This window comes from Podarcis pityusensis (genome assembly GCF_964106645.2).
Source record: "Podarcis pityusensis genome assembly, chromosome: 5".
Taxonomy (NCBI): Eukaryota; Metazoa; Chordata; class Lepidosauria; order Squamata; family Lacertidae; genus Podarcis; species Podarcis pityusensis.
The window spans coordinates 65,033,879-65,105,967 of record NC_138032.1 but is presented as its reverse complement, the minus strand read 5'-3'; the positions used below and the strand labels follow the sequence as shown (position 1 = coordinate 65,105,967).

The 72,089-nt window shown below is 40.5% G+C and overlaps 1 protein-coding gene across 2 annotated transcripts; it reads right to left on the bottom strand.

Annotated features, from left to right (window-relative positions):
- Positions 1-32,372: 32,372 nt before the first annotated feature.
- Positions 32,373-65,773, bottom strand: LOC308476762 (putative lysosomal acid lipase/cholesteryl ester hydrolase). 2 transcript variants are annotated; one of them, XM_081004620.1, is made up of 9 exons: positions 65,434-65,771; positions 64,794-64,911; positions 60,957-61,155; positions 60,060-60,169; positions 46,710-46,847; positions 41,913-42,061; positions 40,367-40,438; positions 38,342-38,413; positions 32,373-33,620 (listed from the first exon to the last, which is right to left on the bottom strand). In XM_081004620.1, exons 1-9 carry the CDS (start codon positions 65,473-65,475, stop codon positions 33,387-33,389), a joined length of 1,134 nt encoding a protein of 377 aa, XP_080860746.1. In that variant the 5' UTR covers positions 65,476-65,771; the 3' UTR covers positions 32,373-33,386. The 2 variants fall into 2 exon arrangements, with proteins under 2 accessions (XP_080860746.1, XP_080860747.1); XM_081004621.1 differs by lacking the exon at positions 41,913-42,061 and having other exon boundaries at positions 46,708-46,847; positions 65,434-65,773.
- Between the last annotated feature and the right edge of the window lie 6,316 nt (positions 65,774-72,089).

Sequence of the window (72,089 nt, the reverse complement as noted above, 5' to 3'; positions counted from 1 at the left end):
TCATCCAGCCCAGCCTTTTGTATGATGAATTCTGCATATAAGTTAAATAAGCAGGGAGACAATATACAGCCTTGCCGTACTCCTTTCCCAATTTTGAACCAATCAGTTGTTCCATATCCAGTTCTAACTGTAGCTTCTTGTCCCACATAGAGATTTCTCAGGAGACAGATGAGGTGATCAGGCACTCCCATTTCTTTAAGAACTTGCCATGGTTTGCTGTGGTCGACACAGTCAAAGGCTTTTGCATAGTCAATGAAGCAGAAGTAGATGTCTTTCTGGAACTCTCTAGCTTTCTCCATAATCTAGCGCATGTTTGCAATTTGGTCTCTGGTTCCTCTGCCTCTTCTAAATCCAGCTTGCACTTCTGGGAGTTCTTGGTCCACATACTGCTTGAGCCTTCCTTGTAGAATTTTAAGCATAACCTTGCTAGCGTGTGAAATGAATGCAATTGTGCGGTAGTTGGAGCATTCTTTGGCACTGCCCTTCTTTGGGATTGAGATGTAGACTGATTTTCTCCAATCCTCTGGTCACTGCTGAGTTTTCCAAACTTGCTGGCATCTTGAGTGTAGCACCTTAACAGCATCATCTTTTAAAATTTTAAATAGTTCAGCTGGAATACCATCACTTCCAATGGCCTTGTTATTTGCAGTGCTTTCTAAGGCCCATTTGACTTCACTCTCCAGGATGTCTGGCTCAAGGTCAGCAACCACACTACCTGGAGTGTAAGAGACATCCATATATTTCTGGTATAATTCCTCTGTGTATTCTTGCCACCTCTTCTTGATGTCTTCTGCTTCTGTTAGGTCCTTACCACTTGCGTCCTTTATTATGGTAATTTTTGTACAAAATGTTCCTTTCATAGCTCCACTTTTCTTGAACAGATCTCTGGTTCTTCCCATTCTGTTGTTTTCCTCTATTTCTTTGCATTGCTCGTTTAAGAAGGCCTTCTTGTCTCTCCTTGCTGTTTTTTGAAAATCTGCATTCAGTTTCCTCTATCTTTTTTTTTTTATAAGATATTTATTAAGATTTTTTAAAATATTACAATAAAAATGAAAAAAAAAATAACAAAAATACAAAATAAAAATAGTTAAAAACACACAGATTTTCCATTACTTATTTTCCTCTGACTTATTTCCCGGACCTCCTCATACCTCCCTTTTTTGTATTCCACTTCAATCTGTTGGTTCAGCCAATCCTTTAAAAGTAATAATATTAGATTTTTACCTATTTATAACCCTTTTTTCATATTCCCTTAAAGCATTACAGCTGGAAACCACTTAATTACTATCCAACATCATTCTAACATTCATTAATGTTACAATATTTCTGTAGATAATCTTTGAATTTCTTCCAATCTTCTTCCACCGACTCTTCTCCCTGGTCTCGGATTCTGCCAGTCATTTCTCCCAGTTCCATATAGTCCATCAGCTTCATCTGCCATTCTTCCACAGTGGGTAAATCTTGTGTCTTCCAATACTTTGCAATGAGTATTCTTGCTGCTGTTGTGGCATACATAAAAAAAGTTCTGTCCTTCTTTGGCACCAATTGGCCGACTATGCCTAGGAGAAAGGCCTCTGGTTTCTTCAAGAAGGTATGTTTAAATACCTTTTTCAGTTCATTATATATCATTTCCCAGAAGGCCTTAATCCGGAGGTGGCGCCAGCGGTTAATGGCGGATTTCCTCGATCGGAGGAAATCTCGCCATGAAAAATAGGGTCAGATCCCGCTTCGGCGCAGCGGGGGACCCCTGAAAATCACAGGCGGGGGAAGCCTGTGAACCTGGGACCCAGCGGGCACATTTGGCGCCCCCCCCAACCCGGTGAAAAGCCCAGCAACGGGCTCGGAATCGGAGCGGGGGAAGGAGCGCTGTGCTGTGGGCTGTCTGCTTCTTTCGTGGAGTGAAGCCGCAAGCTGTTAACCAGAGAGCGCTGCCTTTTTTCCTTGGAATTTGGACTTGAAAATCAACGATCCGTGAGTAGGATATAACGCAATTGGAACTGTATAAATTCTGAATCTGGCCGAAAACGGAAAGAGGCATAAAAAGGAAGTCTGCCTCTTCCCATTTGTAGATATAATAAAGCATTGAACTTGAAAGCGGAAGCGCAGGAAAAGACGTATTAGCGGACTTTAATCCAATCATCTAACCTGGATTCCCCCCCCCTTAAATCGAGGGAAAAGGGGGGAGAATTGTGGATGTGATTTCTTCATAAAGAAGTGGAAATAAAAGGGATTAAACCATCGCTCAATTCCCTGGGAACAGATTTCCAGAGGCAATTTAAAAACGGATGAGAGGTACTGTCTTGAAATATACTTTGACAGCTAGTCCTGCACAGGAAATATAAATTTGGATATATTATGTGGACATATATCTCCTGGTCTTAAGTAATTATTTTAGATAGACTGTTATCTTCCTGAATAAACTGGGGGGACTTAAAAAAGAAAGTAAAGTATCCAAGAACTTTTATGACTGTTACAGTGTCCCCCTAGTGGAATTTGGAATTGTTACAATTTGTTATAATTGTAGCTGCCTTGAGGAATTCTCACACAGCTCTGCTGGAAATTTCCACTGTTTGAATTTAACTGCGTGTCTGACCTTGAGCTTTATCTAAAGGAATGGCAGATGGTAAAGAGAAAACAGAAGCTTCACAGGCTACAAGGTCGGGCAAGGTTCTTCGAACAGAAGAAGGATTACAAAGGAGATTTTCGGCTTCAGGCGCCTCTGGAATCCCAACAACAGCCTCATCGGCACAATCAAAAGTAAAAGGTATGACAAGTGATGATGCCTTTGCTCAAGTTTTGGCTAAGGTCAATGAATCGTTAAATAGAATAAGTCAACAAGTAGCAGAGGCATGCGACAAGATTGACCAAAATACAATAAGTATTAATCAAAATACAACAAGTATTAATCAGAATACAGCAAGTTTAAACAATTTGGGCCAGAAAGTAAACACTAATACAGAGACTATTCAGAAATTACTAGAGGAATCGGCCTCAATACGCCAGATTGCCGAGGAGGCCAAAGAAATTGCTACAACTTCTGCTACAGAGGTTATAGAGGTTCAAGAGACAATACCATCATTGCATAAACAATTGGAAGACCATGAATTGACCCTGTCTATGATAGAATTGAAGGAAAAACAAGTGAATCTACGGGTCAGATCGGTACCTGAAGTGGAAAAGGACAATCTAGCTGAATTTCTCATGCAGGAATTTTTGGACTTTTGGGATCCAGAATTGGTAAAAGACAGTTTTAAAATAGTAAACGCTTTTAGACTTGGGAAAAGAGGAGAGAAGAAGGTGAGAGACTGTTTGATCACTTTTCGAACAAAAGAAGAGAGGGATAAGATTTTGGGTTTGCATTTTCAGAAGACACTGGAAATCCAACGGACAAGGGTTGAAATATTTAAAGACATTCCGAAATACCTTCTGGATCTCAGATCAAACTATAAGGACTTGGTTACCCTGCTGAGAAGGAACAGTATTAACTTTAGGTGGGAACTCCCTCAAGGCCTATCTTTTAGCTACAAAGGAAAGAAGAGGAAAATAAGATCGGAAGACGACAAAGACAAATTTTGGAGAGACCACGGAGAAGACCTACAAAAAGGACTATCTCCGGAACCAAAAGACCGCTCGAAAAAAGGGATATCACCGACAGAAGAGGAACAGGCACTAGGTGCAGTAGGAGGAGTATTAAAATAATAACATCATGGCTCTGCAACTACTAACTTGGAACTGTCACGGTCTAAATTCCCCTCAGAAAAGGAAATCAGTATTTCATATATTAAAAAAGGAACAATTAGACTTAATTTGCTTACAAGAAACACATATAACAAGATTACACAGGAAATTGTTGATAAATAAAAGACTTGGTCAAGAGTTTATTTCATCGGATAAAGTTAAAAAAAGAGGGGTTGTGATTTATGCAAAGGACAGATTATCACCGAAATTCGTATTTAAAGATGACCAAGGAAGATTTGTGGCAATTGAAATTCAAACACAAGGAGAAAAAATTTTGATAGTAGGAATCTATGCACCAAATGACGGGAAATCTGAATTCTTTAAGAAGTTGCACGAGATCCTGATGGACCACATGGATTATAACATGATTTTGATGGGAGATATGAATGGAGTGGTATCCACATATATGGACAAGGCACAAAGACAGGTAGTCACCAAGGATGGTAGACTACCGAAAACTTTTTTTGATATGACAGACAACTTGGACTTAGTTGATATTTGGAGAATAAGAAATCCCATGGTTAAAGAGGGAACCTTCTTCTCTGAAGCCAAAATGACATGGACAAGAATTGACCAAATTTGGATTACTAGAGGAATGGCACCAAAGACAAGAAAGGTGGAAATCTGCCCAAAAACTTGCTCCGACCATAACGCTGTTAAGATGGAAATGAGACTAACACCAACTGGCTCCTTCAGATGGAAGATGAATGACACTTTATTTAGAGATGATGAACTACTTAAGAAGGCCCAAAAAACTTTGAGAGATTACTTTGAGATAAATCTTAGTACCAACGTGGAGAAAAGAGTAATCTGGGACGCTAGTAAAGCGGTTATGAGAGGGTTCTTAATACAACAGAATGCAATAAAGAAAAGAACTCAAAATGAGAAGAAGGATAAGATAATGGACAAAATAAAGGAATGTGAAAAAAGACTGAGAGTAAACCCCAAATCTCAAGAGATTCTGCGAGAGTTAAAGCTATACCAAGTACAATATATGAAAATGATGAATCAGGAAATAGAATGGAAAATTAAACAAATGAGACAAAAGACTTTCGAGTCGGCCAATAAATGTGGTAAATTGTTGGCATGGCAAATGAAAAAGAGACAAAAATTAAATACAATTACGAACTTAGAAGTGGAAGGAAGAAACATACAGAACCCTGCCGAGATCAGAAGTTGTTTCCAGAGGTACTTTAAACGATTATATACTCAAGGGCCATTGAAAGAAACAGACTTAGACCAATTTTTGAAAACAAATGGATTACAAAAAATATCTCAAGAAAACAAATTAATTTTGAATCATAGAATAACTGAACAGGAAATAGAAGGTGCCATTCAAAATATGCAACTGGGTAAATCTCCAGGACCAGACGGCTTGACCTCTAGATACTACAGATCTTTAAAAGAATGGTTAATTCAACCTTTGAAAGAGGTCTGCAATGAAATAATGGAGGGGAAAAGAGCACCAGAGTCGTGGAAAGAAGCATATATTACACTTGTACCAAAAACAGAGACTGAAAAGACACAGCTTAAGAACTACCGCCCTATATCGTTACTGAATGTGGATTACAAAATTTTTGCAGATATTTTGGCTAAGAGATTCAAGAAAGTGCTGATGGAAGAGATTCATAAAGACCAAGCGGGCTTTCTCCCAGGAAGACATTTGTCCGACAATTTGAGGAATATAATTGATATTTTGGAAAAATTAGAAGTGAATATAAACACCAAAGCAGTTTTGATATTTGTAGATGTGGAGAAAGCCTTTGACAATATTTCTTGGAATTTTATGAAGAAGAATCTCCAGGGTATGGGGGTAGGCCAAGGTTTTGAGAATGGTATAGGTGCAATTTATTCAGAACAAAAAGCTAAACTAATTGTAAATAATGTTGTGACAGAAGAACTAAAAATTGAAAAAGGGACACGACAAGGTTGCCCTATTTCCCCACTTCTTTTTATTTCGGTCCTGGAGGTTTTGCTGAATATGATTAGAAGGGACCAGTCGGTTAAAGGTATACAGGTCGGAACTAAACAGTACAAATTGAGAGCATTTGCAGATGACTTAGTATTGACGTTACAGGAGCCAGAATCTAGTATTAAAAGAGTTTTAGAACTGATTCAGGAATTTGGTCAAGTGGCAGGATTTAAATTGAACAAGTCAAAAACCAAGGTTTTAGAGAAAAATTTAACACCGTTTGAAAGAGAGAGGTTTCAGAATGAGACAGGTTTAACAGTGGTTAAGAAAGTTAAATACCTGGGGATTAACATGACAGCAAAAAATGGGAACTTATTTAAAGATAACTATGAAAAATGTTGGTCTGAAATGAAAAAAGACTTAGAAATTTGGTCAAATTTGAAGCTTTCACTGCTAGGCCGTATTGCTGCGATAAAAATGAATGTATTGCCTAGAATGTTGTTTTTGTTTCAAACTTTGCAGATCATGGACAAAATGGATTGTTTCAAGAGGTGGCAGAAAGATATTTCTAAATTTGTCTGGCAGGGCAAGAAACCCAGAATAAAATTTAAAATACTAACGGATGCAAAGGAAAGAGGTGGATTTGCCCTGCCAGACCTCAAACTTTACTATGAATCAGCAGCTTTTTGCTGGTTGAAAGAATGGCTACTTCTTGAAAACACTGACATTTTGGACTTGGAAGGTTTTAACAATGTATTTGGATGGCATGCATATCTATGGTATGATAAGGTCAAAGCACATAAAGCATTTAAAAACCACATAGTCAGGAAAGCGCTGTTTAATGTTTGGATAAGATATAAGGATTTGTTAGAAAACAAAACTCCAAGGTGGCTGTCACCAATGGAAGCGAAAGCCTTGAGAAAGGTCAATATGGAGGTCAAATGGCCGAAATATTGGGAAATTTTGGAACAAGACGGAGACAGACCGACCTTACGATCAGCAAGTCCTAGGCACTGAGGTTTTACCCACAGCACCACCCGCGTCCCGGAGCATAGGCTTACTGTACTGTAAATAAAGCAATACTGTAATAAATACATTCCCATGTAACTGCTCAGCATTATTGCTTTAAAGGCAACTAAGTTACCCACAGGTATGATCTGCCACCATAATGACAAGATTCTCATGGCAATTTTATTAGGAACCGTAGAGACTTGCGCCAAATTCTTTAATATGGGCACCAGATGCAAACAGTATCCACAAGTATAGAATACCAACACCTTTCTTTTTCTGCTCACAGCAGAAACTGGAACCCATGACACATACAGCAAGGGAGAAGAACCAGCCCTCATTTTTTTACCCAAAAAAGTCCTGGCACATTACAACCAAAGCAACACTGTGCTATCAAGTTGCAGCGTTGGCTAGCTTGACCTCTTTAGATGTCTAAGAGAATTGTGAATGGCCTCAGGTAAAATGAAACAGACATCCCCAAATACTGTACTTAGCATTCCGTTGTTTGAACAAATATTTTTTCTGAAATACATACTTTGAGCTTAGGTTCAGGAACCATTGCAAGTTTGGTCAAAGCCATGTTGGTCAAATACTTTACAGTGGCTACTGGTGCCAATGCAAAGAAAATCTTGATCTTCTTGGCTAGGTGTGGCATGGTTGAAAATGCAATGAATGCTGGGGGGGGGGGGGGAGAAAAATGAATAGAGTTATCAATGCAGTCTTGAAAAAACCCAGTAACAAAATCGGGTGTATTATGAAAATTTACAGACTTTCAGCAGAGCTGAAAATGCACCTTATACTGACTTCTCCAGTACCACTCTTATTCAACCTCTTCATAGCAAGAATCTTTAGTACTTCGTAGAGCAGCTGTAGCTGGGAACAACCCCTTCAGTTATGGTTTCTGTCTTGATTTCCAACCAGTAGCTTTTTATTCGAATGACATGCTCTCAGAGACCATGATTAATGTGCCATTTTTCATGACATCCCTGGGGTTCACCTCTCTGACACCACCAACAGCCACCCCTATAACAACTCCACTAGGTCTCATGCTTGGGTCCTGAAATCTGAGGATCTGGGATCATTTTGACCTAGGACCCTACTAGAAATGGTGCATTATAATCTACACATCACAACAGAAAAGGCCCTGCCTTGTTTCTGACCTACTTAAAATTTTTTAGTGCTGCATATATTTCCTCAGTGGTGTAATAATTGTAAATTCACTTATGTAATACATTCTGTGGCTAATAACAACATTAATAATAATTTTATTTTTTTATACCCAGCCCATCTGTCTGGGTTTCTCCAGCCACTCTAGGCTGTACTAAGAACCAATAAAACATGAAGTGACAGTCAGAGGTGAGGTGAAGTTCAAACTGTTTCCGTTATAGAACTATGATTTATCAGACCAAGAAGGAGTGTTCAGCCAACAAGTTCTCTTCTCCTCTTGTCTCAAGGGCCTTAACACATTACATCCTGTGGTTGTTAAACTATAGCTTCCTGTTACATCCAGACTGGGAAACTGTTACCTAAACTCTGACTGCAAACTAGGCTTCATCCTATTTTGATATCCAGGATTTTAACAGTTTCTCAGTCCAGACAAACCACTTTTTATAAGCCCCTTAACCAATTTGAATCATCACCTGTATGTGAAATATCACTAAGAAAGAAAATGCAGGAAACCCAAATACAGGGATTGTTATTCAAGATGCTTCTCCATAGGTGTCCATAGGTTCCATGGAACATCACTGTACTATGAGCAAGATGTCTCTTGAATTTAATATACAACAGCAACTGCGCATGTAAGTATGTAGCTAATAGAATTGCCAGCATGTGTTTAAGAATCTTGCTAACATACCCATTGTGGTGCCCTCGGAATGACCAACATAAAATATTTTTTCCTGACCAGTTTTGTTCAGGACAAAGTTTATTGAAGCTGGAAGGTCGTATTTAGCCATTTCATCAAAACTGCAAAGAAAAAGGAACAGCCTATGTTTAACAGACATGTATATGCAGTGGGATCTCCATTGTGAAAGCCTAAAATGCCCTGTTCTCCTCCCAGTTCAATACAAGAACAGGCTTGGATCTGGCAGATCAGAGATCATCTCCTCCATGGATCCATCAACTCACCAAGTCTATGAACATTTGTGAAACAGTTATCTGAATTAAGCCATGACTCATCTTCCTTATATATTTCCATTTTCACTGTTCACTAGCAAGCAAGGCCACACTATGAGCTGTTCACTGCAAACTGAAAATGCCCACCACATAGTTAAGAGCAACCATGTGCCTGCAATGGGGAAACCAAAAACATTTTGAAAAAGTCAGTTTCAGGAGGAACAGTATTTATGCTGTGGGCAGGAGAGGACTCTGCTTTCCCTCCAACCCATGTCTGTCTGAGAAGCTTCAAATTCCAGCAGAGATTCAGAAGGACCAATATTGAGTCTCTCCAGATCAAGTCTAATTGCACCTGAAGTTAAGCTGATCTGCTATCATCTATTCTATGGAGTTCACCAAGGCCACATTTCACTAAGGCCATATTTTCCCCAGGAACAAACAAATTGTTTGTTTGTTTAAAGGGACAACTACCAATTTTACTTACTTGGAAATGTATTTCTATATCTCCATATCATATATTATAAGAGGAGGTGGGAAAACATGGCTCCACTAGGAAGAGCATGACTAATTAAAGTTTTCCCCAAAGGGTGAACTAGGAACCAGAAACAAGAAATTAGGTTTAGAAAGCTCACTCTACCTGAATAGCCAGAATTCTTGATGCTTCTCAGTATAGTTGTTGTGTTTGTTGGACCAAGTGTTACCTCTGGTGTTTCCAAGCCAAACATCATAACCAGCATCAGCCAATATAAAGCCCAGGCTGTTGTAGTCCATATTTAACACCCAGTTACTGCTAGAACCAAACAAGCCATGCTGCAAGAACACTGCGGGCCTGGGACCTGAAGAGGAAGAAGAAGAAGAACAATTTATACCCAGCCCATCTGGCTGGTTTTCCCCAGCCTCATTGGGAGGCTCCCAACACAATTAAAACAACAATAAAACATCAGACATTAAAAACTTCCTTAAACAGGGCTGCCTTCAGATGTCTTCTAAAAGTCATTTATTTCCTTTCTTCTATGTGATTAATCAATAACCCCTCCTCAAAAAGAACCGTGCATAACCAACCTAAGCAGGATGATTAAAAACTGTGTGGAAATGATTTACTACCAAAAGTTTGGCTTGTGAGATCGAGAAAAAGAACAAGGGCTTTTGATGGCGCAGCAACAAAAAGGGAGTCGCCATTTTGACAGGTCTTGTCGAAAGATTCATGATCGGGAGGAGGAAGCTTTGTTTTCATATTGGATTCCTGGTAGAACCTCCTCGAGGACTGAGAAAGAAGGACAGACCTGTGAAAAGTTAAGGAGTAGACAGCAAGAATGTTTTTCTTTATGGAAGCGATGAAATACGGCTGCTGTCTGAAATATGACTCTTGGATGAACGGAAAAATCCACACAGGAATACAAATTTGTTGCAACCCGCTTATGGAGACTATCAGAGGCCACAAAGACAAAGAGAAAGGAAAAATATATGAAAACAACTAGAAGAGATGTGGAAAACAGCAATAAAGGATTGGACAGAATTGTGATCATTATTTGGACAGATTTGTGGACTTTTAAAGCAGCAGCAACAAGAGGATTGGATCCCTTTCGGAACTTGAAATATGGGTACCCCCAACAAAAATTTAAAATAAGGCTCTGTAATTCGGTATTTATGTGATTTGATTTGATTTGATTTGATTTGATTTGATTGGTCTGTTAATAAAAATTATTGAAAAATAAATAAAAGTCATTTATTTCCTTGGCATCTGATGGGAGGGCGTTCCACAGGGTGGGTGCCACTACCAAGAAGGCCCTCTGCCTAGTTCCTTGTTTTAAACATAGTTACAATATGTAATTTCAGTGTCTCCATCCAATAAGATGCAGCCTCACCTGGCCAAGCTCTCCTCACCTTGCACCTCTGCTCTCCTTCCCAATAATCACCAGTGACGGCTGTGTTAAGAAGCCAGGAGAGCAACGATGCCCCACATGTGCGGCCTCACTGGCCACTAGTGCGTATCACCAACTATAAACTTGGGACGCAGAGCAGGCCAGCAATTTCACGGGTCTGGAATTTGAGTCTGGAATGAATATCTTCTAAATGCAATATGGAAAGCAAGGCAGAGGTATTTTGGGGCACAGCTCACCAGGCCCTGCAGATCTGAATTCATTTAAAGTAGCTAGGTGTTTCCTTACCACCTCTTTTCCTATCATGGGCTGCAGCTCCCTCTTTACATCATTTAATATGTCATCACCAGGTCGGGGATCACTTTCCTTGTGAGTTAGAGACAGAGGCAAAGGGACTTCCGGTTCGGCATGAATGGTGGATGGATTATGGGTTTGACAGCTTCGTCAAACTTGGCTCTACGGAGGACCAGGGGGGAAGAGCCGAGACGAGCTCCCACCCCCCCAAAAAAAAGTCTTAAAAGAAAGTTTGAGGTGTTGAGGAGTCCTGCAGATCAAGAACGGTGGCTCTGGCTCTGATCTCTGCCTCTGCACCAAAAAGTGCAGGGGGCGGGGAGCCGAAAGAAAAGCCAGCAATCTAGGCTCCAGTGCAGCTCTGTAGAGCAAAGCCTCTGAACCAGACAGCAGTGCCTACCTTTCCAACTAACTTCAAGCCATTTTGAAAGATGAACTTGGAGATATTTAATATTGAATTGGAAGACAGATGAGACTAAGAGACTTCCTCATTAATTGAGGAAAGTATTAATATTCTCTTGAAGAAGTTGGAGACATTGGAGATAATATCCAAGAGGGAATATTGTGTCAATTTTTAGCAACAAAGATTGGATTACCTTTTAAATTAAATTGAAGGTTGACGCACAAGGAGTTTATGCAACCCAGGAAATGATTTGGGATGCTATGGCTGTGGCAGAGATGAAGGAACAGAAAGAACTGGTGGTCCATCTGAGAAATGTGCCAGAAGAAGGAGAGCAGGATCTAAAAGAATACTTAATTGAGGCCTTAGCAGAATGGCTGGAACTGGATGAAGAATTCCTGGTCAGCTCTGCGGACAGGTTCTATAGAATTAAATGGCAAAGATTAAGAAGATGCCAGGAGATTGCCTGGTATTTCTGAATTCAGGAGCTATTAAAGATAGAATGTTCCAGACAAATTATAATAAGAGTTCCAAATTGAAGGCCAAAACATTATTTTGCTTAAAGAAATTGCTGCTCGCCTTCTTAAAAACCACTTGAACTATAAAGTGTTAACTGATGCTTTAAGAAGGAATGATATAAGGTATAGATGGGAATTCCCAGAAGGATTCACATTTGCATACAAGGGGGAAAAAACATAGAATTAAAGAGCCAATTGAAGCAGATGGATTTTGGAGAGAATACAGTAAGTGTCACATCTAGAGGTGTCTCTCTCCTCGCTAGTAATGGTAGCAATCACGGCTTAATGATTTTATGGTCTTTATTGTTCACTGTTTACAAAGTCAACACAAGCTCCGGTAATTCACTCCGATTCATCATATTCAGTTGGAGTGAATGACTTACGACACCTCCCCCAGCATTTCAAGTGTGACAGCTTTACGGCTTTCCTTTTGACCTCCCACCTCTTTGGCACACGCCTCAAAAGAGCCGACTGTACTTCCTCCCCCCCCCCCCAAGTCTGAACTCAGCCTCAGCGGAATTGTTTGCTCTAGCTGTTTCTTTGTTTCAGCTTCTTGCACTTCTATGTTCAGGAGATCCCCCATGCTGGTGCCTGCTTCTTCTTCGTCTCTGACCAGGGTCTTCTATCATGAGCATTAATTCATCCACAATGCCTTTAATTTATATGACTTATTTCCTACAGTTATTCCTCTAATATCATCATCTGCTCTTATATCTCTCACCAGTACCTCTAAGACTAAAATAAACAATAAAGGTGATAGGGGACACCCCTGTCTTGTCCCTTTTGTAATTTCACACTCATCTGCAGTTACATTATTAATTATTAATCTCGCTTGCTGTTCTGAATATATGGCTTCTATTCCTCTTTTAAAAGTTTCTCCAAAGTTCATTTCTTCCAGGACCTTTAACATAAAGGTCCAGGAAACATTATCAAATGCTTTTTCCATATCTACAAACATAATTGCTGCTTGTTACTACCAGATATTCAAAAATATCTATTATAGTCCTTATATATTCTTTCATATGTCTTCCTGGCAGAAATCCTGTTTGGTCTTTATGTATTATTTGTAATAATATGTTTTTCATTCTATTAGAAGATTGGCAATTTAAATTAATGGAATATGCTGAAATAGCTAAATGAACTGGAAGGAAGTCTAAGAAATCAAGAAGACCACAAAGATAAAAAAGAATGGGAAATGTTTACTGCATATTTACAAAGACATTGTAAAAGAAGTTAATACAATAGCAGGCTTTTAAAAACATTTGTAATATTAAGAATGTTTAAAATTGGAAATTTTAATAAATTTAATAAATTATAGACATGCATAATATAAGATATTATAAAAGAACTAGGAGAGGAAATGGAGGGAAGTCAAGGGATCTGAGTAATCCCAAAATATGGATTTAATATGGAGTGAAGATGTTTTATTTTCTATTTTTATTTTTATTGAAGTTGTTTCTTATGGTTTATATGATGATAATGTTTAAATGTGAAAATTAATTTTAAAAAATTAAAAAAGAAGACAAAGGCAAAGCAGTTCTGCCTTTTCTCTGTCACTCAATAGCATACCTCCATATTCTCCATGCAGAGGACCTAATAGCTCAGGAAAGGACTAAAATGTGTTTAACCTAATCTATGGCCTTTTTGGGAATTTTATAGAAAAAATAGGACCAAAACATATAATTAATAAAATCATATTAATAATCACCCCTAACCAAACACATTATTGAGGTTTTCTTGCAATAAGTAAACGAATTCCAAAGCAAAAACCTATCATTTTTTAAATAATTTTAAAAGTCCTCACAGTATTCCATGTATACATAATAAATACCTCAAAAAACTCACCTGATTCCCAGTTATTTCTTTTCCCATGAGGAATTCTGTTAATACTCAGGATATACCCATCATCTGTCACCACTTCATATGTCTCACTGGGATATCCTCTGAAGGAAATCATTTCACCCTTGGCGGAAAGGGAGAAAAGAAAAGGCAAGGTTTGGCTGGGACTGTAAAACTCCTGGACACTTCTTTCCCACAGAAGACTACATCTTTAATAGCAATGGTTCCCAAACTCCACCCAATCCTCTTGGACCACTTGAAAAATGCTGAAGGTCTTTGTGGACCACTTAATGATTTTTCTTCATGCTGCTGAGCAATAATAATGCATAGGCAAGATGCTAAACTTGCTACTGCTGATACCTAAATGAAGCCCAAAGAGTGCTGGGGTTACATGAAGCAGATGTGGGGAGCTACTTTGGGAATGCTTAAAAAACAAAAAAACAAAAAAAGATGCTGCACGCTGCCCTGAGCAATCATGCACTGAGAGGGCAGGGTACATACTTCAAAATCATCATCACCATCATCATCATTTCCTTGCCCCTGGCAATCCCAGCATTCCATAAAAAACAAATTTCAGGTATGTGGAATATAGCACAATTAAGCAGCACTAATAACCATAAATGCCTTGAGTTAAGCAAACAAAAGAATAACAGATAGGTGGCTTACAACATCCATAGTAGCTTCTGGGTGTACAGTTCTTCTTTTCATAAATATTCCTGAAGTAACAAGGGCTTGGACCAAGCCTGCCCCCATTATAAAGAGCCACATCCTTGATGTGCATGGAAGCAAATCCATCTTTCAGGGTAAAGAACAAGACTGGATCCACAAAGCTGGATTAAAAATATGTGCTTTAACCTATATCCTATACTAGAGAATGAATTGGCAGATAGTGTGGCTTAAATAGGTTGCCACACTTCACCAAGTACAAAACGTTCCTGGAAGGAACAGAAGCACCCTCTCTAATTGATATCATTGGTTCAATCTTGCCCAACTCCCAATATCATCTTACGCAAACTTCTCAGAAGGTATTTCCACTGACTTCCGTGTGGCACCTTTCAAGGCAAGTGGGCATAGGACTGCAGTCTCAGTTCAGCAAAAGATTAGTCAACGTGTAACAGATCATTTAGTACAGCAGATAAGAGTGCAATGCTCAATCTGCAGGTAGCTGATTCAAAGCTCATCTGGGTGGTATGAGGCACATTATTTTTCAGACCATAATCCTATGGAGTTAATAGGTAAAGGTAAAGGACCCCTGGACAGTTAAGTCCAGTCAAAGACGACTGTGGGGTGCAGCACTCATCTCACTTTTCAGGCCGAGGGAGCCTTCTTTTGTCTACAGAAAGCTTTCTGGGTCATGTAGCCTGCATAACTAAACTGCTACTGGTGCAGAGAGGACAAGTGCCAGAGCACAAGGAAACAGTGTTTACCTTCTCGTCTCAGTGGTACCTATTTATCTACTTGCGCTGGTATGCTTTCAAACTGCTAGGTTGGCAGGGGCTGGGACAGAGCAACAGGAGCTCACCCCATTGCGTGGATTCAAACTGCTGATCTTCCAATCACCATGCCCAAGAGGATCAGTGGTTTGGACCACAGTGCCACCCGCGTCCCAGGCATATGGAGTTAATGTTGGATTGATGAAAAAGAATACTTTGCAAATGTGGTTGACATGCACAACAGACCTTCTGAGAAAGCTGATTACACAACAACAGCAACCACACAGAGAGGCCACCTCCCAATCACTCCATGGGGTGAATCTGCTTCTAGAATTTTCCAGAGAGTTATGGCGGTCACTGGTTCTCCAAAGGACTGTAATCAATACAGCAACTACTGGTAACCTCATGTATATTGTATAATGTATAACTCAAAACTACCCAAGAGAGGTGTTTTGAAACAGTTACTTACCATTAATAAATCAGGATATGCGCAAGCCGAACTTACCCTTGGCCTTTCCTGTTTAGCATGTAAAATATGCCAGGATCCAGCTCTTAATGATGCCTTTCAATTACATTCACACCCAGAAACTACATGCAATGGCTTCATTTAATGCAAGAATTAGAAGCCATGCCCCTCTATTGCCCAATAGCATGGAACGACATGTATTTGGGGAATAAGAATAGATATAATTTAGCTATATTGTTAAACAGATATGATAATTATCTATGTAATATTTTTCTTTTTGATGTAGTTTGTTATTATTTGTTTCTTTGTCCTCCTTTTCTTCCTTTTTATATTGTGAGTATTTATTATCAAAGTATGGTTTAGATGTCTACGGCCATACTACCCTGAACACGCCTGATCTTGTCTGATCTTGGAAGCTAAGCAGGGTCAGGCCTGGTTAGTACTTGGATGGGAGACCGCCTGGGAATACCGTGTGCTGTAGGCTTTTGCCTTGGCTGCGGGTGGCGCTGTGGGTTAAACCACAGAGCCTAGGACTTGCTGATCAGAAGGTCGGCGGTTCGAATCCCCGCAACGGGGTGAGTTCCCGTTGCTCGGTCCCTGCTCCTGCCAACCTAGCAGTTCAAAAGCACGTCAAAACGCAAGTAGATAACTAGGTACCGCTCCGGGGGGAAGGTAAACGGTGTTTCCGTTCGCTGCTCTGGTTCACCAGAAGAGGCTTAGTCATGCTGGCCACACGACCTGGAAACTATATGCCGGCTCCCTCAGCCAATAAAGCGAGATCAGCACCGCAACCCCAGAGTCGGCCACTACTGGACCTAATGGTCAGGGGTCCCTTTACCTTTACCTATGGTTTAGATGGCTAAAATAATAAAGATACTTGAAAGCAGAAATAAAAATGAATTTTTTTCTCATAATGAAATGAGAACCTGATTGTATTTGTATGGCACAGATGTCATAAGTCAAATTGCCCTCTGGGGAGGGAGTTGCTTTCTTTCTCTCAGAGTCCCAGCACACCTGTCTCTGCTTTTGAGTAAATGATGCCAACTTGGACCCTGTGGAGGATCCATTGAAAATGGGGCAGAGTTTGAACTTCCGGTTTAAATTCCTATGGCTGATTGAGGTGATCCCATTCCTGTTTCATTTTTCTTTGGAATTTTACAGATTTGCTTCCATTGCTTATGTTCTGCTGTTCTAAGGGAGAGAAAGCGTTTTTCAAAATGTTGTTTTTTAAATAAGAGATTGGTTCAGAGAGCCAGTTTGAATATCTGAACATTTATTTATGAGGTTATGGGAAGAGTCAGAAATTATATACTGATGGTTGTGTCAATGTTTCCTATTTTAATGTATGGGGACTGGGTGGTTAGTAGGGAATTAATGGAAAACAGACTATTAAGTGGGTTTCCTTCCATCTTCCAGTTCAACCTCTATCTTGACATAGACTCTTGTTATGATTTTTACTGTAGTTCTCTATATTATTTTTTTTAAACATGCACATTAGAATTGCACACCCCTCATGGCAAGTCATAGAAAATGTTTTCCTGCAACTGTAATTATGCTCCAAGAACACCATTTGAGAGAAAGGCATGAAAGGTTATTGAACCACAAATGGTTTAGGCAACACTTTTTAGCTCAGGGCCCTTTGAAAACTTGGGATGTGGCTATCATTATAGCAGGAACAACCACCTTTCAACAGCCAGTTATGTAACTGACAGGGTGCTACTTATTCACAAATTAGAAGGAAATAGCAACACCCCAAAGAAACATTAGGAAGACTGAAATATACTCGGAGTCAAGTGTGGATTTCATGCTCTTTATTCAGCTCATAGTAGTGAGGAATGGAAGTTCCTCCAAAATGTCTGCTTTATATACATTATTTACACAATGGGCCCACATGATTGGCGAATTCTGGGATTCTCCTGTAGGCCAATCAGGTTGTGAATTCACTTCCACCTGGAGCTGGATTGCGTGGCTCCTGTGGACCAATCAGACTGCTGCATTCTGGATCCTATTGTTCTAGGACCAATCAGACTGCTGCATTCTGAATCCTATTTTTCTAGGACCAATCAGACTGCTGCATTTTGGATCCTATTCAATTCAGTACATAACAAAGACTTTAGTTTGCATCCAACATTGCTGTTCCACTCATACAACAGGCCTCTACTTCCAAAATGGAATTCCATGTACTCTTCTTCCCCCTGCAGCTTCTTGTGCACCCTCAAAAGCTGCTCCAGAGTGTTGCAGGACCATCTGGAACTGATTTGGTGGGAATAAGTAAGTCAAGGCAAGACCTTTTGCATGAGTGGAACTCCATTTGTGCAGTGTTGGCTACAACTCTTCATGTTTCTACTTTAATACACAGTTTAATGATGATAATAATACCTTTGAAGGTGACCCGGAAACTACAACTAATCCAGAATGCGGCAGCTAGAATGGTGACTGGGAGCGGCCGCCGAGACCATATAACACCGGTCGTGAAAGATCTACATTGGCTCCCAGTACGTTTCCGAGCACAATTCAAAGTGTTGATGCTGACCTTTAAAAGCCCTAAACGGCCTCAGTCCAGTATACCTGAAGGAGCGTCTCCACCCCCATCCTTCTACCCGGACACTGAGGTCCAGCGCTGAGGGCCTTCTGGCGGTTCCCTCACTGCAAGAAGCCAAGTTACAGGGAACCAGGTAGAGGGCCTTCTCAGTAGTGGCACCCGCCCTTTGGAATGCCCTCCCACCAGATGTCAAAGAGAAGAACAACTACCAGACTTTTAGAAGACATCTGAAGGCAGCCCTGTTTAGGGAAGCTTTTAATGTTTAACAGACCACTGTATTTTAATACTTTGTTGGTAGCTGCCCAGAGTAGCTGGGGAAACCCAGCCAGATGGGTGGGGTATAAATAATAAATTATTATTATTATTATTATTATTATTATTATTATTATTATTATTATACTTTATTCACTCCATCTGACAGACTGAAGAAGGATAGGGAACCTCAAGATATCTGTGCCTATCTTGAACAGTTTTAATTGTGTTTTATGCTTCCCAGAACTCAGAACAAACAGAAATATCAACATATCTGGAATCACACGCCATGCTATTTGGCCACAGATGATCAGACAACATATTCAAATCAATTAGCTACTAGTGATATAATTTAAATGATGATGTAAAACCTAAAATTGTAGTTAAAGGCAGATTCTCCCCAAGCATTTGTTCTCTCTCTCTTTCTTTCTCTCTCTCTCTCTCTCTCTCTCTCTCTCTCTCCTAGAAGGCCCTCCAGCCATCCAGAGCAGATTATGTGGTTGGTAGTGGGTGGGTGGGTGGATCCATTAGTGCAACAGTTCGCATCCTGTATCTCTAAGACTTCTGGGTAGACCAGGAGAGCAAGGAAGCTTACAGAGATGATTTTGAAAATGACGTTCAACAACTTCACAGAGTTAGTAGTCATGTTAATGAAATTGGAATATTCAAACTTAGAATCCATCTCCCTTGAAAGCCTATATCTTGCAGACAAGCGGGGGTGAGAGAAGGGGGGGGGTGGAAGGAGAGGGAGAGAACTGATTCCTTCATTTCCCAATTGTAAAGTCGCCAGAAGCATCTGGTTTACCCACAGTGGAATAATACTAGACTAGATGAACTATCACTTTAAACCAGAAAGACTCTTAATAAACGTAAAAAGGTAAAGGGACCCCTGACCATTAGGTCCAGTCGTGGCCAACTCTGGGGTTGCAGCGCTCATCTCGCTTTATTGGCCGAGGGAGCCGGTGTACAGCTTCCGGGTCATGTGGCCAGCATGACTAAGCCGCTTCTGGGGAACCAGAGCAGCGCACGGAAACGCCGTTTACCTTCCCGCCAGAGCAGTACCTAATTATCTACTTGCACTTTGACGTGCTTTTGAACTGCTAAGTTGGCAGGAGCAGGGACCAAGCAACAGAAACTCACCCCATCGCGGGGATTCAAACCGCCGACCTTCTGATCGGCAAGTCCTAGGCTTTGTGGTTTATCCACAATGACACCCGCGTCCCCTTAATAAAAGTAGGAAAATGAAAAACATGGGTGGGAGCACATTACAAATGATGCTTGTCAACTTGTGCTCACAAGGTGCACAAAGGTGTATGATGCAACAACCAGGTCAGAATCTGGATGAGAGAACTACATACGCATCTCAAATTCCAACATAGAAAAATAAATGAGATATAATATGTATCATTAATGCATGTATGAAGAGAGCTGGCCTTAGGAATGCCATGTCAAGTGATGCTCTGTGCTGAGCTCAGTGACTGTCTGTGTGTGTGTGTGTGTGTGTGTGTGTGTGTGTGTGTGTTTGTGTGTTTTATGTACTCTCTGCAGTGGAAAAAGCAAGTGTCTGTAGTCTTTCTTTTTCTTCTTCAAGGTTCTACAATTTGTTGGGATACTAACTGCAATAATGATATTCCTTCCATTGGCTTTAAAATATGTTTCATTTTCATTTTCCACTTTCTTGTTATTTGTAGTAGATAAAAATCAGTGTAACAAAGCTTTGCTTTAAGATTGCTACCAAGCACTTAACCCGTAAGAAGTCAGGTAGGTAAAAATGGATATTCTGACATGAAGAATGCGTGCTAAAAGATAACAACTGCTATGAAACAAAAAATATTAAAAGCAAAATACGGCTTGGTCATGCAGTTACTACAGCTCTATTTTTTGTTTTTTGTTTTTAATGTTTTTAATTAATTTTCATTTATAACACTCCAATTAATAACATATCAAATCTTGCCATATCATAATCCAAATAACAAAGCCAGTCATACATTCCCAATTATATAATTTACAGAGACTTCCCATGTTCTGGCTGGTCAGGAGAAAATCTTTTGTTTCTTGTTCCTGCTTTTTCTCTCCTGGTTGTTCACATCATAATTCCAATCTTAATCCTTTATCTTATCATAACAGTCACTGGTTTCAACTTTCAATCGTATTTCACAAATCCATATGTATGTTAACATGCGAGAGGAAATTTGTTTTTCTTGTTATTTGTTCACCAAATGTTTTTCGGTGCAGTCCCCCTCGGAGGTCCCTTTCTCATTCCACAGTCTTGTCTTCCAGGACTCTGGGTTGTCTTCCAGCTTTCCTTTGTTTGATGAAATTTAAAACACAGCAATCCTTTGAGTCTTTTAACGAACTGGTGTTTTGCAAATCCAGATAAGGGTCTTCAGTAGAAGGTATATTTCACAGTTAATAGTTGTTTGGTTCCTCTAAAATCCAGGCTTTGCTCCTGCCGGGCCCTAGGGGAAGCTTGCAAAGATCAAAGATTCACCTTCACTTTAACATTTATTTATTTTTTTAAAAAATCATTTTAATTGATTTTCCAATAAAAACAGCCAATCAAGATATCCGAATCATAATCTAATTAAAAACAATTAAATTAAATTAAAAAACGACCAAATTGTATTCCAAATTGTAATTATTAATTTTTCTGGGCTCCCTATAGTCTGGACCTCTGAAACATAGCTCCAAATCTTCGTTCCTGCCTCTTCTCATTGTTTTCATGTTTTCCGCCTTCTGATTTTAACACTTTAAAGTTCTCCGTCCCTGCCATGCAATTCTCAGTCATGCCAAAAATCATATATCCTTTCATCCATCAAATACAGCTTTATTTGTAAATATATATTTTTTCAACTGTCTATTTACCAACACAGCTTTTCCTGACTTCATTCCAATCTTCCAATCCGGGCTGTTGTCCAAGTTTATCATTTGACATTTAACGACGCAGCAACTCCCAAGTTGTTAAATCACTCCAACCCGGGTTGTTGTCTTTTGAGATTTAATGGTGCAGTACCTTCCACATTGTTGAGTTGTTACTACAGTGGTACCTCCAGTTACATACGCTTCAGGTTACAGACTCCACTAACCCAGAAATAGTACCTCGGGTTAAGAACTTTGCTTCAGGATGAGAACAGAAATTGCGCGGCGGCGGCACAGCAGCAGCAGCGGGAGGCCCCATTAGCTAAAGTGGTGCTTCAGGTTAAGAACAGTTTCAGGTTAAGAACAGACCTCCGGAACGAATTAAGTATGTAACCAGAGGTACCACTGTATAGATTGTTGGGCAGACTGTTTGCAATATTGCAATGTAAATAAACTGTAATTTACAGATATAAGTCATTTGGTGATTGATCAGCCTTCTTGGAGACCACACAATCCCCCCTTTCAGGCCCTAGAAGGGGGGCTGCTAGACATCCATTCAGCCTCCTCTCTCGCTCATAATGAAAAACTTCTGCAAACAGCTGCACTATCTGTTTTCCCAAATTGTTATCTCAAGTCATTACAAAGTCAGCCATCAAATATTTCCTGCTTCCCTTGAAAAAGGGAGGAATTCTCATTTTTCCGTGCTGTGCCATATTAACAAGCGCCATCTTGTTTCTTCTTTTATCTTTATCAAGTCTTTCAAGACTGAGTAAAGCTGCACTGTTGAATACAATATAATTTATTGATGAGGCTTGGCATAGAAAACCAATTGTAGATATTAAGAATAGAAAAGAATGTGCCCAACACCTCCGTAATCCAAATGCCATGATGAGAATCACTTTGAAGTCTGAGCTTAATCACCAGGGACTGTACAGTTCTGCAGGTTTTTTCTTAGTCTTCTTCAGTCCAGACTATGTCTGTTTATTGTCCAAATCCAATTATTTTATCAAACAGATATTTCTGGCTATGAGAGTGACTTCAGAGAGTGCCAGCCATGTTGTGCTCTGGGACCCAGTGTCCTGCCGCTTGTACCTTGATGCAAACTGACAATCTCGGACATTCTGCGGGTCTACTAGACAGTCCTCCTCCACCCTGGGGAGTCTGCCAGAGCTAATTACCAGCACAGCTGGGATCCGATCGTATGGAAGTCAGCCATTTCCCACTGCCAGAAACAGGAAGCCCACCTTCACTTTAACTTTAATCCATATACGACAAAAGTTCATGCCAGCAAATGTGATTTCTTGTGTGAAATATTCCCCGGTTGTAATCCATCGGTTGTCTTCATCCCCACTGAAAAGGCCCTTTCTTTTTCTAATGCACCATAAATTACACCATTTTATCATCCTGAGCCGAGAATATATCTAATCATGTTTTTGTGCAAAGTCCCTTCATATCTTGCCAGTTCCGATTAGAGACCTCCACAGAGGTCCGCACCACAAATCCTCAGATTCACAAGTTTTTATAAAATTCCTCTTGCATTCCATTTAGTTAATTAAATCTTTCTTTGTGAAGCTTGCCAAGTCATGAAGTAGCATGTATAGAAAAGAAACAGATGTTCACCTCACGTATACCGTAGCAAAACGACCAAAGTCCTTTCTGGATCAAAACCTTAGTATCCAGTGACTGGTTTGTTTAGCTGGTCCTTTTTGTCTCCTTTCCAGAACATGCCAGTTTCTGAGTCCAAATTCAAATATTTTTTAAGGAACAGGAATGCTCCCACTCATGGCACTGGCAATGGAGAGTTTCCAATTTGTGCAATGTAAACACCCAGCATCCCTGCCACCGCATTCCATTGTAGCGAGCAGCAGATATCGACCCGCAGGTGAGAAGTCCCCCCCTGCCATGGGGGGTCACCAGGGATAATTACCCCATGTTATCCCTGATAAATTGCATGACTGGGGGGAAAGGTGCCAAAGGCCATGGCGATTGCACTGGAAATCCTACAACTCTATATTTTGGGACAATGTTAATTTCAATTTTTTTAAAAAAAAAAAACAGGAGAAGAGGAGAAGACTGAAGAAGCAGCTACAGCTCGTTAGACTGGAGTTTGTGGTAATACTGAGAGCCAGTGTGGTGTAGTGGTTAAGAGCGGTAGTCTCATAATCTGGGGAACCGGGTTCGTGTCTCCGCTCCTCCACATGCAGCTGCTGGGTGACCTTGGGCCAGTCACACTTCTCTGAAGTCTCTCAGCCCCACTCACCTCACAGAGTGTTTGTTGTGGGGGAGGAAGGGAAAGGAGAATGTTAGCCGCTTTGAGACTCCTTAAAGGGAGTGAAAGGCGGGAGATCAAACCCAAACTCTTCTTCTACTGACCCTTTAACTCTAGTTATAGAATTCCAAAATTGGCTTCTTTTTTTTTACTGACTGCAGAATGCTTATGGGAAGCAAGTAACAAGTCGCCATTTACTCATCACCAAAAGAAGATCCAAAGAGAATTCAAGTTTGCAAGTACTTGCCTCTGTGTATACATGAAAATCTTGAAATAATTACTATATTTAGTGCTATTGGTGTACCTACATAATTCTATGACTTATTGAGTGCTGGCCCCTTCATGGCGAAGGGGCTTGAATAACTCAGAGAAGCTATGAACTATGCCGTGCAGGGCCACCCAAGATGGACAGGTCATAGTGGAGAGTTTTAACCAAACGTGATCCACCTGGAGGAGGAACCGGCAAGCCACTCCAGTATTTTCCCAAGAAAACTCCATGGACAAAGACAAAAGGCATATAAAAGTTATGACGCTGGAAGATGAGCCCCTCAGGTTGGAAGGCGTCCAACATGCTACTGAGGAAGAGCGGAGGACAAGTACAAATAGATTCAGAGCCGACGAAGCGGCTGGGCCAAAGCCGAAAGGACGCTCAGTTGCGGATATGCCTGGAAGCAAAAGGAAAGTCCAATGCTGTAAAGAAAAATATTGCATAGGAACCTGGAATGTAAGAACCATGAACCTGGGTAAGTTGGATGTGGTCAAAAATGAGATGGCAAGAATAAATATTGACATCCTGGGCATCAGTGAACTAAAATGGACGGGTATGGGCGAATTCAGTTTGGATGACTATCATATCTACTACTGTGGGCAAGAATCCCGTAAAAGAAATGGAGTGGCCCTCATAGTCAACAAAAGAGTGGCAAAAGCTGTATTGGGATGCAATCTCAAAAATGATAGAATGATCTCGATACGAATCCAAGGCAGACCTTTTAACATCACAGTAATCCAAGTTTATGCACCAACTACTGGTGCTGAAGAAACTGAAATTTACAACACCTTATAGAATTGACACCAAAGAAGGATGTTCTTCTCATTATAGGGGATTGGAATGCTAAAGTAGGGAATCAAGAGATAAAAGGAACAACTGGCAAGTTTGGCCTTGGAGTTCAAAAGGAAGCAGGGCAAAGGCTAATAGAGTTCTGCCAAGAGAACAAGCTGGTCATCACAAAAACTCTTTTCCAACAACACAAAAGACGACTCTACACATGGACATCACCAGATGGGCAGCATCGAAATCAGCTTGATTATATTCTCTGCAGCCAAAGATGGAGAAGCTCTATACAGTCAGCAAAAACAAGACCTGGAGTGGACTGTGGCTCAGATCATCAGCTTCTTATAGCAAAATTCAAGCTTAAACTGAAGAAAGTAGGAAAAACCACTGGGCCGGTAAGATACAATCTAAGTCAAATCCCTTATGAATACACAGTGGAAGTGAGGAACAGGTTTAAGGATTTAGATTTGGTGGACAGAGTGCCTGAAGAACTATGGATGGAGGCTCGCAAGATTATACAGGAGGCAGCAACGAAAACCATCCCAATGAAAAGGAAATGCAAGAAAGCAAAGTGGCTGTCCAACAAGGCCTTACAAATAGCGGAGGAGAGAAGGCAAGCAAAATGCGAGGGAGATAGTGAAAGATACAGGAAATTGAATGCAGATTTCCAAAAAATAGCAAGGGGAGACAAGAAGGCCTTCTTAAACGAGCAATGCAAAGAAATAGAGGAAAACAACAGAATAGGAAGAACCAGAGATCTGTTCAAGAAAATTGGAGATATGAAAGGAACATTTCGTACAAAGATTACCATAATAAAAGACAAAAGTGGAAAGGACCTAACAGAAACAGAAGACATCAAGAAGACCTGGCAAGAATACACAGAGGAATTATACCAAAAAAGATATGGATGTCTCTTACACTCCAGGTAGTGTGGTTGCTGACCTTGAGCCAGACATCCTGGAGAGTGAAGTCAAATGGGCCTTAGAAAGCACTGCAAATAACAAGGCCAGTGGAAGTGATGATATTCCAGCTGAACTATTTAAAATTTTAAAAGATGATGCTGTTAAGGTACTACACTCAATATGCCAGCAAGTTTGGAAAACTCAGCAGAGGCCAGAAGATTGGAGAAGATCAGTCTACATCCCAGTCCCAAAGAAGGGCAGTGCCAAAGAATGCTCCAACTACCGCACAATTGCACTCATTTCACACGCTAGCAAGGTTATGCTTAAAATTCTATAAGGAAGGCTCAAGCAGTATGTGGACCGAGAACTCCCAGAAGTGCAAGCTGGATTTAGAAGAGGCAGAGGAACCAGAGACCAAATTGCAAACAGGTGCTGGATTATGGAGAAAGCTAGAGAGTTCCAGAAAGACATCTACTTCTGCTTCATTGACTATGCAAAAGCCTTTGACTGTGTCGACCACAGCAAACCATGGCAAGTTCTTAAAGAAATGGGAGTGCCTGATCACCTCATCTGTCTCCTGAGAAATCTCTATGTGGGACAAGAAGCTACAGTTAGAACTGGATATGGAACAACTGATTGGTTCAAAATTGGGAAAGGAGTACGGCAAGGCTGTATATTGTCCCCCTGCTTATTTAACTTACATGCAGATTTCATCATGCGAAAGGCTGGGCTGGATGAATCCCAAAACGGAATTAAGATTGCCGGAAGAAATATCAACAACCTCAGATATGCAGATGACACAACCTTGATGGCAGAAAGTGAGGAGGAATTAAAGAAACTTTTAGTGAGGGTGAAAGAGAAGAGCACAAAATATGGTCTGAAGCTCAACAACAAAAAAACGAAGATCATGGCCACTGGGCCCATCACCTCCTGGCAAATAGAAGGGGAAGAAATGGAGGCAGTGAGAGATTTTACTTTCTTGGGCTCCATGAGCACTGCAGATGGTGACAGCAGTCACGAAATTAAAAGACGCCTGCTCCTTGGGAGAAAAGCAATGACAAACATAGACAGCATCTTAAAAAGCAGAGACATCACCTGGCCAACAAAGGTCCGTATAGTTAAAGCCATGGTTTTCCCAGTAGTGATGTATGGAAGTGAGAGCTGGACCATAAAGAAGCCTGATCACCGAAGAATGGATGCTTTTGAATTATGGTGCTAGAGGAGATCTTGAGAGTCCCATGGACTGCAAGAAGATCAAACACATCCATTCTTAAGGAAATTAGCCCTGAGTGCTCACTGGAAGGACAGATCGTGAAGCTGATACTCCAATACTTTGGCCACCTCATGAGAAGAGAAGACTCCCTGGAAAAGACCCTGATGTTGGGAAAGATGAAGGGCACAAGGAGAAGGGGACGATAGAGGACAAGATGGTTGGACAGTGTTCTCGAAGCTACAAACATGAGTCTGACCAAACTGCGGGAGGCAGTGGAAGACAGAAATGCCTGGCGTACTCTGGTCCATGGGGTCACGAAGAGTCGGACACGACTAAACGACTAAACAACAATTGAGTGCTGGCGATTGCTGTTGTGCTGACATCCTTCTTTGAGGTTTCCTATAGGCATTTGGTTGCCCACTGTTGCTTGACTTAGAAGAGCACCTGGCCTGATCCACCAGGCTCTATACTTCTGTTATTAATCTAAATAGAAATCTATGTCACCATAGTGGGAAAGACAGCTCATTCTCCTGCCCACACGCTATGCATTGATGGGGCATGATGCCAAGACTCCTGCTGTTTTTTTCTTAATCTTTAAACTTGGCCCAGGCAGCTTTTCAAACAGAGGAGTGTCCTCTGGAAAGTAAGGTATATGGGCACTCTAGTGCCTAGCTATGTCAAATTGGAAGCAAATGGTGCAAATGTGGTCCTGTTGAGGGATGGGTGAAGAGACTGCCATGCCAAGCATAACATGTGAATGAGCTGCCACATATGAAAGTTCTGCCTGGGGAGGTGGGCAACCATGCTAACTCAGTGTTTCTCTTTTTTTCTGTTCTTTTTTATTTTAATAAAGTTTTTTATTTATACAACAAGAAAAACAACAACAAAAAACCCAAATACCAAATTACACACAAATTACAAAAATAACCATAGACACATAATTTTCTTAGCAAACAATAAAACATCTATTGGTCTTAACACTAAAGACCCAACCTCCTGTCTATTCCATATTTCAAATTCATATTAAGTCCAGTCAAGGAGGAGTCGGTAAGTTTTGGAAAGAGTTTTTCTTTTAGAATTTACAAGATCAGATTCGAATCAGGAAATTTCTGTTGAGAACCCCTTTTGTTTGTCAGATTTAAATTTTTCAAATAACTGATGGTATTGGAACCAGTCTGAAATGTGTTCTCTTATTTCCTCAAAGTTTTTTAATTTTATTTGGTTATCTTCATTTTTTAAAAGTGTTTTATATGTTGGCCAGCTTTCCTGAGTATTTTTCCGTTTTACTGCTATGGCTTCTAGTGGAGAAGTCACCATGGGACTTTAGGCTCCATCAGATCTTTATATTTTTCCCATACAGCAAAGAGTGACTTTCTGGTTGGTAAAATGTTTAGGAATTTTCGCTTTTCCATATATTAGGTAGGCATGCCATCCCCAACGGTTGTCAAAACCTTCCAGGTCCAGGAGGTCCGGATCCTGCAACGTGCACCAATCTTTTAGCCAGGTGAAACAGGCTGCCTCGTAATAGAGTTTTAGGTCAGGTAGGGAAAAGCCTCCTCTCTCTTTTATGTCTATTAAGATCAGGTGTTTAATCCTAGGTTTCTTCCCTTCCCACAGGAATTTGGAAATCTCTCTTTGCCATATCTTGAGACAACCTGCTTTGCCCAGTATTGGAATCATTTGAAATAAAAAGATTAATTTTGGAAGCACATTCATCTTTATAATGGAAATCCTACCCAGAAATGTTAATTTTAGTTTACTCCAGGTTACAAATTTTTTTCTAATCTCTAACCAAGTTTTGGTGTAATTATCCTGAAATAAGTTTATGTTCTTGGGGGTGATCCAAATACCCAAGTATTTCGCTTTTGAGGAGATTTTCAGGCCCAATATTTTTTCTAAGTCGTCCTTTTCTTCTGTGGTTACATTTTTAACAAGCATTTTTGTTTTTGTTATATTCAGCTTAAAGCCTGCCACTTCTCCAAATTCTTTAATCAATTCCAGCACTCTTTTCAGACTTTCTTTAGGGTTTTCAGTCATAACAAGTAAATCGTCCGCAAAAGCTTTAATTTTATATGTTTTGTTTCCCAGAGTGATGCCTTTAACAAGCTGATCCTTTCTTATCTGATTGTTCAAGACTTCCATCACCAAGATAAATATCAGTGGTGACACTGGGCAGCCCTGTCTAGTTCCCTTGTTTATTTTGCACTCCTCAGTAATTCTTCCATTGATGATCAGTTTTGCATATTGTTCCGAATAGATGGCATTTATTCCTTTACAAATATTTTCTCCCAGTCCGATTTCTTCCATTAATTTTTTCATAAACTTCCAGGACACATTGTCAAAAGCTTTCTCAGCGTCCACCAACATAATAGCTGCTGGTTTATCAATTTTAATATCCAAATATTCTAATACATTAAGCACACATCTAATATTGGATTGCATAAATCGTCCGGGAAGAAATCTGGTTTGATCTTTATGAATTACCTCTTTCAGCACCATTTTTAATCTATTTGCAAGAATGTCTGTGAATATCTTGTAATCGTTATTTAGCAGTGCAATGGGTCTGTAATTGGCCATGTTTGAGGCATCTGTTCCCTGTTTGTGGATAAGAGTAATAAAGCTGTCCTTCCAGGTTTTCGGTAGCTTTCCATTTGCCAGGATATTATTCATTAGGTCTTTCATGGGAAGAAATAATGCTTGTTCTAACTTTTTATAGTAATTAGCTGGGAGACCATCTGGGCCCGGTGTCTTTCCTAATTTTGATCTCTGTATAGCTTGTTGCACCTCCATAGCTGTTATTGGTGAGTTCAAGATTTCAGTTTTTTCCTTAGGTATTATTGGTAGTTTATTTTTGCCCAAATAATCAATTATTTTTTCTAGAGTCTCTGGACCTTCTTTATATAGTTTTCCGAAAAAAACTAGCAAAGTTTTTACTAATTTCCTTCGGTTCTTGAATCCATTTGTCTTCAATTTTAATTTTATTGATAATTCTATCTTCCTTTTTCTTCTTTAATTGCCAGGCCAGAAGTTTGCCAGGTTTATTTGCAAACTCAAAATTTCTATGTCTCAACCATTTTATCTTCCATTCTATCTCTTCATTTATTATCATGTAGAATGGCGTCTGTAAAATTTTTATACTTTGCTTAATTAGTTCATCATCTGGTTTTTGGAAAAGGATCCTTTCCTTTTTTCTAATTTCCTCCCAGATCTCCATTTTCTTCTTCTCTTTTATTTTCCTTTGGAATGCGTTTTGTTGGATAAAGAAGCCTCTTATGACGGCTTTACCCGCGACCCAAACTATCTCTAGATCCACTCGTTGATTTAAATTAAACTTAAAATATTTTTCTAAGATTTGCTTGGCCTTCTGTACAGTTTTTTCATCGTTTAGCATACTCTCATTAAGTTGCCACCTTTTAACCTTTTCTTCTTTTCCTTTAAAGTTAACCCAGACCGCGCTGTGATCTGAAATTGTCCTTGGATGGATTTCTGCTTTTGTAATATTATTTAATAAATCCTTTGTTGTCCAAATCGCGTCGATTCGTCCTGCCGATTTATGTGGCTCTGAATAATGTGTAAATTCTTTCTCTCTTGGATTCTTAAACCTCCAAGCGTCAAACAAATTCAGGAGTTCTATTAATTGGAAAAATGTAGTTGGGAGTTTGTTCTGCCTCTTTTCTTTCTTCTTTATTGTTCTGTCCATGTTTGGATTGACTACTCCATTAAAATCTCCTAATAATATAATTTCCCCCCCTAAATATTCTATGACTTTTTCTTCCAGGAATTGATAGAATTCAGATTCTCTTTCATTTGGTGCGTAAATTCCAATAACTATAACTTTTTCATTATTGATCTTAACCTCTATAATCACTGTTTGACCTTTTTCATCATTGTAAAGCAGTTTTGGCTCCAGCTGAGGTTTTACATAGATTACCACCCCTCTCTTTTTTTCTTTACTTGATGTAATAAACTCAAGTCCCAATCTTTTATTTATTAATACTCTTTTATGTTTTTCCGCTACATGGGTTTCTTGCAGACAGATTAGATCATATTTTTGCTTAACCAGAATATGTTCTACCTTGTTCCTTTTTTTATTTTTCATTTAAACCATTTATGTTCCAAGTAATAAATTTATAATCCATACTTTATTTCTTATGATACGTCAACGGGTTAAAAATAAAAAATAAAAATAAAAATTACACATTCAAGGTCTCAGTATATGTTTAATAAATTCCCTTCTTAGATCTGTCTCTTAACTCTCAACTGTTTGTTCAATTTCCTAACTCAGTGTTTCTCAAATGAATCTTCCTAGGCTTCATATGCTCAGCTGTCACCTATCACGTGTGCCCTAAATGATTATACTATGCCACCAGGCCTGAATGAGTCCAAAGGCTTAAAACTTGCTTTTTAAAAGACTTCGTATGAAAAATTCTTGCAGTACTGGAGGCAGCTACTATGTCTGGTACAGTGGTACCTTGGTTCTCAAACTTAATCCATTCCAGAAGTCCGTTCCAAAGCCAAAGTGTTCCAAAACCGAGGCACACTTTCCCATAGAAAGTAATGCAAAATGGATTGATTCCAGACTTTTAGAAACAACCCCCAAAACAGCAATTTAACAGGAATTTTACAACACCATTGATCCATAAAATGAAAACAATAAACAATGTAGTGCAGTCACACAATCAATCAATCAATCAATCAGTAGCTGAACTGAGTTCCACTCAGTCACAAAAACAAAACAAAAAGAGCTGCCAAAAATAATGCAGAATAAATAGCAAACACAGACAGACCTTAGCCTAACACTCAGTGTGGCACTCACAACGGAAGTGTGACACTCAAATCAGAAGTGTAACACTCAAAACGGAGCATGTTCAGCTTCTGAAAAAGTTATCACACTTACTTCCATGTCTGCAGTTTTGGGGTTCCAAGTTGTTTGAGTACCATGGAATTTGAGAACCAAGGTACCACTGTAAATGTATGTTTCTGCAACTTCACACAGGAACCCACAAAGTCTTTGTGCCTCCTAGGTGGGTCATAAGGAAAGGGTTAAAATGAGTGTGATCTGATTGGCCAGTGGAAACTGATAGGAGGAGTTAGAGTTAGAGTGGGTGTTTTTTGGAAGTCACTTGAGAGTGAGGAGTTGGAGAAGGAAGAGGGAGGATATGTCTGTGGGTTGGTCGAGTTGTGTTGTGAGGGAGTGAGAGGAACTGTTAGGTGGAGTCAGATAGATAGTTGGGATAATCAGTTTGAACTTGTTAGGAATGTATAAGACAGTATAGAAACTAAGATTAAGAAACTGCCAAGAAAAATTCACTGAAACCATAAACGTGTTCATGCTTATAAAAATAAACTTGATTATTTGTTAATGTTAACAAATGTTGTCAGTTACAACATTATTCACTATCGACATCGCTTGTTGTTCTGAATATATTGCGTCTATTCCATTCATAAAGGTCTGTTCAAAGTCCATCATTTCAATTATTATTTTTTCATATACGTCCAGGAGACTCTGTCAAATGTCATTCCTCACCTCCAAATATTCCACTACATCCAATATATTTCTTATATTGTCTTTCATCTGTCGGCCTGGTAAAAACCCAGCCTGATCTGAATGTATCAAATCTGTTGACTTGCTAAATGCAAGATGGTAATTTTAAAATTAGATTCAGAAGCAATACAAATGCAAATGAGTGAGAAGATTACAGGTTTTATTCCAAACAACAAGCAAAATATATATTATCAAGCAGCACTTCAATCTGCCACCAAGAAGCCCTGAAGAAGTGGCGAAGTGACCTCCAGGTAGCCTTCGATGCACAGTACTGCGGCAAAGGAGGCCAAAGATTTAATTCCCCAAGGGATTACTAAACTGCACATAGACATCCTAGCAATGGTTGTTTTTTATGAAAGTGTTTTCATGGATAACAAAGGAACATATAGCATTTCTGTTTTCCATCTTTTCTACAGGTTAGTTACATTTGGTGTGAGACACTGCTGTCGTAGACATTGTGAGTTGAAGGGGAGAGAGAGGGGTGGGGGAGAGAAGGGGAAGGTAGGGAATGCTTTCCAGGGTGAATTTTCTTACGAAATATGGGAGTGACATATCCCAACAGAGACTCCTCTGTAATTAGTGCTTCTCTCCCCTTTCGCTATCCAAAGTGAATAATTAGAGATAAGAAAAACTAACTAGAAAATTCCAGCAGTACAACTGCTAACTAAGGGAGGATTCCAATCTAGAGAGAAACTAATCAAATTAAAGTTCACAACTCAGGGGCAGAGAGGAAGAGGGAGAGAGAGATTAGACCAGAAACTGCTGAGGGAGCTAAGAAAAGGCAGCACTCTATCCCAGAGCAGATAGATCCCAAGGCTGGGAAACAACTGGAATTGGACCAGTTCCTCATCGGAAAGGAGTTGGATATCACCACAAGTACTTTTTCTACCCTCAATAGGCATGCTGTGCTAGAACAAGACTCTGCTACATAGCATGATGAAGCAAGAGCAACAAAGAATCTTAGCCGCTCCTAAAACAACGGAGGAACACCCATGGTCACTGACAGAATTAGAAAAGGCAAGGTTACTAAGCAAATCTTTCTTATAACTGAGACTGTGATGAACCTGTATGTGAAATGGAATCTTAAGAAATCTTGTAGTGCTTTTCATCAACACAGATTGACAGTGATGGGTTCTGGAGGAATATTTCACATTCACATATAAGTCTGCATTAAATCCATTATCTCTATGTACATGTGCTGTGGGGCATCATAGCCTATGAGAAAATCCAGATGTTGCCATTCAGAAATATCCTTGTGGTAAACTAAGTTTGGGATCTGAGGCAGCAAGAGGGCCATGTCCTTTGAGTCTGCAATCCAGTCATTACCACCACTCCAGACAGCTGTTGGAAGAGTTATCCGTTGTACGTTGTGGAAAGGTGGTGTTGACTAAAAGAGAGAAGATAAAAAAAAAGTTTAAAAACAGTCTTCAAAGACTTCCTGATCAAAACACACACACACACACAGGTACAAACATGCAAAACACAAACATATTTCTTATTTGAGGAGAATGCAGGTTGAACTGTTAATGTGCGTAACAACTGGGCATTGTGCGCATTCATCAGAAGTTGTGCAAGAAAGTGCACATAATCCATCCATGAAGAAGAAACTGTGCAGATTGTCTGGTCAATCTACATCTCAGGGTTTTGGCTTCAAGCCTCATGCTGGGCAAAGGTGTCCTGCATTGTATGGGGTTTGACTCTATAATGTGATGATTCTATGATTTTTTTGAGAACCTAAACTTTGTTCTTGTCCTTACTGTTACTAAGCAACTGATCCTAGATAGTAACATCTGCCAATTTGTTTGTTTGTTTGTTTTTAATATCAAGTGGCCAAGACCCTGGGCTGCAGGCCGCTCTGCCTGGCTGTAAATCCAGCACTGATTGTCTGGATTTACTGATTGTTCCAAAATAATGGGATGGTTTACATGTAGCTTTAAGCCCAACTATGACTGAGCATGAATGTGCGCTCTGCCTCAAAGGAGTGCACAGACACTTTGACCCTTCTCTGGTCTCACTACTGCTGCTTTAGCATTAAGGACAAAGCCAGGCTCATGGTTTGTCTCACTCCAAACAAACCACAAGATGGAACCAAAGTTTGTTCTCGTATTTACAACTCATGCAGTGTCTGGAGAAAGACAAGCCACATGCCTGGGTTGAGCAACTTGCTAAACCAAACTACGGATTAGTGTGCAGTATCGCAACAGCAGGAGAGTCAAGGGAAGGGTGAAGTGGCCAGATCTCCTCTCAGGAAGCTCTTCCACACCAGCATTCATGGCAAGCTTTGATTTGGCTTACCGTCACCTACAAACCAGCTCAGTGTCTTTGACTCATTATTCCCAACTATCATCACTGTGATTCTTCCTACTGCACCAGTTTTGTTAGCACTGAAGAAACATGATTGCAGTTTCAAGACAGACTGTTCTGGCAAATTTCAAGTATGGCTGTTAGAACCAGACATATCTTAGTTAGCTAATCTATACAGGGATAAATTTGAAAGAAAGAATGGAAACAATCCTCATTGGTGTGATGTATTGCTTCATAAAAAAAATGATCTTCATTATAAGACAGGGGAGTGAAGATAGACACCTGGCATATGGCAGATTTGTCAACGAATTTACATTTGAGATACATTTTTTGGCTATAGAAATTAGATATTATCAAGGGAATCTGGAGACCATTTGCTATAGTAAATGTGCATCTAATTTAAGAGATATTTTGGCATATCCTAAAGTAAAGGGATGCGGGTGGTGCTGTGGGTTAAACCACAGAGCCTAGGACTTGCTGATCATAAGGTCGGCGGTTCGAATCCCTGCAACAGGGTGAGCTCCCGTTGCTCGGTCCCTGCTCCTGCCAACCTAGCAGTTCAAAAGCATGTCAAAGTGCAAGTAGATAAATAGGGACCACTCTGGCGGGAAGGTAAACGGTGTTTCCGTGTGCTGCTCTGGTTCGCCAGGAGCAGCTTAGTCATGCTGGCCACATGACCCGGAAGCTGTACGCCAGCTCCCTTGGCCAATAAAGCGAGATGAACACTGCAACCCCAGAGTCGGTCACGACTGGACCTAATGGTCAGGGGTCCCTTTACCTTAAAGTAAATCCAAAACCTCTTTAACCTCCTAGATATTATCAAGCTGGGCCAAATAATTCCCATGTGGGAGTTGTAATGGTGGTAAAATGAATTCCTTGTGCAATCCTGATTTAAATCAAATTTACCACCTTAATGAAGCATATAACCACAATACTCAAGGGATTGATTAATGATAATGCCTTTATACATTGGCATTGCCACAAGAAAGATTAAGATCTGGACATGGGAATGCAAAAGTTGCATAAGGACAAAAAAAACCCTCAATGTGTTATTGCTTAAACACTGTATAGAGGAGCAACGTGATACTTAATCTAAAATATTGGTGCTTTGAGAACATACATGGTTCTGAGAAACAATTGTAGACACAATTTAAAAGGAACGAAATCAGAGAGATCTATAGATTAAGGACAGTAGCATCCGGTGGACTTAAGGAGAACCTAAAATGGGTGTCTGCTATGCAAGAAATTAAAGATGTATTTTTAATGGAAATTGTCCCACATTTATTGCCATATCATTTATTATTGTTGTCACTATATTTACATAATGCATGGAATTTCTATGAAATGGAGCTAGAAACCTGATTATCAATGCAGGTGCTATAGTTGGTAAAGTTATAGCAGATCCTCTTACATAAGTTGAACCTGTATCAACTGAAGTTAACTGGCTTTTGACTTCACATAAGCAAAGGTGATATTTGGATCTGATTTGGTGAGCATACTGTGACAAAAGTCAGGTGCCCGTCCCTCCAACGGCCGAGTGGTGGCAAGAGTGGTGTTAAATGTTCAGAAAAAGTCAGAAGCCCAAGGCAATATAAGTTCGTCAACTAAGTTTATTCAACATTTGTCAGTGATGTTACGGTAAAATCTGGGTGCGGGGTTACTCTGCCACCCAGCTCGTCGGACTAAGTCCGCGGGTCCCTGCGGAAGAAAATGAGCTCAGCCGGAGACAGGAGCAAGCTGCTGAAGATCCAAGTTTATTGTGCAACAGGTTCAAGGCGAGATTGAACCCCGAGAAAGCGGTGACAGGAGTTTTTGAAACTTCCCTCCATGTCCCAGAATACAGTGCAAAATACATCATAATTGCATCATGAATACATTAGAGAGAGGTTGGGTTACACAGGTTACATCATGAATACATTAGAGAGAGGTTGGGTTACACAGATTAACATATGGAGCAGGGAGGGGGAATATGCAGAGTTGGAGATATGCGCGGATAAGCGCTTCCTGAGTACCGGTGATGAGAAGACAATAGTCCAAGTATGCAAAGTCTGTCACCTGGCATTGCCCGGAGGAAAGGTTGGGCAGAGTGATTTGACCGGATTAGGGTCTTCCTGAGTACGTGACTCCTCCCTCGAGGGATTATGGAGGGCGAGGAGGTGTCATGGAGTCCTGAAGAAACTGAGTCGATCGACACCAAAACCAAGGAAATCGGAGCTGTGGTTGATTTTATATGAATTTTAGAAGTTTTAGTCCGTTCTAGTCCATTCTTATATTAATAATTGAAGTCGGAAACAAAATGGATACATTGTTGCAAGATTTGACACTTTTATGAGTTCACGAGTTTCGATTCCATTGTTCTCTCAGCGGGGAGCCGTCAGTAGCTTGTCAAGGGGTTAAATGAGGCGTGCAGAGGCTCGCTGAGCTGATTCTGCAGAGCGGATGCATGGTTCTGATTGGTTAGAACGCGGGCCATTGAAACAAATGGGGAACGCAGTTTGATACGGTCGACCCATGATAAAGATGGAGCGAGAGGGAGAGAAAGAGGCTTGAGAGTTTGGGCTTATTTCGCCCGTGTAGAAAAGGGAAAGGCACTTTAAACTTGGGGTTTGGGTAGAGTGTGGTGCTTGTGCAACGATGAAGGGGCTGAGGGGGTGAATGTACAGTGGGCGCCCTTGAGTTCATCGCCTCGGACGCACCAAAGAAGGGGGTGAAGGAAGGCACCCCCCCTTCCCGTATCAGTGACAACAACTCACTCATAGGAACACAAGAACCAAACTGACTGGACAACACAATAATAAACCCGAGCATGAAAACTGACAGTTGACAGCTGAAAGTACATGTGCTTACTTGTCATTAGAAGGTTCGTCTACCAATGCTTATACGATTGGTTAGAACATGCCTTGTAACATAAAATGTGATAAACCCAATACATAACACTCATCCCCCCAACTTCCTAACAAAAGGAACAAACATAGTGATCAAGGTGTGCCGGCCTTTTCCGCTCCCACTTGGGCCATCGCAGTTCCTGTGCCCGAGTGGGTGACCTAGGAGGTTCTTCCGGTACCCGCGGTCTGAGTGGGGAGCTCAGCAAGGCTGGCTCTGAAGTGGTCCCTGCTGATGGAGCCACTGAGGATTCCAGCCTGAAGTTGCCCTGCTTGGGTAACTCAGTCACCGGTAACCCGTCTGGTTCCCACCCTGGCCTGGGCACAGAATCTCACTAAGTACCCATTTCTCTGTCCTCTGGTTCAACTTGAAGTTCCATGTTCAGAGGTGCACTGGCTCTGATCTGATTGAGGTGTCTCTTCCAAACCAGTCCCCCCTGTTCTGTCCCCCAGTTCCAAACCAGTTCCCCCTGTTCTGTCCCCCTGGTCTCTGTTCTTCTACCTGCTTCTTCCTCGCAGTGATCCTTGCTCAAAAACACCCTGTTCCTGTCCCCTCAAATACACACTCTATCACCTTGGCAACATCTCATTCTCCAGGCTAAAAGATTTCTCTCCCCAATGGGCCATCAACACTTTTTGTCATGTTAACAGGTTTGGTCTTCACTAAGTCTGCCAGTCAGGAATTTTCTGTCTGGCACAGCTCTGCAGCTTGTACTTTGATACTTTTTAAATGAAAGGTTCTCTGTATAAAGGATGCTATATAACAAAATAGTTGACTGATAAAGCTCGGAAAACTTAAAAACACCTTGTAGATGGATTCTTTTAATACATGCTCAGTCTATGGATTTACTTAAGCTACCCACTATCTACCCTCATATAAACGCCTACAGAGAGAAATACTGAATTTGTGATAAATTCCTACCTGGTTGTGGTGAGCCATGTTTGCTTCCTTGCTTCCCCAGTCAAAGCCTTTGAACTTCCCAGCCTTCACAATCTGAAAAAGAGGTGTGCCATACTTTGAAAAACCACATGGGAAAAGCAGATGATATAGAATTGTGTGATATGAATAGACCGTGGTACCAGCATAAACAAGGATGTTGAACGTGTCAAAAACCATGCTATGATTAAGGCTATGCAATAATGTCTAACTTCATCTTTAGTGAGAAGAACAAAAGTTAATGTAAACATACAAAAAAAGCTACACAAAGCTATTTGAAAGCAGTAGACCTGTTTTTTAGTACTGCTTAACCTTCTACGTCTCCTCAGTGTATCTGATATCTTGAGAATGTTTGACATGTGTCCTACTAGATATGAGTTGTCTGTTTTACACCTACCTAGAAGCAACTCTCATCTAACTTAGGGGACTTTAGTATACACACATAGGTTTGGGCTGAAAATTTCTCTTCTGATCTAATATGAATTATCCTCTCTGCCTCTGGGCATCTGGATTAAGTTGGGTGGTTGGATAAGTAGCCCAGGTATCCCATTGCTCAGAAATCAGAATATTGTGCAGGGATCAGGAATTTCCACTCCACAGTCCAACTTAGTCTGCCAGGGGATTCAGTCTCACCCAAACACTTTCCCACAAAGACACCCAATTGCCCATTAGCTGATCTCACTCATTTAAATTCTGCTCTGCTTGGCAGTATTCCATGCAAACCTCTTCCTGATGAAGGAAGGAGTTTGCATTGGAAGTGTTACTAAAGTGAATCAGGAAGAGGTTTGCATTGGAATCCAGAAGGAGCACCTTGCAAAGAGCTTTGACATCCTTGATCGTTCTAATAGGTTCCTGGAAGAAAGAATGGCAAAAGAGGCTTGAGCCCAGGGGTCAGCCTCTTTTCTTTTGGCCTTAGGCCCACCCCCGGCCGTCTGTCCATTGTCCTCCCTGGCCGAGGGTGGGTCAAAGGCCAGCTCAAGCAGGTAGGTGGCACCCGCCCAGGTGAGCCTCGCTTGGTGCCGCAAACCCCACCCACCTGTGGGGAAGGGAGGGCGGATACCGTCTAATCATGTCTATTAAGAACCATTCAATTAGACTTATTCCCAGGGAAGTGTTTCTAGAAATGCAGGCTAAGTCACAGAATCAGAGTTAGAAAACAGCAACTCCATCCTAAAGATTATTTCACACAATTGATCCAAAATAGAGAGCAGCTTCAAGGGAAGCAGTGGCTAGGAAGAAACAACTCGATTGTGTGATATATGAGCCTCAAATAACCAGCATGTTTAGCTCTATGGGTTAGCATGTTGGGTTTAAGACAGTCCAGCGAGGCTTAACTAGGTCATTCCCCCTCACTTTGTAACGAAATATTACCAAAGCCATTATTCATTTTCTTTTCCACCATGTATATCCGATCAGAAAGGACATCTTAGCTAGATGCTCCAAGCTTCTACTGTGTGGCTTTAGCAAGCCATCTTTGTGTTTCTATACAAATAATTCAGATGACACTAAGTTAAAGTGCCGGTCTAGCCTGGAGCCATCCTGATGCTTTGGACTCCAACTCCCATCAGCACAAGGCAGCGTGGCCTGGCTGATGGGAGTTGTAGTCCAATCAGGCGGGCAAAGCTTCCAGTAGCACTGGGTTCTTCACTGAGACACAATTCAGTAAAATACCACAGAAACGTAGTATTTTGTCCATCTACATGCAGAGGGACTATTTTGCCAATAAAAACAAATCCATTGGGGATATTATTGTATCTGTAGCTTTTGAAATACTCCTGTTTGGAAACATTTAAACACAATAAAACTCTCTCAGCTTTACACCCTTTCTCATAAAAACAAAACATATTTCTGGAGTCTGTAAAAAGAGAGGCGGAGTTATTAAGAATTTTTCTTTCAATCATATTTATTATTTTCATTCTTAAAAGTCTTTGTAAAAGCCTGTCCTGATTGCCCATTCTTCAATCGATACGGAAACCTTTTTTTAAAGAGAAAAGAGGATTTCGGTGCTACCTGAACCCAGTGAAGCATGTTCTGGATAGATGTCCCAGCTGGGAAGTGTGATAAATAAACATCGATTCGACTCTGTAAGAAAGCGCAAAGTGATTAGCTGAATTTATCACAAATTGCAACAGCCACTTCCCTTCCATTTGGTTTGTTTGGACAAAAGCAGTGCACCAGAGCTCAACATCGGGATATCACACAGGAATCCATGTTTACATAGTAACTACACAGCTTGACACTCTAAACTGGTTACTAATCCCAATATGATGTTACAAAAAAACCAAACAAATGGAAATTAGCTTAGAGCAAGGCATTTCAATTTTAACTGTCCCAGAACTTAAATGCATTTTTTTTACATTTTATATATCAAATTACTTGCAGTGCTATTCTATGCACATTTACTAAGAAGCAAATTGTACTGTGTTCAACCAGGCTTCCTCCCATGTACCTATGCAGAGGAGGAGGAGGAGGAGGAGGAGGAGGAGGAGGAGGAGGAGAAGAAGAAGAAGAAGAAGAAGAAGAAGAAGAAGAAGAGGAGTTTGGATTTGATATCCCGCTTTATCACTACCCGAAGGAGTCTCAAAGCGGCTAACATTCTCCTTTCCCTTCCTCCCCCACAACAAACACTCTGTGAGGTGAGTGGGGCTGAGAGACTTCAAAGAAGTATGACTGGCCCAAGGTCACCCAGCAGCTGCATGTGGAAGAGCGGAGAGGCAAACCCGGTTCCCCAGATTACGAGTCTATCGCTCTTAACCACTACACCACACTGGCTCTCTGGTTAGATTACAGCCTAACTATAATGCTTTTCATCATACAGTACAACTAGAACCAATCCAGGTACGGTTACTAACAATGATTGATGCAATAGGCATTGCATTGTGTATGTTCCTCCTACAGGACATGAATTCACCCTATGCTGCTTGAGTACCAAACCTGGCCTTGGTGTGCACTTATGGCTTCTCACTTCATGTTCCTGAGCTGATATGCACCATCTTTCAATGCACACAAATGTTCAGTTCCATTTTACAAGCATATGCACACAAACCCATATACAAATATTGGACCTAACTGTGTGATTAAATGATTGCCTGTTTTTTGACTGCTGTTTATTGTTGTAATAATAATAATAATAATAATAATAATAATAATAATAATTGTATTATTTATCTCCCGCCCATTCCGGGCAGCTTACAGCACATATAAAAAAGTGTTGTTGTTGTTTTTTAAAAAAGGTATCCCACCCACCCTGTGACCACCAGGTGAAATGTAGAATGTAAATAATGAATAAATTTAGAGGAATATTGGCTGGAAAGGAAGCAAGAAAGGGCAAAGACTAGTAAAAGCCTTTTACTAGTGCCCCAGAATCTGAGCTCTCCTTTAAAAAGTAAGTCTCTATCCATCATAGACACAAAGTGATGGGGCAAAATGTGTAGGTATCTTCTATGTTTTGTCTGAATGTAATTAAGTTATGGATGGCACAAGTAGTAATCACTTCAGAGAAGCCTCCATACACCTACCTTTTTTTTTAGAGCACACTCCTACTAAGTAATCTTACCGCATTGAAGTTTAGCACATTAAAGCCATGCAACAGGAAGAGAACACTGCCACAAAGATAATCCATTGGGAAACGGTTACACAAGTAAGTAGCACACCATTTCATTGTTCTGTCTTGAGCTAAAAACTGCTTAGTTCCAAACATTTTTTGCCAAAACAAAAATATTAGTACATACACCATTTTGTTAGTCAATTCTCTTTTTTCCTATGGATACTTCTAACGAGTAGCAACAAAATACTACAAAAAAAACCTGTTATGAGAATAGAATACCCATTCAAATCCCACAAGCACAGTCAGACAGATCCTCTGGACCCTCCAAGTGTCCCTATTTTCCAGCGGCTATCCCAGATTTACAGAAGCCATCCTGGTTTCTGATTTGATCCCAGAAAGTTCCACTGTTCCTTAGGATGTCCCTATTTTCACTGGAGAAATGATGAAGGGTATGGAGCTTTGCAGCCCCCAAGACAAGGAGATAAGTCACTATACAACCTTTAGAAGGCATCTGAATGCAGCCTTATAGAGGGAAGTTTTTAAATGTTTAATGTTTTGTTATTTTTTCATATATGTTGGAAGCTGCCCAGAGTGGCTGGGGCAACCGAGTCAGATGGTTAGATGAACACTAGTTAGGTAGGCGCCCAAATATGCAAAAGACATGAGTTATGCAAACATAGCCTCTAAGGGCATTGGTTTCTTTATTTTATTTTATTTTATTTTATTTTATTTTATTTTATTTTATTTTATTTTATTTTATAATATTTTTATTATTATTTTCCATTTTTAACATTATTATAACATCTTATTTCCTTTTACTAATTCATAGCTCCACCAAACCACTCGGCTTCCCTCCATCCCGTTATCTGGTTTTTGTATAACTACATCATATTTCCACACGTTTATACCATCTCAATCCTTGACTTTTTTCTTGGTTATTTTACTCTTAAAGCACAAGTAGAAGGTTCCTTCCAATGAGCGTTGTGAGATTTATCGCAGTCTTGCAAGTGTCTTTACATGTTTACAATAACTGTCTATATATTGAATAAATTTACTCCAATCTCTCTGGAACGCTTTGTCACTCAGGTTTCAGATTTTGCCGGTCAGCTTTGGTAATTCCGCATAGTCTATCTTCTTCATTGATTTCTAGACTTTTGGCGTCCTTCTAAAGTGGTTCAGGAACAAGCTAGATTATAATGGTTCCCACAACATGAATACTATTTCAGTAGGAGCCCAAATATACAAAGGACATGAGTTATGCAAACATTTTGCCAAATGTCCAGTAGCTAAATAGATGTGCTTGAAATCATTCAATTCCCCAGTAGTTTCAGCAGAAGTGTCTTACTGCTCTATTGTATGCCTAGTGACTTAATTTGTCTCCTGACTTGACCCTAGGCTAAAAATACAAGAGGTAGCTATTCCTCCAATCTGAAAATGACAGGAGTGTAGCATAGCAACCAAGGGTGACTATAACATGGGGAGAAAACTGACCATGCTCCAATGTTGTTTTATGGATTACAGAGCTAAAAGCAGCAGGGTGGAAGAGATAGACAACACAGAAGACCCAAGCAAACAGCCTCCAACATGATCAGTGAGTTTCTCTGAGCCCTAAAAATGGGTGCATGTGCCTGTAATTTGATCAGCATGGCTCTCTTCCCCTACAGCCATTCCTTGTTCGTAAGGAAGTAAGTCCGCAACAAAGAAAGAAAGAAAGAAAGAAAGAAAGAAAGAAAGAAAGAAAGAAAGGGGACAGGGTTTCAGGAAAAAGGGCTTTGGCAATCCCACCTGCCATTGAACCCCCTAGGTTTTGATTCTACTTGATTTTGGCTTTAAGCAAGATCCCTGGAGCATAGGCTTACTGTACTGTAAAGAAAGCAATACTGTAATAAATACATTCCCATGTAACTGCTCAGCATTACAGTGGTACCTCTGGTTACGTACTTAATTTGTTCCAGAGGTCCGTTCTTAACCTGAAACTGTTCTTTTTTTTTTTTTAATGATATTTATTAAAGTTTCACAAAAATACAGAAAACAAAGAAAAAAGTATAAATTACAGCAAAAAAGTAAAAAGTAAGAAAAAACATACAAAATAAAACAGTTAAAAACACAATAATGTTCCATAACCTATCTTCCTTACTCTTATTTCCCCAGACCTCCTCATACCTCCCTTCTTTGTATTCCAATTCAATTTGTTGGTTCAGCAAATCCTTACCATTAATCTTTTACCCAATTGTTAACCTTTTTTTTTCCATGTCTCTTAAAGCATTACAGCTAAAAACCTCTTAGTTTCTATCCAACATCCTTCTAAAGTTCCTTAATTTTACAATATTTCTGTAAATAGTCCTTAAATTTTTTCCAGTCTTCTTTCACCGACTCTTCTCCCTGGTCTCGGATTCTGCCAGTCATTTCCGCCAATTCCATGTAGTCAATCACCTTCATCTGCCATTCTTCCAAAGTGGGTAGATCTTGTGTCTTCCAATACTTTGCGATAAGTATTCTTGCTGCTGTTGTAGCATACATGAAAAAGGTTCTGTCCTTCTTTGGCACCAGTTGGCCGACAATGCCCAAGAGAAAGGCCTCTGGTTTCTTCAGAAAGGTATATTTAAATACCTTTTTCAGTTCATTATATATCATTTCCCAGAAAGCCTTAATCTTTGGGCACGTCCACCAAAGGTGAAAGAATGTACCTTCAGTTTCTTTACATTTCCAACATTTATTATCGGGCAAATGATAAATTTTTGCAAGCTTGACTGGGGTCATGTACCACCTGTATATCATTTTCATAATATTCTCTCTTAAGGCATTACATCGAAAGCCACGGGACTTACAGTGGTACCTCGGTTACGTACTTAATTCGTTCCGGAGGTCCGTTCTTAACCTGAAACTGTTCTTAACCTGAAGCACCACTTTAGCTAATGGGGCCTCCTGCTGCCACTGCGCCGCCGCCACACAATTTCTGTTCTCATCCTGAAGCAAAGTTCTTAACCCAAGGTACTATTTCTGGGTTAGGGTTAGCATATCGACATGGTCAATCACGAACTTCTGGACCACCGCCTTGCTAACGTGGGGATCCAGGGCACAGTCCTTCAATGGCTGCGCTCGTTTCTCTCTGGTCGGGGACAGAGGGTGGCGCTTGGGGGGGAATTGTCATCGCGCCACTCCTTGGTGTGTGGAGTACCTCAGGGTGCGATACTCTCCCCGATGCTTTTCAACATCTTTATGCACCCCCTCGCCCAGCTTGTTTGGAGTTTTGGGCTGGGTTGCCATCAGTATGCCGATGACACCCAACTCTATCTGTTGATGGATGGCCATCCTGACTCGGCCCCAGACACACTGACCAGATGTTTGGAAGCTGTGGCTGGATGGTTACGTGGGAGCCGGTTGAAGCTAAATCCTTCGAAGACAGAGGTCCTGTGGCTGGGACGGGGCGATATGGGATTGGGGGGGCAACTACCATCTCTTGCGGGGGCGCAATTAGTGCCAGCACCGTCTGTTAAGAGTTTGGGTGTAATCTTCGACACCTCCCTTTCCATGGAGGCGCAGATTGCAGCTATAACAAAGGCGGCATTTTTCCATCTCCAACAAGCTAAGCAGTTGGCTCCTTACCTCTCTCACCCTGACCTAGCCACTGTGATCCAGGCGACGGTCACCTCCAGACTGGATTATTGTAACTTGCTCTACGTTGAGACTGACCCAGAAACTCCAGCGGGTGCAGAATGCTGCAGCGAGACTCCTTATGGGGTCTTCGCTGCGAGATCACATTCACCCAGTGCTATACCAGCTGCACTGGCTCCCGGTAGAGTACAGGATCAGGTTTAAGGTGCTGGTTTTAACCTTTAAAGCCCTATACGGCCTAGGACCCTCGTACCTACGGGACCGCCTCTCCTGGTATGCCCCACAGAGAAACTTACGGTCTTCAAATAAAAACATCTTGAAGGTCCCAGGCCACAGAGAAGTTAGAGGTCCTGTGGCCTCAACTAGAGCCAGGGCTTTTTCGGCTGTGGCTCCGATCTGGTGGAACACTCTGTCACAAGAGACCAGGGCCCTGCGGGACTTGACATCTTTCCGCCGGGCCTGCAAGACAGAGCTGTTCCACCAGGCCTTTGGCCAGGGCACAGCCTGACTCCCTCCCTCGGCAATCTTCGTGGAGCTCTGGCCCAATGGTTGCCAGTGGCTTGAATTAATTAATTTTATAATGAATGATTTTAGAGTGTTGTTTATGCTGTACTTTTGTACTGTTTTATCGTTGTTATCCGCCCTGAGCCCGGCTTCGGCTGGGGAGGGCGGGATATAAATAAAATTTATTATTATTATTATTACATGTAACCTGAAGTGTATGTAACCCAAGGTACCACTGTATTGCTTTAAAGGCAACTGAGGTACCCACAGGTGTGATCTGCCACCATACTGACAAGATTCTCATGACAATTTTATTAGGAACCGTAGAGAATTGCGCCAAATTCTTTAATATGGGCACTGAATGCAAACAGTATCCACAAGTATAGAGCACCAACAGCTTTCTTTTTCAGCGCACAGCAGAAACTGGAACCCATGACACATATAGCAAGGGAGAAAAGCCAGCCCCTCATTCTTTTTACCCCCAAAAAGTTCTGGCACAGAAGAGCCAAAGCGACACTGTGCTATCAAGTTGCAGCATTGGCTAGCTTGAGCTTTTTAGATGTCCAAGAGCATTATGAATGGCCTCAGGTAAAATGAAACAGACATTCCCAAATACTGTACTTAGCTACATCCTGCAATATTTGCATTCTGTTGTTTGAACAAATATTTTGCCCGAAATACATACTTTGAGCTTAGGTTCAGGAACCATTGCAAGTTTGGTCAAAGCCGTGTTGGTCAAGTACTTTACAGTGACTACTGGTGCCAATGCAAAGAACATCTTGATCTTCTTGGCTAGGTGTGGCATGGTTGAAAATGCAATGAATGCTGTGGGGTGGGGGGAGAGGAGAGAAATGAATAGAGTTAGCAATGCAGTCTTGAAAAAACCCAATAACAAAATCTTAAACCGAATTTTTGCATAATGCAAAAGCAATCAAGTACACAATGTTGTATGTCCTGTGGGGGACCATTTATGGCCATTTTTCAAGTCAAAATGAACTGTTATTTATTCGTAATTAAATCTGAAGTTTGCTTTTAAATTCAAAATCACTTGCAAGATTAGTGAAATAAACCACAACAGCAATAATTGTAGCTAAAACTGAGGATGAGCAAATCTCAAGTTGAGTTCTCCATGTTTCCACAGCAATTTGTTAAGTGCTTATGAAAATCATTTGTATCATTTGTATCATTTGAAAATCAATTGTATTATTGTGTGCATAATTTGCCTGCAATCTTACCTAGTACCCACAGTTTTGCAAAGCACTTTTTCCAAAAATAATGCTTTTGTATGCTATTTCCACTCATGCATTTTTACCCTAGTTTATACATTTTTGTACACATTTCTTGGATGCAGAAGTTCATTTCAAAATCTGGAGAAGTGTGAATTTGGAAGGATGGTTGTGTTTCAGCTCACATATTGTTTTGCAAAGTGTTAATGAAGTGGAATAGGAGCATTAAATCATAGTGAAAAACTGACAGAATAGAAAGGCTTGAAGCTTAAAAGAGAAGCGGCAAACCAGAACTCTCTAGGAATTAGGGCTGACCTAGTCTCCAGGTTTGCCTGGTCCCCTCCAGGAGGATTGCAAGCTTCAGCTCAGCAAGAGCTGGCTGTAAATTGTAACATTGACTCTCTTCCCTCCTTCATTCCTACCCTCTCCTCATTAACCTCCATCTCCAGGGCTTTGTGGTGGGAAGAAGTGCAGAGGAAGAAAAGGAACTGGGCTGGGCTCAAGAGGATGAAAGTCTTTAGAGTGTGCATGTGTGGTTGACACAAGGTGTATTGCTGCAGAGCACATGAAGAGTAACAGCCATAGCTGAGACTTCCTGCCTTCCCCCATGCAAAAAATCCCCAAAAAAATTCTTGGATGGCTCTCAAATAAGTCAGAGGAGGCAAAGGCAAAAATTAACAGAAGTGGAGACTAGAGAGTCTTGACCAGGAGTTGTCAACTTGCTCCCTACCGCCCACTAGTGGGCGTTTCAAGATTCTAGGTGGGCGGTAGGGGGTTCTACGGCACAAGCTGAATCCTCCTTCCATCGAGCACTGGTGGGTGGTAAGGAAATTTTACCATCAAGAAAGATGCATTAGTGGGCGGCAAGTATAAAAAGGTTGACTACCCCGTTCTAGACTAAAGGAGGTGTTTATTATTTAGTTTATTTTAATAAAGCACCCCTTCATGGATCCCTGCCTTGCCGTGGCGAAGGGGCTTGAATAACTCAGAGAAGCTATGAACTATGCCGAGCAGGGCACCCAAGATAGGTCATAGTGGAGAGTTTTGACCAAACGTGATCCACCTGGAGGAGGAACCGGCAAGCCACTCCAGTATCCCTGCCAAGAAAACTCCATGGACAAAGACAACAGGCATATAAAAGTTATGACGCTGTAAGATGAGCCCCTTAGGTCGGAAGGCATCCAACATGTTACTGAGGAAGAGCGGAGGACATGTACAAGTAGATTCAGAGCTGATGAAGCGGCTGGGCCAAAGCCGAAAGGATGCTCAGTTGCAGATATGCCTGGAAGCGAAAGGAAAGTCCAATGCTGTAAAGAAAAATATTGCATAGGAACCTGGAATGTAAGAACCATGAACCTAGGTAAGTTGGATGTGGTCAAAAATGAGATGGCAAGAATAAATATTGACATCCTGGGCATCAGTGAACTAAAATGGATGGGAATGGGCGAATTCAGCTCGGATGACCATCATATCTACTACTGTGGGCAAGAAACCCGTAAAAGAAATGGAGTGGCCCTCATAGTCAACAAAACAGTGGCAAAAGCTGTATTGGGATGCAATCTCAAAAATGATAGAATGATCTCGATACAAATCCAAGGCAGACCTTTTAACATCACAGAAATCCAAGTTTATGCACCAACTACTGGTGCTGAAGAAACTGAAATTGACCAGTTCTATGAAGACTTACAACACCTTCTAGAAATGACACCAAAGAAGGATGTTCTTCTCATTATAGGGGATTGGAATGCTAAAGCAGGGAATCAAGAGATAAAAGGAACAACTGGCAAGTTTGGCCTTGGAGTTCAAAACGAAGCAGGGCAAAGGCTAATAGAGTTCTGCCAAGAGAACAAGCTGGTCATCACAAAAACTCTTTTCCAACAACACAAAAGACGACTCTACACATGGACATCACCAGATGGGCAGCATCGAAATGAGATTGATTATATTCTCTGCAGCCAAAGCTGGAGAAGCTCTATACAGTCAGCAAAAACAAGACCTGGAGCGAACTGTGGCTCAGATCATCAGCTTCTTATAGCAAAATTCAAACTTAAACTGAAGAAAGTAGGAAAAACCACTGGGCCGGTAAGATACAATCTAAATCAAATCCCTTATGAATACACAGTGGAAGTGAGGAACAGGTTTAAGGATTTAGATTTGGTGGACAGAGTGCCTGAAGAACTATGGATGGAGGCTCGCAAGATTATACAGGAGGCAGCAACGAAAACCATCCCAACTGCTACAAGGAGTGGAATTTTCCAGTTTTAAAGATAAAACTCTGGGACTGTACCTGACCTTGAGGGCCTTGAGTGTTATGGCAGATGGGAAAGAAAAAATAGATTCTTCTTTACAAGAAAAGACAACAAGGTCTGGGAGGTCTTTTCGGAGAGCTTCTACATCTGGCCCTCCTGCTTCCTCTGCAGCTGCGTCAATGTATACTAAACCAAAAGGAGGAATGCCTTCGGAAGAAGATTGGGCACTTGTTTTGAGTAAAATTAACAATTCCTTGGAACAAATGAATAAAAAATTGGACCAAAACTCACAAAAATTGGACCAAAATACACAAAGCATAAAAAGCTTGGAACAAAAGGTTAACTCTAATACAGAAGCTATAGAGACATTAGTTATGGAGTCTAATTCAACTAGACAGACTGCAGAGGAAGCTAAGGAAAAGATTGTTACTGTTGAAGCAAAGGTAGCACAACTGGAAATAGAGGAAACAAGTACAAGACCAGAAGCAGATGCTTTCTATGTTTGAGCTCAAGGAGAAACAGACAAATTTGAGAATTCGGGGAGTACCTGAACTAGAAAAAGACTCTTTGATAGACTATCTTACAGAGGAATTTGCAGCCTATTGGAACCGGGATTTACAAAAAGAGGAGTTTAAAATTGTGAGAGCCTTTAGACTTGGAAGAGGAGGGAAGAAGGAGAAGAACAGAATAAGAGACTGTTTGATTACACTCCAATCCAAAGAAGAGAGGGATAAAATCTTGAGTTGGCATTACGAGGAGGCCTTGGCAATACACCAATTTAGAGTGGAGATATTTAAAGATATCCCCAAATATCTTTTAGATTTGAGATTTAACTTCAGAGATTTGGTTGAACTGTTGAGAAGGAACAAAATCAACTTTCGGTGGGAATTTCCTCAAGGCTTATCCTTTAGTTTTAAAGGAAGGAAAATAAAGATAAGATCAGTAGAAGATAAAACACGAAGAAGACCTACAGAAGGGAATTGGAAAAGAGCCAATAACATCGGAAAGAGGATCACCAGACAGAGGACTGGAACAAAGAGTATGGGAGAGAGCACCAACAAAAAAAGATACCCTGGACATTTCAGCATTGTCCTTTGGACTGGACCCCCCCCCCATTAACGAGCCAACGTTACCACCAACACAAGAGGAGCAAGCTCTGGGGGCAGTTGGGGGAGCACCAAAGTAGCCACAGGATGGCGTTGCAGGCCTTGAGTTGGAATGTGAATGGCCTCAACAGTTCGGAAAAAAGGCGAAGAGTGTTTCATTTATTGAAAAAAGAGCAATTGGACTTGATTTGTCTACAAGAAACGCATGTGACAAGGTTATACAGGAAATTATTGAGCAATAAAAAATTAGGCCAAGAATTTATCTCATCGGATAAAGTTAAAAAAAGAGGAGTGGTTCTTTATGCAAAGGAGAGCCTATCACCTAAATTTATCTTTAAAGATGAACAAGGAAGATTTGTAGCAATTGAAATCCAATCACAAGGAGATAAATTTTTGATAAAAGGTATTTATGCACCAAATGAAGGGAAATCGGAATTCTTTAAAAAGCTACATGAAATCTTGATGGACTATTTGGACTACAATATGATTCTGATGGGAGATATGAATGGTGTGGTATCCACAAACATGGATAAGGCGCAAAGACAAATAATCACTAAGGATGGAAGAATACCAAAAACATTTTTTGACATGACTGAAAACATGGACTTAATTGACATTTGGAGAATGAAGAACCCTCTGGGAAGAGAGGGAACTTTCTTCTCTGAGGCTAAAATGACATGGACAAGAATTGACCAAATCTGGGTAACTAGAGGACTGGCTCCAAAGATTAGCAAGGTTGAAATTTGCCCCAAGACCAGCTCTGATCATAATGCTGTGAAGATGGAAATGAAATTAATGCCAACTGGTTCCTTTAGATGGAGGATGAATGACTCTTTGTTTAGGAATGATGAATTTATTAAAAAGGCCCAAAAAACTTTGAGAGATTATTTCGAGATAAACATGAACACTACAGTGGAAAAAATAGTAATCTGGGATGCAAGTAAAGCCTTCATGAGAGGCTTTTTGATACAACAGAACGCAATTAAGAAGAGAATGCAAAATGAGAAAAAAGATAAAATTTTGGAAAAAATAAAGGAAGGAGAGAAGAAACTGAGGGTGAAACCAAAGTCTCAGGAGATTTTGAAAGAAATAGAAATTAAGAGAGACTTAGATAGTTGGTTAAAATTGAAACTTTCTTTGTTAGGCCGAATTGCTGCTATCAAGATGAATGTATTGCCTAGGATGTTGTTTTTATTTCAAACACTTCAGGTTTTGGACAAAACGGAGTGCTTTCAGAAGTGGCAGAGAGATATTTCTAAGTTTGTCTGGCAGGGCAAAAAGCCCAGAATTAAGTTTAAGATATTAACTGATGCAAAACAAAGAGGGGGCTTTGCCCTGCCAGACTTAAAGTTGTATTATGAAGCCGCAGCGTTCTGCTGGCTAAAAGACTGGCTACTTCTTGAAGACACTGATGTGTTAGATTTGGAAGGGTTTAACAATGCTTTTGGATGGCATGCATATTTATGGTATGACAAGGTTAAAGCAAATAAGGCCTTTAAGAACCATATTGTCAGAAAATCACTGTTTAATGTCTGGACAAAATATAAAGACTTGCTGGAAAATAAAACCCCAAGGTGGCTTTCACCTTTGGAAGCTAAGGCCCGAAAAAGACCCAATATGGAGGCTAAATGGCCAAAATATTGGGAAATACTAGAAAAAGATGGAGACAACTGGAAATTGCAGAGTTTGGAGAAAGTGAAGGATAAAGTGCGAGACTGGTTACATTACGCTCAGATTAAAGAAGTTTTTAAAAATGACAAGAAACTAGGGTTCCAGGTGGAGAAATCGAAACTAGAAACAGAATTGTTAGAACCAAAGACCAAGGTACTTTCAAGGATGTATAACTTGCTGTTAAAATGGAATACACAAGATGAAACGGTTAAATCGGCTATGATAAGGTGGGCACAGGACATTGGGTATAATATCATGTTTGAGGACTGGGAAAGGTTGTGGAGTACTGGATTGAAATTTACTGCATGTAACGCTTTGAAAGAAAATGTAATGAAAATGATTTATAGATGGTATATGACCCCAGCCAAACTTGCAAAAATTTACCACCTGACTGACAATAAGTGTTGGAAATGTAAAGAGTGTGAGGGAACGTTCTTCCACCTCTGGTGGACTTGCCCTAAAGTGAGGGCGTTCTGGGAAATGATTTATAATGAACTGAAAAAGGTATTTAAATATACCTTCACTAAGAAACCAGAGGCCTTCCTTTTGGGTATTGTCGGCCAAGGGGTGGTAAAGAAGGACCAGACATTTTTTATGTATGCAACAACAGCAGCAAGGATACTTCTCGCAAAGCACTGGAAAACTCAAGATCTACCCACACTGGAAGAATGGCAGATGCAACTGATAGACTACATGGAACTGGCTGAGATGACCGGCAGAATTCGTGACCTGGGAGAAGAGAGGACTGAGGAGGATTGGAAGAAATTTAAGAATTATTTACAAAAATATTGTAACTTGAGTGAATGCTAAACAGGATGCTAGATCAAAATAACTGAGCACCACTAAATTTAGATGATTTTAAGAAAATAAGTAAGATTGTGAAAATATAACTCTTTTTGAGAACTAGAAGATTATGAAACATAGAAGGGATATAAGAATGTAAATAAGATAATAAATTGCTGACAAAATGTTATAACGATGAAAGTGGGAGCGGGAGATGTGAGGAAGTTCAAAGAAAATGTGAAATTATGTTAAGATATATGTTACATTGTTTATTATGTTCATTTCTATTGTAAAACCCAATAAATTTCTTTTAAAAAAAAAGGAGATTTTGAAAGAAATAAAGCTATACCAAGTACAATATATGAAAATGATGAATCAGGAAATAGAATGGAAGATTAAACAGATGAGACAAAAGACATTTGAATCGGCAAATAAGTGTGGGAAATTGCTGGCTTGGCAATTGAAAAAAAGACAAAAATTAAATACCATTACGAATCTGGAAGTGGAAGGAAAGAATATACAGAATCCAGTGGAAATCAGAAAGTGCTTCCAGGGGTATTTCAAACAATTATATACACAAGAAAAGCAGAATGAAATGGACATTGATAAATTCCTGAAAATAAATGGACTACAAAAAATTTCCCAAGAAAATAAATTAATGCTGGATTACAAAATAACGGATCAGGAAGTAGAAGGGGCCATTCAGAATATGCAATTAGGTAAATCTCCAGGACCGGATGGACTGACTTCTAGATATTACAGAACTTTGAAAGAATGGTTAATACAACCATTAAAGGAAGTCTGTAATGAAATATTGGAAGGGAAAAGGGCACCTGAGTTGTGGAAAGAAGCATACATTACACTTATACCAAAATCAGAGTCTGAAAAAACGCAACTTAAAAACTACCGTCCCATATCACTGCTTAACGTGGATTATAAAATTTTTGCAGACATTTTGGCTAAAAGATTTAAAAAAGGTGTTAGCAGAAGAAATTCATAAAGACCAAGCGGGCTTTCTCCCGGGCAGACATTTGTCTGATAATATGAGGAATATAATTAATATTTTAGAAAAGCTACAAGTGAAGATTAATACTAAAGCAGTTCTGATTTTTGTGGATGCGGAGAAAGCCTTTGACAATATTTCTTGGAGTTTTATGAAGAAGAATCTATTGGGGATGGGGGTTGGTAAAGGTTTTGGAAATGGTATAGGTGCAATCTACTCAGAACAAAAGGCTAAATTAATTGTGAATAATGTAGTGACGGAAGAATTTAAGATTGAGAAAGGAACACGACAAGGTTGCCCAATCTCTCCATTGCTTTTTATTTCGGTCCTGGAGGTTCTGCTAAATATGATTAGAAGGGACCAATTGGTTAAAGGTATACAAGTGGGAGCTAAACAGTACAAACTGAAAGCATTTGCAGATGACTTAGTATTGACTTTACAGGAGCCAGAATCAAGCACTAAAAGAGTACTGGAACTGATTCAAGAATTTGGTCAGGTAGCAGGTTTTAAGTTGAATAAGACGAAAACTAAAGTTTTGGAAAAAAATCTAAATGAGATTGAGAGAGAGAAGTTTCAGAAGGAGACAGGACTGACACTGGTTAAGAAAGTGAAATATTTAGGGGTTAATATGACTGCTAAGAATGTGAATTTATTTAAGGATAATTATGAAAAATGTTGGACTGAAGTGAAAAAAGATTTAGAAATATGGTCAAATTTGAAGCTATCGTTGTTAGGCCGAATTGCTGTGATAAAAATGAATGTATTGCCAAGAATGCTGTTTTTGTTTCAAACACTGCAAATTTTGGACAAAATGGACTGTTTCAAGAAGTGGCAGAGAGATATCTCCAGATTTGTCTGGCAGGGCAAGAAGCCTCGTATAAAATTTAAGATTTTAACTGATGCTAAAGAAAGAGGTGGATTTGCCCTGCCAGACTTAAAACTTTATTATGAATCAGCCGCTTTTTGTTGGCTGAGAGAATGGATGCTTCTTGAAAACACGGATGTTTTGGATTTGGAAGGTTTCAATAATGTATTTGGTTGGCATGCATATTTGTGGTATGATAAGGTTAAAGCACACAAAGCGTTCAAAAACCATATTGTAAGAAAAGCACTGTTTAATGTCTGGATAAGATATAAGGATTTGTTAGAAAATAAAACCCCAAGATGGCTGTCACCAATGGAAGCAAAGGCTCAGAAAAAACTCAATATGGAGGCCAAATGGCCGAAGTATTGGGAAATTTTGGAACAAGAGGGTGACAGATTAAAACTGCAGAGCTTTGAAAAATTAAAAAACAGAGTACGAGATTGGCTCCATTATTACCAAATAATGGAGGCATATAACTTGGATAAAAAACTAGGCTTCCAGGTGGAAAAATCAAAGCTGGAAACAGAATTGTTAGATCCTAAAGTTAAGAATTTGTCAAGAATGTATAACTTGCTGTTGAAATGGAATACTCAAGATGAAATGGTGAAATCTGCTATGATTAAATGGGCACAAGATGTTGGATATAATATTATGATGGCTGACTGGGAACAGTTATGGACCACTGGTATGAAGTTTACGGCATGTAATGCCTTAAAAGAGAATTTAATGAAAATGATTTACAGGTGGTACATAACACCAGTCAAGCTTGCAAAAATTTACCATTTGCCCGATAATAAATGTTGGAAATGTAATGAAACTGAAGGTACATTCTTTCACCTTTGGTGGACATGCCCAAAGATTAAGGCATTCTGGGAGATGATCTATAATGAAATGAAAAAGGTATTTAAATATACCTTTCTAAAGAAACCAGAGGCCTTTCTCCTCGGCATGGTAGGCCAACTGGTGCCAAAGAAGGATAGAATTTTTTTCATGTATGCCACAACAGCAGCAAGAATACTTATCGCAAAGCACTGGAAGACACAAGATCTACCTACCAAGGAAGAATGGCAGATGAAGCTGATGGACTACATGGAACTGGTGGAAATGACTGGCAGAATCCGAGACCAGGGAGAAGAGTTGGTGGAGGAAGATTGGAAAAAATTTAAAGTATATTTACAGAAATATTGTAAAATTAATGAATGTTAGAAGGATGCTGGAAAGAAGTTATATGACTTTAGTAGAAATGTTATAAATAATTAAGTATGAATAGATTGACAATGGGTAAAGGTGCAAACTTAAGGTTAAATTGCGTTAAGATAAATTATGGAACTAAATTTGAGAAAGAGGGAAAGGACTTGCTGGAACAATTAATTGAACTAGAATACAAAAAAGGAGGTGTGAGGAAGTCGAGGAAATAAGCAAATGAAAGATAAGGATATGAAAATACGGGGTCTTTTTTTGTTCTTTTTTTTCTTTTTTCCTTCTATTTTTTTAAAGGTTTGTGTTTTTTAAATGTTTCTGTTTTTTTTCCTTTTTTAATGTTTTGATGTACTGTTGATGTTTTGTTTTATTGTATTTCCTTTTGTTTAGAGGTTTTGTAACTGTTCATTGCTTGTATTTCTTTTTGTCTTTTTTCTTTTTTTGTAATACTTAAACTCTAATAAATATCTTTTAAAAAAAGAAAAGAAAACCATCCCAATGAAAAGGAAATGCAAGAAAGCAAAGTGGCTGTCCAGCAAGGCCTTACAAATAATGGGTGAGAGAAGGCAAGCAAAATGCGAGGGAGATAGTGCAAGATACAGGAAATTGAATGCAGATTTCCAAAAAACAGCAAGGAGAGACAAGAAGGCCTTCTTAAATGAGCAATGCAAAGAAACAGAGGAAAACAATAGAGTGGAAGAACCAGAGATCTGTTCAAGAAAATTGGGGATATGAAAGGAACATTTCATACAAAGATTACCATAATAAAGGACAAAAGTGGTAAGGACCTAACCGAAGCAGAAGACATCAAGAAGACGTGGCAAGAATACACAGAGGAATTATACCAGAAAGATATGGATGGCTCGTACACCCCAGGTAGTGTGGTTGCTGACCTTGAGCCAGTCATCCTGGAGAGTGAAGTCAAATGGGCCTTGGAAAGCACTGCAAATAACAAGGCCAGTGGGAGTGATGGTATTCCAGCTGAACTATTTAAAATTTTAAAAGATGATGCTGTTAAGGTGCTACACTCAAGATGCCAGCAAGTTTGGAAAACTCAGCAGTGGCCAGAGGATTGGAGAAGATCAGTCTACATCCCAATCCCAAAGAAGGGCAGTGCCAAAGAATGCTCCAACTACCGCACAATTGCACTCATTTCACACGCTAGCAAGTTTATGCTTAAAATTCTACAAGGAAGGCTCAAGCAGTATGTGGACCGAGAACTCCCAGAAGTGCAAGCTGGATTTAGAAGAGGCAGAGGAACCAGAGACCAAATTGCAAACAGGCGCTGGATTATGGAGAAAGCTAGAGAGTTCCAGAAAGACATCTACTTCTGCTTCATTGACTATGCAAAAGCCTTTGACTGTGTCGACCACAGCAAACTATGGCAAGTTCTTAAAGAAATGGGAGTGCCTGATCACCTCATCTGTCTCCTGAGAAATCTCTATGTGGGACAAGAAGCTACAGTTAGAACTGGATATGGAACAACTGATTGGTTCAAAATTGGGAAAGGAGTAAGGCAAGGCTGCATATTGTGTCCCTGCTTATTTAACTTATATGCAGAATTCATCATGCAAAAGGCTGGGCTGGATGAATCCCTAGCCAGAATTAAGATTGCCGGAAGAAATATCAACAACTTCAGATATGCTGATGAAACAACCTTGATGGCAGAAAGTGAGGAGGAATTAAAGAACCTTTTAATGAGGGTGAAAGAGAAGAGCGCAAAATATGGTTTGAAGCTCAACATCAAAAAACCGAAGATCATGGCCACTGGTCCCATCACCTCCTGGCAAATAGAAGGGGAAGAAATGGAGGCAGTGAGAGATTTTACTTTCTTGGGCTCCATGATCACTGCAGATGGTGACAGCAGCCACGAAATTAAAAGACACCTGCTTCTTGGGAGAAAAGCAATGACAAACCTAGACAGCATCTTAAAAAGTAGAGACATCACCTGGCCAACAAAGGTCCGTATAGTTAAAGCTATGGTTTTCCCAGTAGTGATGTATGGAAGTGAGAGCTGGACCATAAAGAAGCCTGATCGCCGAAGAATGGATGCTTTTGAATTATGGTCCTGGAGGAGACTCTTGAAAGTCCCATAGACTGCAAGAAGATCAAACCTCTCCATTCTTAAGGAAATCAGCCCTGAGTGCTCACTGGAAGGACAGATTGTGAAGCTGCGGCTCCAATACTTTGGCCACCTCATGAGAAGAGAAGACTCCCTGGAAAAGTCCCTGATGTTGGGAAAGATGGAGGGCACAAGGAGAAGGGGACAACAGAGAATGAGATGGTTGGATAGTGTTCTTGAAGCTACCAGCATGAGTTTGACCAAACTGCGGGAGGCAGTGGAAGACAGGGGTGCCTGGCGTGCTCTGGTCCATGGGTCACGAAGAGTCAGACACGAATAAACGACTAAACAACAACAACAACAATCTGAAGCAGAGAAACCACCAAGAAATCCTTTTGGATATAAAGTGGTACCTCGGGATAAGTACTTAATTCGTTCCGGAGGTCCGTACTTAACCTGAAACTGTTCTTAACTTGAAGCACCACTTTAGCTAATGGGGCCTCCTGCTGCTGCCGCACCGCCGGAGCATGATTTCTGTTCTCATCCTGAAGCATAGTTCTTAACCTGAAGCACTATTTCTGGGTTAGCGGAGTCCGTAACCTGAAGCGTATGTAATCTGAAATGCATGTAACCTGAGATACAGATCAATGACATGATGGAAGAGGGAGCAGTGTGTTTAAGGAAACGGAGGATTTTTCCAAACTAAAATCTGGATTGAAGACAGAAAAACAGTTGCAATTGAAATTTTTCAACCTAAATTGCAAATCGGGCGTATTATCAAAATTTACAGACTTTCAGCTGTTGCAGAGCTGAAAATGCACCTTATACTGACTTCTCCAGTACCACTCTTATTCAACCCCTTCATAGCAAGAATCTCTAGTAATTTGTAGAGCAGCTGTAGCTGGGCACACAACCCTTCAGTTGAGGTTCTTGTCTTGATTTCCAACCAGTAGCTTTTTATTTGAATGTCATGCTCTCAGAGACCATGATTAATGTGCCATTTTTCATGACATCCCTGGGGTTCACCTCTCTGACACCACCAACAGCCACCCCTATAACAACTCCACTAGGTCTCATGCTTGGGTCCTGAAATCTGAGGATCTGGGATCATTTTGACCTAGGACCCTACTAGAAATGGTGCATTATAATCTACACATCACAACAGAAAAGGCCCTGCCTTGTTTCTGACCTACTTAAAACTTTTTAGTGCTGCATATATTTCCTCAGTGGTGTAATAATTGTAAATCCACTTACGTAATACATTCTGTGGCTAATAACAACATTAATAATAATTACCCAGCCCATCTATCTGGGTTTCTCCAGCTACTCTAGGCTGTACTAAGAACCAATAAAACATGAAGTGAGAGTCAGAGGTGAGGTGAATTTCAAACCGGTTTGGTTAGAGAACTATGATTTATCACACCAAGAAGGAGTGTTCAGCCAACAAGTTCTCTTCTCCTCTTGTCTCAGGGGCCTTAACATATTTCATCCCAGGGTTGTTAAACTCTAGCTTCCTGTTACATCCAGACTGGGAAACTGTTACCTAAACTCTGACTGCAAACTAGGCTTCATCCTATTTTGATATCCAGGATTTTAACAGTTTCTCAGTCCAGACAAACCACTTTTTATAAGCCCCTTAACCAATTTGAATCATCACCTATATGGGAAATATCACTAAGAAAGAAAATGCAGGAAACCCAAATGCAGGGATTGTTATTCAAGATGCTTCTCCATAGGTGTCCATAGGTTCCATGGAACATCACTGTACCATGAGCAAGATGTCTCTTGAATTTAATATAGAACAGCAACTGCACATATAATTATGTAGCAAATAGAACTGCCCGCATGTGTTTAAGAATCTTGCTAACATACCCATTGTGGTGCCCTCGGAATGACCAACATAAAATATTTTTTCCTGACCAGTTTTGTTCAGGACAAAGTTTATTGAAGCTGGAAGGTCGTATTTAGCCATTTCATCAAAACTGCAAAGAAAAAGGAACAGCCTATGTTTAACAGACATGTATATGCAGTGGGATCTCCATTGTGAAAGCCTAAAATGCCCTGTTCTCCTCCCAGTTCAATACAAGAACAGGCTTGGATCTGGCAGATCAGAGATCATCTCCTCCATGGATCCATCAACTCACCAAGTCTATGAACATTTGTGAAACAGTTATCTGAATTAAGCCATGATTCATCTTCCTTATATATTTCCATTTTCACTGTTCACTAGCAAGCAGGGCCACACTATGAGCTGTTCACTGCAAACTGAAAATGCCCACCACACAGTTAAGAGCAACCATGTGCCTGCAATGGGGAAACCAAAAACATTTTGAAAAAGTCAGTTTCAGGAGGAACAGTATTTATGCTGTGGGCAGGAGAGGACTCTGCTTTCCCTCCAACCCATATCTGTCTGAGGAGCTTCAAATTCCAGCAGAGATTCAGAAGGACCAATATTGAGTCTCTCCAGATCAAGTCTAATTGCACCTGAAGTTAAGCTGATCTGCTATCATCTATTCTACGGAGTTCACCAAGGCCACATTTCACCAAGGCCATATTTTCCCCAGGAACAAACAAATTGTTTGTTTGTTTAAAGGGACAACTACCAATTTTACTTACTTGGAAATGTATTTCTATATCTCCATATCATATATTATAAGAGGAGGTGGAAAAACATGGCTCCACTAGGAAGAGCATGACTAATTAAAGTTTTCCCCAAAGGGTGAACTAGGAACCAGAAACAAGAAATTAGGTTTAGAAAGCTCACTCTACCTGAATAGCCAGAATTCTTGATGCTTCTCAGTATAGTTGATGTGTTTGTTGGACCAAGCGTTACCTCTGCTGTTTCCAAGCCAAACATCATAACCAGCATCAGCCAATATAAAGCCCAGGCTGTTGTAGTCCATATTAAACACCCAGTTACTGCTAGAACCAAGCAAGCCATGCTGCAAGAACACTGTGGGTCTGGGACCTGAAGAGGAAAAAGAAGAATTTATACCCAGCCCATCTGGCTGGTTTTCCCCAGCCTCATTGGGAGGCTCCCAACACAATTAAAACAACAATAAAACATCAGACATTAAAAACTTCCCTAAACAGGGCTGCCTTCAGATGTCTTCTAAAAGTCATTTATTTCCTTGGCATCTGATGGGAGGGCGTTCCACAGGGTGGGTGCCACTACTAAGAAGGCCCTCTGCCTAGTTCCTTGTTTTAAACATAGTTACAATATGTAATTTCAGTGTCTCCATCCAATAAGATGCAGCCTTACCTGGCTAAGCTCTCCTCACTTGGCACCTCTTCTCTCCTTCCCAATAATCACCAGTGACAGTGGTGTTAAGAAGCCAGGAGAGCAACGATGCCCCACATGTGTGGCCTCACTGGCCACTGGTGTGTATCACCAACTATAAACTTGGGACGCAGAGCAGGCCAGCAATTTCACGTGTCTGAAATTTGAGTCTGGAATGAGTATCTTCTAAATGCAATATGGAAAACAAGGCAGAGGTATTTGGGGGCACAGCTCACCAGGCCCTGCAGATCTGAATTCATTTAAATAGCTAGGTGTTTCCTTACCACCTCTTTTCCTATCTTGGGCTGTAGCTCCATCCTTACATCATTTAATATGTCATCACCAGGTTGGGGATCACTTTCCTTGTGAGTTAGAGATAGAGGCAAAGGGACTTCCGGTTCGGCATGAATGGCGGATGGAATATGGCTAACAGCAAAAATATTAATATATTAAAAGATAATTATGGGGAAATATGGAAAAAATAAAAAGAAATTTAGAAATCTGGGGTAGAATGAATTTATCTTTACTAGGAAGGAAAGGGTAGTGAAGATGAATTGTAATGGCTTGGCTCTCCCACAGAAGCGAGATACCGGTAGTAATTATCTCAGGTTTATTGCTCAAACACATAAATCACTCTGGAGCTCCTTCACTCTGTGTCTGACTCCAAGTTCTCAGTTGCCGAGTCTAAACTCCACCCCTTCCTCTTCTTCCAACAGGGGAAAAAACCCTTTCACTTCCGCTCTTTTTCCCTCCTCTCACTGACCTTTTCGCGCCTTCGAGTTTTTGGGCTGGCTATTCCTGGCCTCTCTCCATCTGTTTCTAAGATTGGTATTTTGTTTATCCCTGCTCTGGCTTTCCCTTCCTTGGTCACTATGCTCAGGGATCAGATTACCATTGCTATCTGCTGCCTGCTCTCTGTTCTCTGAAGCCATGCCGCTAGGCTGCCCTCCTCCCTCTCACATTCCAGCTCACATTCCCGTGTCCTTATCTCTCTTTGTCTGTTCTCATTCCCAGCCTCTGTCAGCTCCGGAACGAAGCTGACATGAATGTATTGCCAAAAATGTTATTTTTATTTCAATCAATCCTGGTGATAAGTAATGTGAATTGCTTTAAAGAGTGGCAGAGACATACTTCAAGATTCATTTGGAGAGGCAAGAAGCCAAGAATAAAATATAAATTATTAACAGACCTTAAAGAAAGGGGAGGCTTCTCACTACCAGATATAAAATTATACTATGAAGCCTCTTGTTTGTGTTGGATACAGGATTGGATAACATTAAAGAATGTAGGCTTATTAACAGAAGGCCAAGGTACATAGAAGCTTCCAGAACCACATAATAAGAAAGGCAATTTTTCAAGTTTGGGGGAAATATAAACATCTATTAGAACAAAAAACACCATGGTGGCTTTTGCCACTGGAAGCAATAGCATTCAAAAAAATAAACCCAACTGGGCAACATATAGAGAGCTGTTAATGGAAGTGGATAATAAATTAAAATTAAAGGAATATAATGAAATAAAAGAAGAGGTAACAGATTGGTTACAATATTTTCAATTAAATGAAACATTTAAAAGAAATAAAAAGAAAGGATTTGCATATGAAATTTCAAAATTCCAGAGAAAAATAATAGAAAGTGAATATAAATAACTATAAAAAATGTATAATATTTTGTTGGAATGGGAAACAAAGGACGAAGAGGTCAAAAGTGTTATGATAAAAAGGGCAAAAGACATAATATATGTGGGACATAATATACAGATGACAGATTGGGAAAGATTATGGAAAAATGATATAAAGTTCACAGCATGTACGGCTCTTAAAGAGAATTATATGAAAACAAGGTACAGATGGTATCTAACTCTGGTTAAATTATAAAAAATGCATAAGACAAAAGATCATAAGTGCTGGAAGTATAAAGAAGTAGAAGGCACTTTTTACCATATGTGGTGGCAATGTAAGGTTATAATAAGTTTCTGGGAAACGATTTATAATGAATTGGGGGGGAAATGTTAAAAATAACATTTGTTAAAAAGCCAGAAGCCTTTTTAATACGAATAACTGGAATAGATATACCGAAAGAATATAAAAACTTGTTTATGTATGCAACAACAGCCGCCCGGATATTGATAGCTCAACATTGGAAAGAACAAGTGCCAACCAAAGAAGATTGGCAATTTAAATTAATGGAATATGCTGAAATGGCTAAATTAACTGGAAGAAAGTCTAAGAAATCAAGAAGACCACAAATATAAAAAAGAATGGGAAATGTTTACTGCATATTTACAAAGGCATTGTAAAAGAAGTTAATACAATAGCAGGCTTTTAAAAACACTTCTAATATTAAGAATGTTTAAAATTGGAAATTTTAATAAATTTAATAAATTATAGACATGTATAATATAAGATATTATAAAAGAACCAGGAGAGGAAATGGAGGGAAGTCAGGGGATCTGAGTAATCCCAAAATATGGATTTAATATGGTGTGAAGATGTTTTATTTTCTATTTTCTATTTTTATTTTTTATTTTATTGAAATTGTTTGTTATGGTTTATATGATGATAATGTTTAAATGTGAAAATTAATTTTAAAAAATTATAAAAAGGAAAAGCAAGACAGAGGCAAAGCAGTTCTGCCTTTTCTCTGTCACCCAATAGCATATCTCCATATTCTCCATGCAGAGGACCTAATAGCTCAAGAAAGGACTAAAATGTGTTTAACCTACCGTAGATATTAGGCATATTAGGCAACTGGGCATATAAGACGACCCCCAACTTTTGCTGTTCAATTTTAGAGTTTTAGAGTTATAGAGTTTGAGCACTGCCAGGGGCAGAGCGCACACCACTCTGCTGCCTCTGACGCTGCAGCAGCAGCAGCCCGAGGCGAAGTGTTTGGCAGGCGGGAAGGTGAGTGCCACACTCAGAAGGGCTTTCCGCATCCCCTTCTGTGGGGAGGGAGGAGGAGTGGCAGCAGAAGGGGCTCCTCTGCTCACCAGCTCCCTCTCCTCCTTTCCAACGCGTATAACCGGCGTATAAGACGACCCCCAACTTTTGGGGTGATTTTCCAGGGATAAAAGATCACCTTGTATGCCGGAACATATGGTAATCTATGGCCTTTTGGGGAATTTTTTTAGAAAAAATAGGACCAAAACATATAATTAATATAATCATATTAATAATCACCCATAACCAAACAGATTGTTGAGGTTTTCTTGCAATAAGTAAACAAATTCCAAAGCAAAAACTTATCATTTTTTAAATAATAATTTTAAATGTCCTCATAGTATTTTCATGTATACATAATAAATACCTCAAAAAACACACTCACCTGATTCCCAGTTATTTCTTTTCCCATGAGGAATTCTGTTAATACTCAGGATACACCCATCATCTGTCACCACTTCATATGTCTCACAGGGATATCGTCTGAAGGAAATCATTTCACCCTTGGCAGAAAGGGAGAAAAGAAAAGGCAAGGTTTGGCTGGGACTGTAAAACTCTTGGACACTTCTTTCCCACAGAAGACTACATCTTTAATAGCAGTGGTTCCCAAACTCCACCCAATCCTCTTGGACCACTTGAAAAATGCTGAAAGTTTTTGTGGACCACTTAATGATTTTTCTTCATGATGTTGAGCAACAATAATGCATAGGGCAAGATGCTAAACTTGCTACTGCTGGTACCTAAATGAAGCCCAAAGAGCGCTGGGGTTACATGAAGCAGATGTTTGGAGATACTTTGAGAATGCTTAAAAAACTAAAACAAAAAAATGCTGCACGCTGCCCTGAGCAATGATGCATTGAGAGGGCAGGGTACATACTTCAAAATCATCATCATCATCATTTTCTTGCCCCTGGCAATCCCAGCATTCCATGAAAAACAAACTTTAGGTATGTGGAATATAGCACAAATATGGTTATAAATGCCTTGAGTTAAGCAAACAAAAGAATAACAGATAGGTGGCTTACAACATCCATAGTAGCTTCTGGGTGTACAGTTCTTCTTTTCATAAATATTCATGAAGTAACAAGGGCTTGGACCAATCCTGCCCCCATTATGAAGAGCCACATCTTTGATGTGCATGGAAGCAAATCCATCTTTCAGGGTAAAGAACAAGACTGGATCCACAAAGCTGGATTAAAAATATGTGCTTTAACCTATATCCTATACTAGAGAATGAATTGGCAGATAGTGTGGCTTAAATAGGTTGCCACACTTCACCAAGTACAACACGTTCCTGGAAGGAACAGAAGCACCCTCTCTAATTGATATCATTGGTTCAGTCTTGCCCAACTCCCAATATCATCTTACGCAAACTTCTCAGAAGGTATTTCCACTGACTTCCATGTGACACCTTTCAAGGCAAGTGGGCATAGGACTGCAGTCTCAGTTCAGCAAAAGATTAGTCAACGTGTAACAGATCATTTAGTACAGCAGTTAAGAGTGCAATGCTCAATCTGCAGGTAGCTGATTCAAAGCTCATCTGGGTGGCATGAGGCACATTATTTTTCAGACCATAATCCTATGGAGTTGACAGGTAAAGATAAAGGTAAAGGACCTCTGGACAGTTAAGTCCAGTCAAAGGCAACTATGGGGTGCAGCATTCATCTCGCTTTTCAGGCCGAGGGAGCCGTCTTTTGTCCACAGAAAGCTTTCTGGGTCATGTGGCCATTATAACTAAACTGCTACTGGTGCACAGAGGACAAGTGCCTGAGCACATGGAAACACTGTTTACCTTTCCGTCACAGTGATACCTATTTATCTACTTGCGCTGGTATGCTTTCAAACTGCTAGGTTGGCAGAAGCTGGGACAGAGCAACAGGAGCTCACCCCATTGCGTGGATTCGAACTGATGACCTTCCGATCAGCAAGCCCAAGAGGCTCAGTGGTTTAGACCACAGCGCCACCCGCATCCCAGACATATGGAGTTAATGTTGGATTGATGAAAAAGAACACTTTGCAAATGTGATTGACATGCACAACGGACCTTCTGAGAAAGCTGATCACATGACAACAGCAACCACACAGAGAGGTAGTCACCTCCCAATCACTCCAAGGGGTGAATCCGCTTCCAGAATTTTCCATAGAATTATGGAGGTCACTGGTTCTCCACAGGACTGTAATCAATACAGCAACTACTGGTAACCTCATTTATATTGTATAATGTATAACTCAAAACTACCCAGGAGAGGTGTTTTAAAACAGTTACTTAACATTAACAAATCAGGATATGCACGTTAATAAATCAGAATATGCACAAGTAGAACTTACCCATATATATGCACTTTCCTGTTTTTCCTGCTGTGCCCTTTGGCATGCAAAAGATGCCAGGATCCAGCCCTTAATGATGCTTTTCAATTACATGCACACCCAGAAACTGCATGCAATCAGTGCCAGAGGGAGCCTCTCGGGTGCCTGGGGCAGCACGCCCAGGGGCGGGGCACACCGTAGGGCCTCCGGCATCTACCTGCCTCCTTCCACTCAGCCACCCTACAGCTTGTTTTTTTTTTTAAAAAAAAAATAATATTTATTGCTTTTAAACCTTACAAAAGAAAGAAAAGAAAAAAGAAAAGAAGAAGAAATGCAAAATAGAAAACAATAAAATACAATCTATAAACAATACAGAACACAACATTAACATTAACACATTAAACAAAACAAAAGCAAAAACAATTGAAAAAAAACACACATCATACCATCTCAATATCCTCTCTTTCATTCCCTTGTTTCATCGACCTCCTCTCACCTCCCTTTTTGTATTCCATTTCTATTAATTGTTTCAGCAAATCCTTTCCATCTTTCTCTATTTTCTGTCATGTAATTATCTTAACATATTTTAACCTTATTTTCCATTAGTACTATAATACTTATTTATGCTTAATTCCTTAAAAACATTTCTACTAAAGCTGTGTAATTCCCTTCCAACATTTTTCTAACACTCATTAATTTTACATTATTTCCATATATAGATTTTAAGCTTTTTCCAATATTCTTCCACCGTCTCTTCTCCCTGGTCTCGGGTTCTGCCAGTCATTTCCATCAATTCCATATAGCCCATCAACCTCGTGATCTTCTGTCCGAGGCTCTTAACTCTTTTCCAGGTCCCTTCTGCAAATCTTCTTCATATATATACATGCACTTTACTTTGTCTTCTCCTGATCTTGTTCTTATTTTCCTTCCTTTGATGCTGAAAAGTAGGTCTCCCGGGAATTCCCATCTAGCAATGTTTTTATTCCTTCTCGACAAGTCAGCCAAATCACCATAGTTAGAACTGAAATTCAAAAGATATTTCCAGTCGTGTTTCAAAGTTCCTCCAAGTCTGGCGGTCCCCACAACTCCAGTCTCCTCCTGACCCAAGTCCAGGTCCCAAAGGTCAATAAACCCCTGCATGGGGGGATCTATCCAACTTTCTTTCTCCAGTCCAAGCGGGGCTCCAATCCTAAAAGTCTGACTTTCTCTAAATTCAATCTTGAAAGGCATCAACTTATAATCATCAAATTGCAACTGTAAGGCTGGGGCTCTCTCCCTCTCCACTTGTGCCACTTTAGGTTCCACAGCAAAAACTTTCTCCCCCGCCTTCCCCTCAATTTACCATGTCAAAATAGATCCCTGTATCGATTCCTGAATCATTTCTGTATTAATATTGACTTTTTGTGCCAAATTAGTCACTTTTTGTTCCAAGTTATCAATGTTTATAGTCCTCGCATCCGTCTTCTTATGAAGCTGTTCCAGTGAATCATTAATCTTACATAATGCAACCACTAAGGCTTCTTCTGTCAACATTCTTAACGGTCCAAGGTCAATCCCAGATTCTCACAGTTTTATCTTGCAGGTGGAAATTCCCCCAGCTCAGCTCTTGTAACAATTTCAAAGGCTTCCTCTAGGGGGAAACAATTTCTATTTGTATCAATCCTTTTAAGCACAGTTCAAACAATAAAGTTAGTTTCAATTTTCAGTTACTTTTACTCCTTTTTGAACGCAGAAGGAGACAATGGAGACAATGTATTTCTCTTCTTTAGCCTACTGTCAGCAGACAATCTATTCACAGTCAATGAGCATATCCAAAACTTCAATCTTACTAGCAGCCCGTTTCCAGGTTCAGAGCGGTGGTAATTTGACTTTCTTCACTCTCTCCTGCAGGCTTACGCGATCTTAAATTTCCCCCCTCTTCTCCTGCTTCCAAGGGGGGGTTGATGATTTAACCGATGGAAGTTTAATCCTTTATGAAAGGCTTTCCAAGGCTTTAGCTTGCAGCCTCTTTGCTTCAATCTATTTACAAAAGGGGAAGGCGGACTTCCTGTTTGAAACCTCCCCGTTTCGGTGCCAAATTAAGACGTTTAAGAGTCCAATTTTCCGTTCTACTCACGGGTAGTTGTTTTAAGATCAAATTGTCCACAGGAAAAAGTCAGCGCTCTCCGGCAACAGCAATGCGGCTTCACTCCGTGAAAGAAGCAGTCGATTTGAAGCACCGCGCCAGTCACCCCACGTCGCTCCGAATCCCCTAAACCGGGTTTCCCCGCGAGTAGGGGAGGCGCAAAAGGTGCCAGCCGAATCCCACGTCCACAAGCTTCTCCCGCCTGTGGTTTTTAATGGGTCTCCGCCTTTGCCGTGGCGGCCAGACCCTGATTTCCACGGAGCGGATTCCTCCCGATCAGAGGAATTCTGCCATTGCCGGAGGCGCTAACCCGGTAGTCCCAGCCGCCCTACAGCTTGAGGGGCGACGAGGCAGTGGGTGGACTGTTGGGGCAGTGTGGAGGCTGTGCACGTCCAAGCCACCACGTCTCTCCCAGGAGAGATGCGTAGCTGGATGCACTGCAGGCCCCGCTGTGAGTGCCACCCAGCATTTTGTCACACACACCCTCAATGGTGACACCCGGGATGGGCTGTACCTATCGCACCCCCTTCCTCCGCCCCTGCATGCAATGGCTTCATTTAATGCAAGAGTTCGAAGCCATGCTCCTCTATTGCCCCATATCTTCTGACTTATATTATGTCACCTTTTTAAGAGTATATAATGGCATGATACCATTTCACTATTTTAAAAGTCGTTTCCTTGATACTAGCAGATGATGAAAAAGGGATGAATGGATTTACAAAAAGTGTTAAAGTTTATTTATTTTTATTTTAACAAAGAATCTTGTAATTATCATTCCCCCTAATAGCTGCCTCAGCTGGTGAGTACCAGCAGGATTCAGAGTCCACATGGGGCAACTGAGAAACAAGAAGCACGTGGGTGGGTGAAACAGGGCTTCCAAAAGAACACAAAAGCTTTAGAATAGGGCAGTTGATGAGCTCTGTTGTTCTTTGGGGAGGATTCAGCAGCATTTCCCGAGGTGATGATGGTCAACAGGCAGTGCATATGTGTCTGTTCTGATATATTTCTTTTTTTTTTAAAAAAAAGAAAGGTCTCCTGGTACCTGATTCTGATCTGGAAATGGTCATAACTCTGCCAATTGCAGCAAAATCAGCAACTGCAAACTCTTAGAAGAAAACCACAGCATCGTTTATATAACAATGGCTTGATGAAATATGAAAAAACGTAACATTATTAGAACTCACATTTTATAAAAGAGAGGAGGCTGTGCCTGTTAGTAGCTGTATGGAAACATGGTCCTTATTTATTATGGCCTGGAATGACACACATTTGGGGAATAAGATTAGCTATAATTTAGCTATATTGTTAAACAGATATGCGTGGTTAAGATAATGATCTATATAATATTTTTCTCTTTGTTGTAGTTTGTTATTAGTTGTTTCTTTATCCTCCCTTTCTTCCTTTTTATATTGTGAGTATTTATTATCAAAGTATTCTGGTGTAAATGGTTAAAATGGTTAAAATAATAAAGATACTTGGAAGCAGAAATAAATTTGAATTATTTTCTGATAATGAAATGAGAACCAGATTGTATTTGTACTGCACAGCCTCTTTCATGTCATAGACTCCTGTTATGATTTTTACCTTAGTTCCCTATAAAGCGTGTTCTCCATAACAGAGAGCACGTGTTGCGGTTGGGGGAACAAGCCACCCTGCTGTTACTGGGCAGATTTGGGATGAACCCAAGCCATTAAGTGGTTAAAATTGGGTTGCTGGGGAGTTTTGATTGTTGCCAATTTGGAGGAGGGGTCAGAGTCTTTAAATACAGGACGCCCGACGTTGGGCGTCCTCTTGGCCGTTTTGCACTGGATCAGGAGCTGTGGAGACGGTTGCTTGCAATCTACTTTCGTTTTCCCTTGGCCTTAGGTTTTAAGTACTTTTCTCCCTCGCTTCTTCCCTTTAGTACTTTCCTCCCTTCCCTTTCCCCTTCCCCTTTCCCCTTTTCCCATCCCATTGTATTCTTCCCTTCAACCCAGTTTTAAAATTTAAAAATATTTTAGCAGGACGAAAATGCTGGGCTCAGAGGGTCCCCCCCCCCCCCGGCCGTCTGAGGCTTTGCCTCTCTATTTAGGCGTTTGGAGGCCGGTTCTTTCACGGGCTGGTAGCTGCTTCCTGCGCCCCAGCTTTTGCATTTCTGTGGACGCCAGGCCCGTCCCAAGGCCCAGTAGTCCAGCAGCTAGCGGAGGAACCTTACAGCGGGCCTCTCTGGCCTCACTGATACCCGCTGAGCGTTTTTTTCTTTATTAGGGGTTTTTTGTTGTTAATTTTATTTTGGGCAGTTGCAAGGGCGCTTTCCCCCCCTCTTACCTTTCGCGGCTCTTCCGGTGCCGTGGAGGCGGTTCGCGGGGTCCCGGCCTCTCCTTGGGGCCACGGCAGCGGCTGCTTCTTGGGGGGGCATTTCCTTGAAGGCCTTGTGGGGCAAGCGGAAGACGTTGTGGGGAGAATTGCCTTCCCCCGGCATTTTGCTGCCCAGAGCACGTGGCGCGAGAGTGCAGGCAGCCAATTTTGCGGCCGTAATCCTTGCAGGCATCGCCTAGCAAAAGAACTGGCCGGTGGCTGCCGTGCTGGGCCTCGGGCTCCCTGCACGCCCAATATCAATTGCCCGGCTCGGCTGCGTAGCTCCCCCTGAGTGCCGGGGGGCTGCAAGCTGTATTGTGCTCACTATTTTAACTGTTTTCTGCACGCAGCTCCGTTGAAGGAGACTTTTTCTGCTGCGGTGCGTTTCTCCCTGCTGGCCCCCTTGTGGTTGTGCAGAGTTATTGCAGCTTGGCTGAGCGCCCGGGCTCCCCCCGGTGGCCCCGCCTGGTATTGCGCCTCCTCCCACTGAGCCTGGGCCAGCTGGTGACCCCTGCTGGCCGGCTTGAGGAGGTGCACCTTGCTTATTCTTTAGGAATAAAGATAGATAGGTAGATAGGTAGGTAGATAGGTAGATAGCAGCCTGTCCTACTTACCTTTGACTCAATTTGTTGGTTATTTAATTTACCTAATTTAATTACCATATATAGACACTTTTAATTTAATTTATTATTTTATTTTCTTTAAAGAAGGCGCTGATAGGGAAGCAGTGGTGCTTCCGTCTTGGACGGTGACTGGCCAGCAGTTGCTAATGCTCATTTGATATTTGATAGCCGTTTAATTGGTTGCGGCGCCCCCTTTTGGGAGCTGTCTTTGACTGTTGATCTTATCCTTAACTAGCAGGTATGGTTCCAAAGAAAGTCCCCGCCCGCCCCGGCTCAGCCTCTACCTCAA

What these genes read in the sequence shown, in the direction of transcription:
- LOC308476762 (XM_081004620.1), bottom strand. Translation starts at nt 65,475, where the DNA reads ATGAAAAGAAGAACTGTACACCCAGAAGCTACTATGGATGTT. An exon ending in AAGAAATAACTGGGAATCAG is followed by an intron (nt 61,156 to 64,793) that starts GTGAGTGTGTTT and finishes TTTCCTCTTCAG; the next exon opens with GTCCCAGACCCACAGTGTTC. An exon ending in TTCCGAGGGCACCACAATGG is followed by an intron (nt 46,848 to 60,059) that starts GTATGTTAGCAA and finishes CCCACCCCACAG; the next exon opens with CATTCATTGCATTTTCAACC.